Source organism: Aegilops tauschii, chromosome 2, assembly GCF_002575655.3.
Source record: "Aegilops tauschii subsp. strangulata cultivar AL8/78 chromosome 2, Aet v6.0, whole genome shotgun sequence".
Taxonomy (NCBI): domain Eukaryota; kingdom Viridiplantae; phylum Streptophyta; class Magnoliopsida; order Poales; family Poaceae; genus Aegilops; species Aegilops tauschii.
This window is the reverse complement of record NC_053036.3, coordinates 94,458,885-94,529,934: the sequence shown is the minus strand read 5'-3', so window position 1 is coordinate 94,529,934 and position 71,050 is coordinate 94,458,885. Positions and strand designations below refer to the sequence as shown.

The 71,050-nt window shown below is 45.0% G+C and overlaps 5 protein-coding genes and 1 pseudogene across 6 annotated transcripts in view; 2 read left to right on the top strand and 4 right to left on the bottom strand.

Annotated features, from left to right (window-relative positions):
* LOC141040780 (uncharacterized) overlaps positions 1-44 on the bottom strand; it is a 429-nt gene extending 385 nt beyond the window's left edge. The window contains exon 1 of the mRNA XM_073506899.1: positions 1-44. This exon is cut by the window's left edge and continues 385 nt beyond it. Within this exon, the coding sequence (XP_073363000.1) occupies positions 1-44 (44 nt within the window).
* Positions 45-22,230: 22,186 nt separating this feature from the next.
* Positions 22,231-24,707, bottom strand: LOC109734337 (probable carboxylesterase 18). The gene has a single exon (XM_020293550.4). The coding sequence runs from the start codon at positions 23,551-23,553 to the stop codon at positions 22,456-22,458; it is 1,098 nt and encodes a 365-aa protein (XP_020149139.1). The 5' UTR covers positions 23,554-24,707; the 3' UTR covers positions 22,231-22,455.
* A 137-nt stretch (positions 24,708-24,844) lies between these two features.
* LOC109734335 (uncharacterized) lies at positions 24,845-28,229 on the bottom strand. Its single transcript, XM_020293549.4, has 4 exons — positions 27,797-28,229; positions 25,910-26,084; positions 25,471-25,748; positions 24,845-25,376 (listed from the first exon to the last, which is right to left on the bottom strand). Exons 1-4 carry the CDS (start codon positions 28,169-28,171, stop codon positions 25,269-25,271), a joined length of 936 nt encoding a protein of 311 aa, XP_020149138.1. The 5' UTR covers positions 28,172-28,229; the 3' UTR covers positions 24,845-25,268.
* Positions 28,230-28,412: 183 nt separating this feature from the next.
* Positions 28,413-39,135, top strand: LOC109734333 (bZIP transcription factor 60). 2 transcript variants are annotated; one of them, XM_073508088.1, is made up of 4 exons: positions 28,413-29,867; positions 31,949-32,321; positions 37,546-37,738; positions 37,927-38,175. In XM_073508088.1, exons 1-4 carry the CDS (start codon positions 28,577-28,579, stop codon positions 38,020-38,022), a joined length of 1,953 nt encoding a protein of 650 aa, XP_073364189.1. In that variant the 5' UTR covers positions 28,413-28,576; the 3' UTR covers positions 38,023-38,175. The 2 variants fall into 2 exon arrangements, with proteins under 2 accessions (XP_073364189.1, XP_020149136.1); XM_020293547.4 differs by lacking the exons at positions 28,413-29,867; positions 31,949-32,321 and adding exons at positions 36,570-36,767; positions 38,628-39,135 and having other exon boundaries at positions 37,927-37,966.
* A 4,065-nt stretch (positions 39,136-43,200) lies between these two features.
* On the top strand, positions 43,201-45,539 carry LOC109734332 (uncharacterized; annotated as a pseudogene).
* A 778-nt stretch (positions 45,540-46,317) lies between these two features.
* LOC109734331 (uncharacterized) lies at positions 46,318-50,977 on the bottom strand. Its single transcript, XM_020293546.4, has 7 exons — positions 49,602-50,977; positions 49,007-49,332; positions 48,744-48,928; positions 48,479-48,649; positions 47,709-47,909; positions 47,089-47,340; positions 46,318-46,999 (listed from the first exon to the last, which is right to left on the bottom strand). Exons 1-7 carry the CDS (start codon positions 50,810-50,812, stop codon positions 46,547-46,549), a joined length of 2,799 nt encoding a protein of 932 aa, XP_020149135.1. The 5' UTR covers positions 50,813-50,977; the 3' UTR covers positions 46,318-46,546.
* Between the last annotated feature and the right edge of the window lie 20,073 nt (positions 50,978-71,050).

Here is a 71,050-nt window from a genome sequence, read left to right as displayed (position 1 = left end):
TCCAGTTGAGCGCAAATGTGGGCGGTGTGCGTGGCCCAGTCCATCTCCTCGTCGTCTAGTTTACCCTCTTGCTCTAGCCGTCCGTCTGGGGGTGGTATGCTGTCCAGTACAGCAGCTTCGTGCCCGCCCCAACGAGCAGCTCCCGCCAAAGGTTGCTGGTGAAGATCTTGTCGCGGTCGGAGATGATGGACGACGGAATGCCATGAAGCTTCACCACATTGTCCCAGAAGGCGCGCCCGCTTGTGTTGCGTGGAAGGGGTGGTGCAGAGGGATGAAACGCGTGAATTTGGTGAAGCGATCCACGACCACCATGATTGTGTCAAAGCCATCTGACCGAGGAAGGCCCTCGACAAATCCATGGTCAAGTCTTCCCAGGGCGTCGAAGGAATTGGGAGCCGTGCCAGGAGGCCGGCTGGCTTAGCATGCTCGTGCTTGGCCTGCTAGCACACCGAGCACTGGTGCACGAAGTCGCCGACGTCGCGCTTGAGCCTGCGCCAGTCGAAGTGCTTGCGCACCCGCTGGTAGGTGGCGATGTAGCCAGAGTGGCCGCCCACTGCGCTGCTGTGAAGCATGGCGATGAGCTGCGCAGTGTCGTGTTGGCCCCGATCCAGTGGCGACCTTGGCGCCGGATGACACCGCGGTCGAGCTCGTAGCCATCCTCGTCGGGGCTGCGGATGGTGAGTTGCTGGAGCCGCTCCTGGGCATCGGTGTCCGTGGCGTAGGAGTTGACCACCTCTTGCACCTAGGCCGGCTGGCACGCCGAGAGTGCGGTGAGGTCAAACTGCTTGCCCACCCGTGACAGCGCATCCGCCGCCCCGTTTTCCAGGCCGCGCCTATACTAGAAATGAAACTGGAGCCCCACCAGCTTCACCATGGCCTTCCGCTGGAGCTTCGTCTCCAAGTGTTGCTCGCCCAAGTTGCAGAGGGATTTGTGGTCTGTGACGATGTCGAAAGGCCCGCATTGGAGGTATTGGCGCCACTTGTCGACGGCCGCCATCACGACGAGAAATTCCTTCTCGCAGGTGGACAACTTCTAGTTGCGGACACCCAGGGCCTTGCTGAAGTATGCCACTGGATGGCCGTCTTTGTGCGAGCACGACAGCCACTTTGGTGTCGCAAGCGTCCATCTCAATGGTGAACGGCCGCTCAAATTTGGGCAGCGCCAGGACTGGTGTGATGACCATGGCCTGCTTGAGCATGTCGAACGCGGCCTAGGCCTGGTCGTTCCAGGCGAAGCCCTTCTTGGTGAGCAGCTGCGTGAGCAGCTTGGCGATGATGCCATAGCATGGCACGAACTTCCTGTAGTAGCCCGTGAGGCCCAGGAAGCCGCGCAGCTCCATGGCGTTCGTCGGAGTTGGCCACTGCTCCATGGCATGCGTCTTCTCCTTATCGGTTGCGACACCATGTTTGGAGATCACGTGCACCAAGTAGTCGATGTGGTCGCAGGCGAAGCTGCACTTGGACTCTTTCACAGATAGCTGATGGGCGCGGAGGAGCTCGAAGACGATGCGCAGGTGCTCGAGATGTTCTTCCATGGTTTCGCTGAAGATGAGGACGTCATCAAAAAAATTATGACGAATTTTCGCACATACTTACTAAAGATCGCATTCATGAGACATTGGAAGGTCGCCGGCACGTTCATGAGGCCGAAGGGCATGACGCGGAACTGGAGGTGGCCATGGTGCATCTTGAACGCGGTCTTGGCCTCATCTTCCTCGCGCATGCGGATCTGGAGGTAGCCGAAGCACAGGTCCAGTTTAGAGAAGACTGTGGCGCCTGCTAACTCATCCAGGAGCTCGTCGACGATGAAAAGCGGAAACTTGTTCTTGATTGTGGCGTCGTTGAGGCGGCAGTAGTCGATGCAAAACCGCCATGTTCTGTCCTTGAGGCGGCGGTAATTGACGAGCAACACCAGGACGACGTAAGGGCTGACGCTGTGCGTGATCACCCTAGTGTCCAGCATTTCGCGTACCTGCCGCTCGATCTTGTCCTTCTGCAAAGGAGAGTAATGGTACCGTCGAGTGTTTGCCGGCTTGTGCCTTCCACCAGAGTGACGGCGTGGTCATACTGCCGGTGAGGGGGCAGCCCGCTTGGTGCGGCAAAGACGTCGACGAACTCGTCGAGTAGATCGCTGATGGGCGTGAGGCTAGGACACTTGCGCCATGGCGGGGGTGGTCGTTCGCACGCATCCACCATAGCCATGGCCCAGACGTCGTTGCCCGCGATCATCTTGCGGAGCTCGTCCGGCTCAATCGCCTTGAGCGTTGGAGTGGGCGTCTGATAACCCACAAGTATAGGGGATCGCAACAGTTTTCGAGGGTAGAGTATTCAACCCAAATTTATTGATTCGACACAAGTGGAGCCAAAGAATATTCTTGGGTATTAGCAACTGAGTTGTCAATTCAACAACACCTGAAAGACTTAATATGTGCAGCAAAGTAGTATGGAAGTAACGGTAATGGTGGCAAAAGTAACAGTAGCAGTTTTGTAGCAATCGTAACAGTAGCAACGGAAAAGTAACTTAGCAAAGATCAATATGTGAAAAGCTCATAGGCAATGGATCAATGATGGATAATTATGTCGGATGGCATTCATCATGCAACGGTTATAACATAGGGTGACACAGAACTAGCTCCAATTCATCAATATAATGTAGGCATGTATTCTGAATATAGTCATACGTGCTTATGGAAAAGAACTTGCATGACATCTTTTGTCCTACCCTCCCGTGGCAGCGGGGTCCTATTGGAAACTAAGGGATATTAAGGCCTCCTTTTAATAGAGTACCGGACCAAAGCATTAGCACTTAGTGAATACATGAACTCCTCAAACTACGGTCATCACCGGGAGTGGTCCCGACTATTGTCACTCTGGGGTTGCCGGACATGTAGTAGGTGACTATTGACTTGCAAGATAGGATCAAGAACACAAATATATTCATGAAAACATAAAGGGTTCAGATCTGAACTCATGGCACTCGGGCCCTAGTGACAAGCATTAAGCATAGCAAAGTCATAGCAACATCAATCTTAGAACATAGTGGATACTAGGGATCAAACCCTAACAAAACTAACTCGATTACATGGTAAATCTCATCCAACCCATCATGGTCCAGCAAGCCTATGATGGAATTACTCACGCATGGCGGTGAGCATCATGAAATTGGTGATGGAGGATGGTTAATGATGACGATGGAGACGAATTCCCCTCTCCGGAGCCCCGAACGGACCCCAGATCTGCCCTCCCAAGGAAGAACAGGGCTTGGCTGCGGCTCCGTATCGTAAAACGCGATGAATCCTTCTCTCTGATTTTTTCCCCGAAAGTGAATATATGGAGTTGGAGTTGAGGTCGGTGGAGGTCCAGGGGCCCACAAGGTCGGATGGCGCGCCCCCACCCTTGTGGCTAGGGTGTGGCCCCCCTGCTGCTGATTATTTCACCAATATTTTTTATTAATTCCAAAAGTTATCTCCGTTGATTTTCAGGTCATTCCGAGAACTTTTTATTCTGCACAAAAATAACACCATGGCAATTCTGCTGAAAACAACGTCAGTCCGGGTTAGTTCCATTCAAATCATGCAAGTTAGAGTCCAAAACAAGGGCAAAAGAGTTTGGAAAAGTAGATACGTTGGAGACGTATCAGCGTCGACTGCACCCCATAGAGCGTGCCCGACTCGCCGGCGTGCTGGAACTGGACCCACTTCTCCTGCCAGTGGCATGTCATAGGGCTGTGCTGGGCAAGCCAGTCCATGCCCGGGATGCCGTCATACACCCCGATCTCCATCTCACGCATCGGCGTCGAAAACGTGTGCCCCTACATCCACCATTTGAGCTCGGGCACGATGCGGTTGCAGGTGAGGCGATCGCCGTTGGCCACACGCACCTCCACCTACGGCATCTCCTCGGTGACAGCGCCGATCCACTCGACAAACGCCTTGTTGTAACTTCTTGAGCTTGCGTTGGTTTTTCCTTGAAGAGGAAAGGGTGATGCAGCAAAGTAGAGATAAGTATTTCCCTCAGTTAGAGAACCAAGGTATCAATCCAGTAGGAGACAATGCACAAATCACCAATACTTACACAAACAATCAAACAACTTGCACCCAACGCTTTAAAGGGGTTGTCAATCCCTTCACGGTTACGTGCAAAAGTGAGATCTGATAGAGATAGATGAAACTAAACAAAATATAAAAACATTTTTGGTATTTTTGGTTTATGGATTGGAAAGTAAAAGATTGCAAAATAGTAGGTCGGAAACTTATATAATGGAAAATAGTAGATCGGAAACTTATATGATGGAAAGTAGACCCGGGGGCCATAGGTTTCACTAGAGGCTTGATGCGGCTTGAAGCTCCGTCGGTATTTCCCCGAGGAAGGGATGATGCAGCACAGCGGCGGTAGGTATTTCCCTCAATGATGAAACCAAGGTTATCGAACCAGTAGGAGAACCAAGCAACACAACATAAACATCACCTGCACACAAATAACAACCACTCGCAACCCGACGTGTTAAAGGGGTTATCAATCCCTTTCGGGTAACGGCGCCAGAAATTGGCACGTGGACGGGAGAAAGTTGTAATAGATTAATAGATCGAACGCCAAATAAAATAAATAAGAATAAAACGCAGCAAGGTATTTTTGTATTTTTGGTTTAATAGATCTGAAAATAAAAGAAAAGGAAAAGTAGATCGCAAAGGCAAATAATATGAGAAAGAGACCCGGGGGCCGTAGGTTTCACTAGTGGCTTCTCTCGAGAAAAATAGCAAACGGTGGGTAAACAAATTACTGTTGGGCAATTGATAGAACTTAAAATAATCATGACGATATCCAGGCAATGATCATTATATAGGCATCACGTCCAAGATTAGTAGACCGACTCCTGCCTGCATCTACTACTATTACACCACACATCGACCACTATCCAGCATGCATCTAGTGTATTAAGTTCATGGAGAAACGGATTAATGCAATAAGAACGATGGCATGATGTAGACAAGATCTATCTATGTAGAGATAGACCCCATCGTTTTATCCTTAGTAGCAACGATACATACGTGTCGGTTCCCCTTCTGTCACTGGGATCAAGCACCGTAAGATCGAACCCACTACAAAGCACCTCTTCCCATTGCAAGATAAATATATCAAGTTGGCCAAACAAAACCCAAATATTGAAGAAGAAATACGAGGCTATAAGAAATCATGCATATAAGAGATCAAAGAAACTCAAATACTTTCATGGATATAAGAAGATAGATCTGATCATAAACTCAAAGTTCATCTGATCCCAACAAACACACCGCAAAAAGAGTTACATCATATGGATCTCCAAGAGACCATTGTATTGAGAATCAAGTGAGAGAGAGGAAGCCATCTAGCTACTAACTACGGACCCGAAGGTCTACAAAGAACTACTCACGCATCATCGGAGAGGCACCAATGGAAGTGGTGAACCCCTCCGTGATGGTGTCTAGATTGGAACTGGTGGTTCTGGACTCTGTGGCGGCTGGAATTGATTTTCGTCGACTCCCCTAGGGTTTCTGGAATATTGGGGTATTTATAGAGTGAAGAGGCGGTCCGGGGGGCACCCGAGGTGGGCACAACCCACCAGGGTGCGCCTGGGCCTCCTGTCGCGCCCTGGTGGGTTGTGCTCCCCTCGGAACACCCCCCAGGTGCTGCCTTGGCCCATTGGGTGTCTTCTGGTCCATAAAAAATCTTCGTAAAGTTTCGTTGCATTTGGACTCCGCTTGGTATTGATTTCCTGCGTTGTAAAAAACATGCAGAAAACAGCAACTGGCACTTGGCACTATGTCAATAGGTTAGGACTAAAAAATGATATAAAATGACTATAAAATGATTATAAAACATCCAAGATTGATAATATAACAGCATGGAACAATAAAAAATTATAGATACGTTGGAGACGTATCAGCATGCCCAAGCTTAATTCCTACTCGTCCTCGAGTAGGTAAGTGATAAAAACAAAATTTTTTATGTGGAATGCTGCCTAAATGTCATCACATATTCTTTTATTTATAGCATGGACATTTGGACTTCTATGTGATTCAAAGCAATAGTCTAGTTTTGACATGATAACTTAAATACTCAAGCATATCAACAAGCAACCTTGTCTTTCAAAATATCAACGCTAAAATAAGTTATCCCTAGCCCATCATGCTCAATCATTGATCCATTCATGAAACACACTCGCATATTAACTACACCCAATACTCAAGTACGATCATATTGCCTCCTAGTTGGTGCTTTTATAAGAGAAGATGGAGAGTCAAATTCAAAATAAAAATTGCAGAAAGTAAAAGAAAGGCCCTTCGCAGAGGGAAGTACGGATTTGTAGAGGTGCCAGAGCTCAAAGTGAAAAACTTAGAGATAAAAACATTTTGGGAGGTGTGTCCTTCCCACCAACGAAAACGACTTAGAGTTCCCAACACTTTCCATGCTAGATATATCATAGGCGGTTCCCAAATAGAAAATAAAGTTTATTCCTTTTTCCACCATCCTTTAACTTTCCATGACTAACCGTATCCATAAGTGCCTTCCATACAAACACTTTCCAAGGAATTTATTGTTTGACAACATAAAGTAAATTCATTTTTCATTTCGGGACTGGGCATCCCTAATACCTTTGCCTTACTCTCGTGCAATGACAAGTGAATAAACACTCATCGTGAGAATAACACATCTAGCATGGAAAATATTAGCCACCCCTCACCGCTCCACGAGTGGTACAAACACACAAAAGAGAAGTTTATTTTGAAAATTAGAGATGGCACATACAAATTTGCTTAGAACGGCAAAAGAATACCGCATATAGGTAGATATAGTGGACTCATGTGGCAAAACTGGTTTAAAGGTTTTTGAATGCACAAGAAGAGATCATGCTTAGTGCAAAATGAAGGCTGGCAAAAGATTGAGAAGCAACCAACCAAGAAACGGATAATCTCATAAGTGAGCATTAAGCATAATTAACACCGAATAATTCACCACAAGTAGGATATAATTCCATTGCATGACTATTGACTTTCGTGCTTCCATAGGGAATCACAAAGCTTAACACCAATATTCTTACTAGAGCATAATTACTCATCAACATGACTCACATATCACATCATCATATCTCAAAACTATTACTAAGAATCAAGTTTATTTTGACCAATGATCTTCATGAAAGTTTTTATTATATCCTTCTTGGATATCTATCACTTTGGAACTAATTTTCATGTGTTGCTTTTGATAAGCTCAAACAAATATAAGTGAAGATCATGAGCATAATATTTCTTTCTCTCAAATTAATTTAAGTGAAGCAAGAGATAATTTCTTGAAAATTTTACTAAATCTAAAATAAATCTAAGTGAAGCAAGAGAGCATTTCTTCAAAAATACTAAAGCACACTGTGCTCAAAAAGATATAAGTGAAGCACTAGAGAAAGTCCATAGCTCATAAAATTTAAGTGAAGCATAGAGAGCAATTCTAACAAGTCATGACATAAATTTGGCTCTCTCGAATAGGTGTGTCTAGCAAGGGATCAAGACTTAAAACACAAAATAAAACAAGCAAAGACTCATATCATACAAAACACTCCAAGCAAAACACATAGTATGTGACGAATAAAAATATAGTTTCGAGTAAAATACCGATGGTCATTAGAAGAAAGAGGGGATGCCACTCGGGGCATCCCCAAGCTTAGTTGCTTGCTCTCTTTTGGATAATAGCTTGGGATGTAGGGGCATCCCCAAGCTTAGACTCTTCTTACTCCTTATTCCTTCATCCATCGTAAGATAACCCAAAACTTGAAAACTTCAATCACACAAAACTCAACAAAATCTTCGTGAGATCCGGTAGTATAAGAAAGCAAATCACTACTATAAGTACTGTTGCAACCTATTCATATTTTATTATTGCATTATATCTACTGTATTCCAACTTTTCTATGGCAAAAACTCATCAAAGAAAACCATAGAGCCATCAAAACAAGCACACAACGCAAAGAAAACAGAATTTGTCAAAAACAAAACAGTCTGTAGCAATCTGAATAATTCGAATACTTCTGGAACTCAAAAAATTCTGAAAAATTAGGACGACCTGAGCAATTTGTATATTAATATTATGCAAAAAGAATTGGTATTTTATCACGCTCTGGTAAAAATTGAGAATTGTTTTCGTGAGCGCAAAAGTTTCAGTTTTTCAGCAAGATCAAACAACTATCACCCAAGAAGATCCTAAAGGCTTTACTTGGCACAAACACTAATTAAAACACAAAAAACACAATCACAACAGTAGCATAATTGTGCAAACACTCAAGAACATAAAGAAAAAAGCAAAAATAAATTTTATTCATTGGGTTGCCTCCCCACAAGCGCTTTAGTTTTATGCCCCTAGCTAGGCATAATATTTCAACGATGCTCACACGTTAGATAAGAATTGAAAAACAAAGAGAGAATCATGAAACATATGACAAACATATTTAAGTCTAACATACTTCCTATGCATAGGAATTTTATAAGCAAACAAATTATCAAGGCAAGAAACATCTAACATAAGCAAGGAAGAGGAACAAAACATTGACTATCTCAACATAACAAGAGGTAATTTAGTAACATGAAAATTTCCACAACCATATTTTCCTCTCTCATAATAATTACATGTAGTATCATAATCAAATTCAACAATATAACTATCACACAAAATATTCTCTTCATGATCGACATGCATGCAAAGTTGACACTCTTCCAAAATAGTGGGATTACCATCAACTAAAGTCATGACCTCTCCAAACCCACTTTTATCAAAAATTTCATAAGATTGATCGTTCTCCAAAGTAGTGGGATCACTTTTACCTAGAGTTGACACTCTTCCAAACCCACTTTCAATATTATCACAAACATATTCATCATGAGGCTTAAATAAATTTTCAAGATCATAAGAAGAATCACCCCAATCATGATCATTGCAATAAGTAGTGGACATATCAAAATTAGCATCCCCAAGCTTGGGGTTTTGCATATTATTAGCACAATTGACATTAATAGAATTTATAGTAACACCATTGCAAACAAGCTTTTCATTCAAGGAGCTATCAATCACTTCATAAATTTCTTCTTTTAGCACTTCATCACAAATTTCAGATTTACGAATTTCAAGCAAAACTTCATAGAGATAATCAAGTGCACTCAAATCACTAGCAACTGGTTCAACATAATTAGATCTCTTAAAAAGATTAGCTAGTGGACGAGGATCCATATCAATAGACTTTTAGCAAGCGGAGATGCAAGCAAATAGAGGACACATGGTCACACAAGCAAACAAAAGATCGAGCAAGAAAAAGGCAAACGAAAAAGAGGGCGAATAAAACGGTAAATTTTTGTGAAGTGGGGGAGAGGAAAACGAGAGGCAAATGGTAAATAATGTAAATTGCGAGCAGATGAGATTTATGACTAGGAACCTGGTATATGTTGAAGATCCTCCTCGGCAACGGCACCCGAAATTCCTTTTGATGCGGCTTGAAGCTACGTCGGTATTTCCCCAAAGAGGAAGGGATGATGCAGCACAGCGGCGGCAGGTATTTCCCGCAGTGATGAAACCAAGGTTATCGAACCAGTAGGAGAACCAAGAAACACAATGTAAACAGCACCTGGACACAAATAACAACCACTCGCAACCCGACGTGTTAAAGGGGTTGTCAATTCCTTTCGGGTAACGGTGCCAGAAATTGGCACGTGGACGAGAGAAAGTTGTAATAGATTGATAGATTGAACGCCAAATAAAATAAATATGAATAAAATGCAGCAAGGTATTTTTGTATTTTTGGTTTAATAGATCTGAAAATAAAAAGCAAAGGAAAAGTAGATCGCAAAGGCAAATAATATGAGAAAGAGACCCGGTGGCGTAGGTTTCACTAGTGGCTTCTCTCGAGAAAAATAGCAAACAGTGGGTAAACAAATTACTGTTGGGCAATTGATAGAACTTCAAATAATCATGATGATATCCAGGCAATGATCCTTATATAGGCATCACGTCCAAGATTAGTAGACCGACTCCTGCCTGCATCTACTACTATTACTTCACACATCGACCGCTATCCAGCATGCATCTAGTGTATTAAGTTCATGGAGAAACGGAGTAATGCAATAAGAACGATGACATGATGTAGACAAGATCTATCTATGCAGAGATAGACCCCATCGTTTTATCCTTAGTAGCAACGATACATACGTGTTGGTTCCCCTTCTGTCACTGGGATCAAGCACCGTAAGATCGAACCCACTACAAAGCACCTCTTCCCATTGCAAGATAAATAGATCAAGTTGGCCAAACAAAACCCAAATATCGGACAAGAAATACGAGGCTATAAGAAATCATGCATATAATAGATCAAAGAAACTCAAATACTTTCATGGATATAAAAAGATAGATCTGATCATAAACTCAATGTTTGTCCGATCCCAACAAACACACCGCAAAAAGAGTTACATCATATGGATCTCCAAGAGACCATTATTTTGAGAATCAAATGAGAGAGAGGAAGCCATCTACTCCCTCCGTCCGCAAATAAGTGTACTTCTAGCTTTTGTCTTAAGTCAAAGTTTTGAAATTTTGACCAACTATATACAAAAGAGTAATAACATATATGACATCAAATTGATATATTATGAAAGTACATTTCAAAATAGATCTAGTGATATTAATTTAGTGTCATAAATGCGAGTACTTTTTTCTATAAAGTTGGTCAAAGTTTTAAAACTTTGACTTAGGACAAAAGCTAGAAGTACACTTATTCACGGACGGAGGGAGTAGCTATTAACTACGGACCTGAAGGTCTACAAAGAACTACTCATGCATCATCAGAGAGGCACCAATGGATGTGGTGAACCCTCCGTGATGGTGTCTAGATTGGATCTGGTGGTTCTGGACTCTGCGGTGGCTGGAATTGATTTTCGTCGACTCCCCTAGGGTTTCTGGAATATTGGGGTATTTATAGAGCAAAGAGGCGGTCCGGGGGGCACCCGAGGTGGGCACATCCCACCAGGGTGCGCCTGGGCCTCCTGGCGCCCCCTGGTGGGTTGTGCTCCCCTCGGAGCACCCCCCAAGCGCTGTGTTGGCCCATCGGGTGTCTTCTAGTCCATAAAAAATCTCCGTAAAGTTTCGTTGCATTTGGACTCCGTTTGGTATTGATTTCCTGCGATATAAAAAACATGCAGAAAACAGCAACTGGCACTTGGCACTATGTCAATAGGTTAGTACCAAAAAATGATATAAAATGACTATAAAATGATTATAAAACATCCAAGATTGATAATATAACAACATGGAATAATAAAAAACTATAGATACGTTGGAGACGCATCATGGCTTCTCTCAAGATAGCAAATAACATGGTGGGTGAACAAATTACTGTCGAGCAATTGATAGCAAAGCGCAAAGTTATGATGATATCTAAGGCAATGATTATGAAACATAGGCATCACGTCCGTGTCAAGTAGACCGAAACGATTCTGCATCTACTACTATTACTCCACACATCGACCGACTCCTGCCTGCATCTAGATTATTAAGTTCATGAAGTACAGAGTAACGCATTAAGTAAGATGACATGATGTAGAGGAATAAACTCAAGCAATATGATGTTAACCCCATTTTTTTATCCTCGATGGCAACACCACAATACATGCCTTTCTGCCCCTACTGTCACTGGGTAAGGACACCGCAAGATTGAACCCAAAGCTAAGCACTTCTCCCATTGCAAGAAAAATCAATCTAGTTGGTCAAACTAAACCGATAGTTCGAAGAGAATTACAAAGATAACAAATCATGCATAAAAGAATTCAGAGAAGATTCAAATAATATTCATAGATAAGCTGATCATAAATCCACAATTCATCGGATCTCGACAAACACACCGCAAACGAAGATTACATCGGATAGATCTCCAAGAACATCGAGGAGAACATGGTATTGAGAATCAAAGAGAGAGAAGAAGCCATCTAGCTACTAGCTATGGACCCATAGGTCTGTGGTAAACTACTCACGCTTCATCGGAAGGGCAATAGAGTTGATGTAGAAGCCATCCGTGATCGAATCCCCCTCCGGCAGGATGCCGGAAACGGCCCCAAGATGGGATCTCACAGGAACAGAAGGTTGCGGCGGTGAAAAAGTATTTTCGTGGATACTTCTGGTGGTTTGGGAATATAAGTGAATATGTAGGAGGAAGATCTAGGTCAGGGGGTCACCAAGGGGCCCACAAGGTAGGGGGCGCGCCCTACCCCCTGGGCGTGCCCTCCACCCTTGTGGCCACCTCGTGGTTCTTCTGACTTGCACTCCAAGTCTCCTGGGTGTCTTCTGGTCCAAGAAAAATCATCGTGAAGGTTTTATTCCGTTTGGACTCCGTTTGGTATTCCTTTTCTGCAAAACTCAAAAACAAGGAAAAAACAGAAACTGGCACTGGGCTCTAGGTTAATAGGTTAGTCCCAAAAATAATATAAAATAGCATATTAATGCATATAAAACATCCAAAACAGATAATATAATGGCATTGAACAATCAAAAATTATAGATACATTGGAGACGTATCACTTGTTCACGAAAATGTGAGTGATGCCGGAGTCGAGAAGGAGAAGCATCACTTGATTTCCCACCAGAGAGCGGAGGCGAATGGTGGTGGCCGAGTCGGTGCCGTCGAGCGCCTAGGACAAGAGGAGGCAGCACTCTAGCGCGTCCGCGGCCGGAGCGGGCAGCGGGGCGCCCGGGCCTGGGTCGTCCCGGAGCTCCAAGGCGTGGATGGTGTTGTTGGAGAGGACCTCGCCGTGGTCCCCTACATGGATGGTGAGCAGCTGGGCAGGCGGGGCGTAGCGGTGATTGTCGCACTTGAAACAGAGATTGTTGGCGCGACGAAAGTCGCGGAGCTGCCACTCGCGTGTGTAGTCCTCCCCTTGTGCACAGTTCGGGGCGGCGGCCCTTGGTTGCTGCAGCGCGGTCTTCAGAGGAGGACATCCCTATGGCGTGATGCGTGGGCGTGCCCTGGTCGTGCCCAATTCCTCCTCCTGGATGGGGGCCAATATCGAGGCGCGCGTGATGCTCGACGATGCTTGGAGACGAACCGTGGCTCGGAGCTCGTCCTTCAGCCCTAGGAGGAACTGCGTGACGAAGAACTTGGTGTTGATGGACGGGTCAAGCGCGAGGAGGTGATACATCTGTTCGTCTAAGGCGGCGCGATACTCGACGACAGAGCCGGTCTGTCGGAGTTGCAGCAACTTGTGCATGACCACCTCGAACTCGTCGGTTTCGAATTCCTCCAGCACCGCGGTGGTGAACAACTCTCAAGTGATGCCGCGATGTGTTTGACGAAATGCCTGCAGCCAGTGCGCAACTTGGCCGTCGATGTACAGGGCTGCGGTGGCCACCCAATTGTGCGATAGCTCGAAGTAGGCCAAGCAGCGATCAAGCCACAGGTAGGGGCGGTGCCATTGAACCTTGGAAAATCGTGCTTCGGGGCTTGTGGTACTCGCCGTTGTTGTATGATAACCCACAAGTATAGGGGATCAATTGTAGCCTCTTTCGATAAGTAAGAGTGTCGAACCCAACGAGGAGCTAAAGGTAGAACAAATATTCCCTCAAGTTCTATCGACCACCGATACAACTCTACGCACGCTTAACGTTCGCTTTACCTAGAACAAGTATGAAACTAGAAGTACTTTGTAGGTGTTGTTGGATAGGTTTGCAAGAATATAAAGAGTACGTAAATAAAAACTAGGGGCTGTTTAGATAAATACACAATAAAGTAAATATAGCGAGTGTGGAAAAGTTGTGGTAGGAGTTGCGAAATTGTCCCTAAGCAATTGACTACTTTACTAGACCGATGGCAAGTTTTATGTGGGAGAGGCCACTGCTAGCATGTCATCCCTGACTTGGAATTCTATGCACTTATGATTGGAACTATTAGCAAGCGTCTGCAACTACTAACGTTCATTAAGGTAAAACCCAACCATAGCATTAAGATATATTGGTCCCCCTTCAATCCCGTATGCATCAATTTCTATGCTAGGTAGAAGCTTCTGTCACTCTTGCCCTCCAATACATAGTCCTATCAACATACAACTAACCCTATGGTGTGATCCACGCGCACGCTCATATGATGGGCACCAAAGGACAGCAACATAACCACAAGCAAATTAAATCAATCATAGCAATTCATCAACCACCGATAGGACAACGAAAATCTACTCAGACATCATAGGATGGCAACACATCATTGGATAATAATATGAAGCATAAAGCACCATGTTCAAGTAGAGGGTACAACGGGTTGCGGGAGAGTGGACCGCTGTAGATAGAGGGGGGAAGGTGATGGAGATGTTGGTGAAGATGGCGGAGGTGTTGGTGAAGATCGCGGTGATGATGATGGTGGCCACGGCAGCGTTCCGGCGCCACCGGAAGATAAGGGGAGAGGGGGCCCCTTCTTCTTCTTCTTCTTCCTTGACCTCCTCCCTAGATGGGAGAAGGGTTTCCCCTCTGCTCCTTGGCCTCCATGGCATGGGAGGGGCGAGAGCCCCTCCGAGATTGGATATGTCTCTTTCTGTTTCTGCGTTCTGGTATTCTGCCCTTTCACCGTTTCGTATATATATGGAGATCCGTAACTCCGATTGGATTGAAACCTTCGCCGAGATTTTTTCCTGAAAATTAGCATTCTTGTGGCCGAAGAAGAGCAGCAACCGCCTTACGGGTGGCCCACGAGGGTCAGGGGCGCCCCCTCCTGCCTCGTGGCCACCTCGGGCACCGTCTCGCGTTGATTCTTCTTCCCATATTCTCCAAATATTCCAAAAATATTCTCCGTCCGTTTTTATCCCGTTTGGACTCCGTTTGATATGGGGTTTCTGCGAAACATAAAACATGCAACAAACAGGAACTGGCACTGGGCACTGGATTAATATGTTAGTCCCAAAAATAGTATAAAAAGTTGCCAAAAGGTATATGAAAGTTGTATAATATTGGCATGGAACAATCAAAAATTATAGATACGACGGAGACGTATCAGCATCCCCAAGCTTAATTCCTGCTCGTCCTCGAGTAGGTAAATGATAAAAAAGATAATTTTTGATGTGGAATGCTACCTAGCATAATCTTGATCATGTATCTAATCATGGCATGAATATTAAGACACGAGTGATTCAAGGCAATAGTCTATCATTTGACATAAAAACAACAATATTTCAAGCCTACTAATAAAGCAATCATGTCTTTTAAAAATAACATGGCCAAAGAAAGTTATCCCTACAAAATCATATGGTCTGGCTATGCTCCATCTTCACCACACAAAATATTCACATCATGCACAACCCCGATGACAAGCCAAGCAATTGTTTCATACTTTTGACGTTCTCAAACCTTTTCAAATTTCACGCCATACATGAGCGTGAGCCATGGATATAGCACTATAGGTGGAATAGAATATGATGATGGAGGTTGTGTGGAGAAGACAAAAAAGGAGAAAGTCTCACATCGACGCGGCTAATCAACGGGCTATGGGGATGCCCATCAATTGATGTCAATGCAAGGAGTAGGGATTGCCATGCAACGGATGCACTAAGATCTATAAGTATATGAAAGCTCAAACTGAAACTAAGTGGGTGTGCATCCAACTTGCTTGATCATGAAGACCTCGGGCATTTGAGGAAGCCCATCATTGGAATATACAAGCCAAGTTTTATAATGAAAATTCCCACTCGTATATGAAAGTGATAACTCAAGAGACTCTCTATATGAAGAACATGGTGCTACTCTGAAACACAAGTGTGGTAAAAGGATAGTAACATTGCCCCTTCTCTCTTTTTCGCTCAATTTTTTTCTTTTTTTTGGCGGGCTTCTTTGGCCTCTTTTATTTTTATTTGGGCTTCTTTGGCCTCTTTTATTTTGATAACCTCACATGAGGCAATGTTCTAATAATGATGATCATCACACTTTTATTTACTTACAACTCGATGCTAGAACAAAGATATGACTCTATATGAATGCCTTCGGCGGTGTACCGGGATGTGCAATGATCTAGCGTAGCAATGACATCAAAAAAAGGGACAAGCCATGAAAACATCATGCTAGCTATCTTACGATCATGCAAAGCAATATGACAATAAATGCTCAAGTCATGTATATGATGATGATGGAAGTTGCATGGCAATATATCTCGGAATGGCTATGGAAATGCCATGATAGGTAGGTATGGTGGATATTTTGAGGAAGATATAATGAGGCTTATGTGTGATAGAGCGTATCGTATCACGGGGTTTGGATGCACCGGCGAAGTTTGCACCGACTCTCGAGATGAGAAAGGGCAATGCACGATACCGAAGAGGCTAGCAATGATGGAAGGGTGAGAGTGCGTATAATCCATGGACTCAACATTAATCATAAGGAACTCACATACTTATTGTAAAAGTCTATTAGCTATCGAAACAAAGTACTACGCGCATGCTCCTAGGGGGATAGATTGGTAGGAAAATACCATCGCTCGTCCCCGACCGCCACTCATAAGGAAGACAATCAATAAATACCTCATGCTCCGACTTCGTTACATAACGGTTCACCATACGTGCATGCTACGGGAATCACAAACCTCAACACAAGTATTTCTACTAATCCACAACTACCCACTAGCATGACTTTAATATCACCATCTTTATATCGCAAAACTATTGCAAGGAATCAAACATATCATATTCAATGATCTACAAGTTTTATGTAGGATTTTATGACTAACCATGTGAATGACCAGTTCCTGTCATCTCTCTAAATAGATATAAGTGAAGCAAGAGAGTTTAATTCTTTCTACAAAAAATATGCCCACGCTCTAACAAGTATAAGTGAAGCAAAAGAGCATTCTACAAATGGCGGTTTGCTATGTGAAGAGAAACAGGCAATCCGAGCTTCAAATAATATAAGTGAAGCACATGAAGCATTCTATAAAGCCATACTCAAAAGATATAAGTGAAGTGCAAAGAGCATTCTATAAATCAACCAAGGACTATCTCATACCAGCATGGTGCATAAAAGAAAAAAAATGAAAACTAAATGCAAATGATGCTCCAAGATTTGCACATATCGCATGAATGAAACGAATCCGAAAACATACCGATATTTGTTGAAGAAAGAGGGGATGCCTTCCGGGGCATCCCCAAGCTTAGACGCTTGAGTCTCCTTGAATATTTACTTGGGGTGCCTTGGGCATCCCCAAGCTTGAGCTCTTGCCTCTCCTTCTTCTCCTCACATCGAGACCTTCTCGATCATCGAACAGTTCATCCACACAAAACTTCAACAGAAAACTCGGTAAGATCCGTTAGTATAATAAAGCAAATCACTACTCTAAGTACTGTTGCAAACCAATTCATATTTTGTTTTTGCATTATAGCTACTGTAATATAACTTTTTCATGGCTTAATCCACTGATATAAATCGATAGTTTCATCAAAACAAGCCAACTATGCATCAAAAACAGAATCTGTCTAAAACAGAACAGTATGTAATAATCTGAACATTCACCATACTTTTGATACTTGAGAAATTCTGCCAAAATTAGGAAAATAAATAATTTGCGTAGAAAGACAGTGCAAAAAGAATCAGAACGGTTTGACGTTCCAGTAAAAAAAATAAAATCGCGCACTACAGACAAAGTTTCTATCCTGCACCGCACAAACCAACAAGCATTGTAAACATCCTAAAGGCAAACCTTGGCACATTATTTTTATAATACAATGGATTTGTACAAGGGGATAATTATTTTTGTTGAAAAGTTTCTGTAATTAAGATTCACAAAGTTTCCATGGGCATGAACAAAGTTCAAGGACGTCCCCCACTTTCACAATGCTCGTCTATCTCACTTTCACTTTTCTTTTTGAAAAGTTTTGGGTTCCCCTCTTTATATTTTTTGTTTTTAAAATATAAAAAAGCACACAACAGAAATAAATGACTCTCTAAAACTTCCGGGTTGTCTCCCTGGCAGCGCTTTCTTTAAAGCCATTAAGCTAGGCATATAGTGCTCAAGTAGTGAATCCACCCGGAGGTATATCAAAGCGAATTCTAATTAGCAATGATTTGGCACTTAGTAGTGAGCACAAAGCAACATATATAAAGCAATAACGAAGTCTAACTCTCTTCCTATGCATCAGCATGTCATAAAAGAACAATTCATGAACACATAGTAAAGGCCAATGCATAGTATAAGCAGTTTCTTGCAATTCTATCATATTGGAAACATAGAGAGGTGGAGATATAGTTCCCCTCTCATAATAATTGCAAGTTGGAGCAGCAAGCACATGCATATTATATTCATCAAAATCATCATGTGCAACGGTAAAAGGCAACCCATCAATATAATCCTTAATAAAGGCAAACTTCTCCGATATAGTGTAGTCGGGAGAATTCAAAAAGATAATAGGACTATCATGCGTGGGTGCAATAGCAACAATTTCATGTTTAACATAAGGAACTATAACAAGTTCATCTCCATAAGCATAATTCATATTGGCATCTTGGCCACAAGCATAGCAAGCATCATCAAAAAGGGATATTTCAAGAGAATCAATGGGATCATAACAATCATCATAGCAATCATCCTTCGGTAAGCATGAAGGGGAATTAAACAATGTATGAGTTGAAGAGTTACTCTCATTAGAAGGTGGGCACGGGTGATCAATCTGCTCTTCCTCCTTTTGTTCTTCGCTCTCCCCCTCATCTTTTTCATCCAATGAGCTCACAGTTTCATCAATTTCTTCTTCCATAGACTCCTGCAAATATTAGTCTCTTCTTGGACAGCGGAGGAGACCTCGATATATGGTTTAACATAGGCATTAGAAGCATAATTCTTATAACAATATTCAAGCATGGAAAAATTTTCAGATTTGTAAAGAGTAGCATCATACGTTTCAATCAAAGAAGCAATTTCATAAGCACCCTTAAAAGCAACAAATTCTTCAATTTGTTGAACATCATAGTAATTATAAACACCCTTAGCATAAGAAGATACGATTCCATTATCACTAAACAAACATTGGTAGGGAAGGTGTTTCTTAGGGTCTTCAGAACAACAAGTAATATCATATATTTCACATAAATTCCAAGCATAGCATTGCAAATGATGAATTTGATCCAGTAAACGTTTCCCTTTTTTAGATATGCGGTGTCGCACATAACAAGCATGCTCATCTAAAGATTTGCCCTCAACTAAGCTAGTTGGGGTTTCAGCACGAGCACATAGGAATGAAAGATGATCCAAGTAATAAGCTTCAGGAGTGTGATAGATTTTGAGTGGTTCTTCAACCATTGGTTCAGTAGGTACAACTAATTTTTTTGGTATTTTGGGTTTCCTACCCATAACTAAAGATAGAAAACAACTAAGAACAACAAATAAAAATTACTTAGTGATAAAGCAAACAAGCACACACGAGAATATTCACCCCACGCTATTGCTCCCCGGCAACGGCGCCAGAAAAAGGTCTTGATAACCCACAAGTATAGGGGATCAATTGTAGCCTGTTTCGATAAGTAAGTCGAACCCAACAAGGAGCTAAAGGTAGAACAAATATTCCCTCAAGTTCTATCGACCACCGATACAACTCTACGCACGCTTAACGTTCGCTTTACCTAGAACAAGTATGAAACTAGAAGTACTTTGTAGGTGTTGTTGGATAGGTTTGCAAGAATATAAAGAGTACGTAAATAAAAACTAGGGGCTGTTTAGATAAACACACAATAAAGTAAATATAGCGAGTGTGGAAAAGTGGTGGTAGGAGTTGCGAAATTGTCCCTAAGCAATTGACTACTTTACTAGACCGATAGCAAGTTTTATGTGGGAGAGGCCACTGCTAGCATGTCATCCCTGACTTGGAATTCTATGCACTTATGATTGGAACTATTAGAAAGCGTCCGCAACTACTAACGTTCATTAAGGTAAAACCCAACCATAGCATTAAGATATATTGGTCCCCCTTCAATCCCGTATGCATCAATTTCTATGCTAGGTAGAAGCTTCTGTCACTCTTGCCCTCCAATACATAGTCCTATCAACATACAACTAACCCTATGGTGTGATCCACGCGCGCGCTCATATGATGGGCACCAAAGGACAGCAACATAACCACAAGCAAATTAAATCAATCATAGCAATTTATCAACCACCGATAGGACAACGAAAATCTACTCAGACATCATAGGATGGCAACACATCATTGGATAATAATATGAAGCATAAAGCACCATGTTCAAGTAGAGGGTATAGCGGGTTGCGGGAGAGTGGACCGCTGTAGATAGAGGGGGGAGGTGATGGAGATGTTGGTGAAGATGGCGGAGGTGTTGGTGAAGATCGCGGTGATGATGATGGTGGCCACCGCAGCGTTCTGGCCCCACCGAAAGAGAAGGGGAGAGGGGCCCCCTTCTTCTTCTTCTTCCTTGACCTCCTCCCTAGATGGGAGAAGGGTTTCCCCTCTGGTCCTTGGCCTCCATGGCATGGGAGGGGCGAGAGCCCCTCCGAGATTGGATCTGTCTCTCTCTCTCTCTCTGTTTCTGCGTTCTGGTATTCTGCCCTTTCACCATTTCGTATATATATGGAGATCCGTAACTCCGATTGGATTGAAACCTTCGTCGAGATTTTTTTCTTCTGAAAATTAGCTTTCTTGCGGCCGAAGAAGAGCAGCAACCGCCTTACGGGTGGCCCACGAGGGTCAGGGGCGTGCCCAGGGGGGCCGGCGCGCCCCTGCCTCGTGGCCACCTCGGGCACCGTCTCGCGTTGATTCTTCTTCCCATATTCTCCAAATATTCCAAAAATATTCTCCGTCCGTTTTTATCCCGTTTGGACTCCGTTTGATATGGGGTTTCTGCGAAACATAAAACATGCAACAAACATGAACTGGCACTGGGCACTGGATCAATATGTTAGTCCCAAAAATAGTATAAAAAGTTGCCAAAAAGTATATGAAAGTTGTATAATATTGGCATGGAACAATAAAAAATTATAGATACGAAGGAGACGTATCATTGTAGCCCGTGGTCGGTGAAGGGACGGCCGCCGTCGCGAGGAAGCCACCGTTCGGAGGGACCGGGATGAGCGTCGAGCGATGATCACCTAGGCGTGTGGGAGGAAGACGGGCGGCCCGGATCTGGGGCTGGGCGTGGCGGTGGTTGTTGCTGCGTCAGGCCTGGTGAACTGGGGTGGTGACCGAGCCTGCGGGAGATGTCGAGCCTTCGACCGTCTTGCGCATCGCGTCGACGTCCGCCTGGGTCAGATCGATCTGCTTGGCGAGCCAGCGAACCTCCTGCGTGATCTGCGCGTTGAAGGCGGCCTGCATCTCAATCTGCTTGTCGTGTTTGGCCTTATGCTCGTCCACCTTGGAGAGAAGTGACTCGAGCATCTTGGTGATGTTGTTGTTGCTCTCGTCCATGGCGGCCAACACTTGTCGCGTCGCTGCCGAGGCCTTTTGGGGCGCCGCCGTCTCGTGCTGGAAAAGATCGAACCCCGTGACGGATTTCGTGTGTGCTTGCCGGAGCAGCTCAGACCGGCGCGGTGGGTGTTACCAATCTGCGACCAACAACAAGGGAGAAAAAATTCTGACGATTTGGCTCTGAATACCAACTGTAACGAACCAGAGAGGAGAGGAATCGAGATTAGAGAGTAGGTGAGATTTGGAGAGGAGAGGGACGAGACTTGGGGAAGAAGGAGCTCGATTTCAGATGAATGATTAGGCGAGGATACAGTCTATTCTCACATGTCTGCCCACACGGCCGCAGGCGGCCCCCTTTTAACTACACTCATGCACGCTAGTTGTCACGCCAGCTGGCTGGTCCCACTCGTCAGGTTCTAAGTCACACTAAGCAGGTGATTAGAGGGGTGTTTGGTTACAGGGACTTATTGATGTAGGGACTTAAAAAAGTCCCTTTAAGTCACATCTAAACCAAACAGGAGGGACTTATAGGGACTTAAAGTGGGCATTTGGGACTTATGAAAGAGAGTCTTATAAGGACTTATAATTGTAATATGGTCTTTTAGTCTATATTAAGTCCCAGAAACCAAAAAGTCCTATGATTAAGTCTTATAAGGACTTATATGGACTTTTTAGGGGCTTGAGACTTATAAATTGGGACTAAAAAAAGTCCTATGATTTATGAACCAAACAGGGCCTACGTGTGACATTCTTTTGAAGGGAGACCGAGATTTAGTACGACCTCCGTAACATAATACATGACTTTTTATTAGCAACTACACAAAAGAACGTCTTATATTTCATTTTTATGGACACAAATCCAGAGGGAGTATTTCCCAGTGCGCACAAATTCTCTATGGAGAAATGCCTTATCCAATTCCTAAATTGAATGGACTTGAAAGATCCACGGGGGGGGGGGGGGGGGGGGGGGGGGGGGTGTGCTAGTACTATATTGGACACACGTCGAGGGAGTACAAGCCATTTTCAATCAATTTCGTTCCCGCGGGAAGGACCCTGGCGCCGACGGCGACGTCCTGTTGCTTTCCACGAACGTCTTCATGCGCTCGATAGCCCTGGCGGTGTCGGGGAGGTTCGGGAAGAGGTAGAACGCGTGGATGCCGTCCGGGAACTCCACCACCTCCACGGTCTTCCCCTTCCGCCGCAGCAAGTCGGCGTACCGCCGCTGCCAGTCCTGCAGCGGGTCGAACCCGCCGACCAGCACCATCGCCGGCGGGAACGCCTCGGCCAGCTCGGCGTTCTCGTCGGTCACGTGCGCCGCCGGGTGGTCGCGGCTGGCGCCCTCCGGCAGGAACGCCCTCCACCAGAAGTCCGCCCGCCGGAGGGTCACGATCGGCACCACGCCGTCCAGCCTCAGCTCCGACTCCGTGCGCTCCTCGCCGCCGAAGTACGGCTGCACGGAGATGAGGCCGGCGAGGCGCACGGAGTTTGGGGTGGGCGCGGCTGCAGCCCAGCGGTTGGCCGCGTGGTGGATTATGTTGCCGCCGGCGCTCTCCCCGGCGAGGAAGCAGCTGGAGAGGTCCACGCGGACGGCCTCGTCCAGCCCCGGGACGCCGTTGGCGTCGATGAAGCGCAGCGTGTCCACGGCGTCGTCGTAGGCGGCCGGGTAGGGGTGCTCGGGCGCGAGGCGGTACTCGACGGAGACGACGACCGCGCCGACGCTGCGGCAGATGCGGCGGCAGAGGCGGTCGAAGTAGCACTGGCGCGCGGAGAACAGCGCGAAGCCGCCGCCGTGGAAGTAGACGACGACCGGGAGCGGGGCCTGGGGCGCGGCGGGGGAGGAGAAGGAGAAGACGCGCGCCCAGAGGCGGCGGGACGCGTCGACGTCGAAGTCGGCGGAGCGGATGCCGGAGGAGTCCGGGCGGGGGCTCGCGCGCACGCGGAGGATGCGGTCGGCGACGGAGTAGAGGCCGCGGTTGACGGTGCCGTCGCGGCGGTTGATGACGTCGATGAGGGGCGAGAACGCGGTGACCTGCAGCCGCACCGCGCACGGCAGCGCCGGCGGCGAGGCGCGCGGGCGCTCGGTGCGAGCCGCGTCTTGCTCTTGGCCCGTCCTCCCCGTTTCCATCCTCCCCTGGCGGCTCCTGCCCTCGGCTCAGTTCGGATAATGTGCATGGGCTGTGGACTCCGAGGCATGGCCGATCGCTGTCGCGGACTGTTAGATGTACACGTCTCGGCAGTGGCGTTGCACGTCAACCACGTGACCGGCCACGAGGAACTGCCACGGACTTCGGTTGTAGACGACGTACACGATGATAGTGAAGCACCTCTAGTGACTTTCACCGTTTCAAGTTTCACGCTGATAGTGAAGCACCCCAAACGTTCGAGATTCCAGGATGGCTGTGTAGCAGTCTATGTTTGTTGACCATGGTAAGTTTAATTGGCAAATATGACAAATTCGTCCTCAGTTTATTTATTTTTTGATAGAACATTATCGTGCTCGTAAACAAAAATTGTCAAAATTGTTATCCTCACATCAACTAAAACTGCCACATAAAAATGTTCTAGTTGCCATGGTCAAAATCCAAACATCCCAAACTTATCATTTTCGTTTTTAAAACAGCAAACCACAAAAGTGGTAGATTTTAGGAACTTTCTAAAAAGCGGTAGTTTCTTGAAGCCATAGCCCAAGTGTGGTAGTTTTATGTTATTTACTCAACTTTCACCGTCCTCAAGTTTCACGACTAACTCCCTGTGCGGATGCGTGTGTACAACTTCATGCATCACATTCTGCCTGCAGAAATCTCGACACAGACCACCACACAACCACCGCGTTTCACAAGTACTGTGGTTTATATGACCCGACTAAGAGGATGTTTGATTCGTTGGATCTTAAGAACGTAGGAATAGAAAAAACACAGGAATAAGAAGTAATGCATGCGCAAAAACAAATGACTGAAAAACAAAGAAACTTTTGTCAGCTTGCATGTCTAGTTTATAGGAACCAGAAGAACACAGAAATCCTAATAAACATGGTCAAATCAAAGCACAAAAATGTGTAATTAAAATGTTGTCATACCACCAAGGATTTTAGTCCCGTTCTTCGTGCACATGAAAATTCAAAAATAGTTCCTAGTCGATGTTAGATTTCCTGTGCTTTTCCTTTAAAAGTGAGATCCAGGGAAAAAAAATTCTCTATGCTTTCTTTGCCCCTTTCCTTTGAATAAACATATAAGTAGTATCAACATAGGAAAAAAGAATATAGTCCTACATTTTTCTTCCACTTTTCCCTTGAACTAGGAGGCGCTCGGTATTGTTTCACATCAAACAAGTAGGTCGTACACACAGATAACTTGAAAACCATGGCACACCAGCCGTAGCATGGGGTTATCTAACTTCACACTCGTTTCAGTTTCCAGTTCACATCAATAATTTATTACATCATCTCATATAAACTGGAAAATTGTGCTACAGTGTTTTGCACATTCAGAAATCGGCAGCCATTTGGCACAGCCTGGTCCGAAACGACCGAGGATGCAGCGCTGACATAGTTCTGCTGCTGCAGTCCTCATAACACCAAGCCAGAATTCTGCTATTGATAGCATTTTTACCCTACATAACCAGAGACCACTGGGATCCAAAAAAGGATGCTGGGTTTTCATACACCCTTGCTAACATAACACACTGAGCTCTGTTTAACCAAAAGTTCAGCATCAGCACCTGTTGAATACCGGCACTTTGTTTTCTCTTAACCATCTGCGGCTAATTATTATTCTACAACTCTTCATGATACAAGCTCAAAAAAAAAGCAGAAAACAATTACGCAGATTACTGAACAAAAGGTTACTTCAGCCATGAAAGTTGAAGGAACACAACAGCCGATGACATCTGGACTTTAAGGTCCGCAATATCAACATCATGACCTCCTTCAACCAAGCCCCATCGATCGACCTGGGTTTATGGAAGAATAAAGAACATAAGACAGAAGCAAAGAGAAGAAAAGAAAAAGTCAAAGTAAAGAAACGAAATGGTTGCGATATCACACCTGGTGATCTTCTTCAAGCCTGATTAGCTCAATGGATTCATCAACTCCCAACCTTCCTCTAAATATTGCAAGAGGGATTACCAGGGAATGGGCTGCTGCGGCCATAGCATCAATAGACGCCAACTCACAATCATTTGCATCTTTCAGAACGGTTTCTACAGCCTTAGCTAGCCGCTCATCCTGCTTCCCTCCTAAGAAACTTGTGTACACAACAGGCTTGAACCCAAACTCAGTCTTGGCCCAGTCCAGTATTGGGTCAATTTTCTCCTTCTGTTTTTCTGCACACAAAAGTAAGAAAGCACGAGAAATCATATTGAGGTGCAAATGACACAGAGCATCTGCAACTTAATTGTATGGATCTAAGTAGCCTGAAACCAGTTCATTCATGTTGGAGCACAATAGCTGCACCAACTTATGAGAACAAAAATTGGCACATTACCATAAACTCCTTTTGTAAGTTCATCATCGGCAGGTGAGCGGCAAAATACCAAATCTTGATGGAATTTTTGCATCAAATTGGTAATTATTTTTGTTCGTGTCAACGGAACTCTCTCCAGTGCAGTACAAGCAAGCTTCATGAGAGGCATTGTAAAAGGCCGGATTCCATCTTGTTCCTATGACAATAAGGAACTTTCAGTACCAGTGCCCATTTATCCACAAACTAGGGAATTAAATACACGATTTTTTTTTTTGCATAAAAGTTACTTCAGATATAATCCCGCATTCCTGCATGGTGGTAGATGAGCAGCAGACCAAAAAAGCATGTTGTTGTAAATTGTAACAACTGTGGTAACTTGGAAATTATAAGTTACAGAGGGGAACATATCAAGCAGCAACTCAGCCATGCAAAAACATAGATTTGCAGAACTAAGTAAAAACTATCAAACCACTAGTACTCCCTAAATTCAGCCATTGCAGCATATGCATACAATTTATGGGTGTGTGTAAGAGATGACATACTGAGGGTACATTGGCCATATCAAGCCTTGTTTTAATTTTATGGTAGGAACTGACAGTGATAATGTTCATTTTCAACCTCTCTTGCCTCTAGAGATCAGAAGACTCTATAATGTGCTCTATTCTCCAAAGAAGGCAATGAACTGCACATTCTGCATAAGCACAACTAACCTACACGAACAGCTTATATTGCAAACACTGATATTTGTTTCCTTTATACTTTCTTGCCGAACAACCATACAGACATTTTAGAACTGCTTGTGACACAAGAAAGAGCGAAGTAACAAACAAGTGAATACCAACTTATATTGTGCGATTTCATTGGCCATATTGAGGCTTTATCTCATTTTCAACCTCTATTGCCTCTAGAGATGAGAAATGAACATTCAACTCTAAAATGTGCTATATTGCGCACAGTAGGCAATGAACTGCGCATTCTGGCCAACGCTCTTGTAGCATAACGGTTGGCTTCCCAGGTGAGGAAGCTGCCGGCGAGGGCTTGAATCCTGGTGGCACCAAAAAAGGTCCGTCGCTGGCTTCCCCATTAAATGGCTGGTGCACCGGCCTGTGGTAACAGTGCGGCCCATGGGGGTTTGGGCAGACCTAAATGCAATTAACCTACACCAACAGACTATACTGCAAGCACTGATATTTGTACCCTTTTTACTTTCTTGCCAAATAACCATACAAGCATTTTACAACTGCTCATGACCTAAAAAAGAACGAATCAACAAAACCATATCAAAACCAACTTATATTGTGCGATTTCATCCGCCATATTGAGTTCTGCTTTAGTTTCATTTTCAACCTCTGTTGCCTCTCTAGAGATCATAGGTGCAAATTCAACTGTAAAGTGCTGTATTCTCCACAGAAAGGCAATGAACTACCCGTTATGCATAAATGCAACAGACCTATGCTGATGGACTGCATTTTGAGTACTGTTTACTTGTTTCCTTCTACTTATGGACAAACGGCCATTCTCGTCATTTAGAACTGCTGATGACACAATAAAGGGGAAGCAATGAGAATTTAAAAGCAATTCAGTCGTGGCACTATATAGTATGATGAAAACCTAGATTCGGTGCATTTGAAATGTAAAATAGAATGAAATGTCACTAAATCCTCACATAATTCACTACTGCTCCGGACCAGTTAAATCTGCGGAGACCACGGTCAAACTAACCGCTAACCATACCATTTCATTCAAGCCATTTTGCTAATTGCTACAGTAAGTTGTTAGCACAAATGAGACATCCATACAAGCCATAATACAGAACCCTAGTGATCTCACACTGAAGTACAGTATCACAGTCGAGGTCACCCAAACAACAGAACAGGAAGGAGAAGAGAGGAGCAGAGGCATCAGGACCTGGTACTCCCACTCGGCGGCGACGGCCATGGCGAGCGTGCGCGAGTGCAGCTTGAGCGGCCGCTTCGCCGGCGTCTTGAGGGTGCGGTAGTCGAGCATGACCGTCCACCCGTTCCCGTCGTCGGCGCGGCGCACGGTGGCGTCGCGGTAGAACCGCTTCCCCACCACGGACCCCGTCATGAACGACATGGGCATGGACACCGAGGTCTCGTCCCGCGTCGACGAGGACGACGGCTTCCTCACGTAGATCGCCTCGCCCCCCGCCTCCTCCCCGCCCGGTCTCGGGGACGCCTCCGCCGCCGTCCCGAGCAGCCGCCGCCCGGCCGCGCATCGCCGCAGGAGGAGGAGCCTGCGGCCCGCGAGTATGGTCGCCATTCCTCTGCCTGGTCGCCGCTTCACCTGGGCCTTCAGTGTCCCAATCTAGTAGTACGTAGTACCCTACAAGAGTGATTGCAGCCCGTTAACGAACCCGGCCCATAGTAAAAACTCAATAGGCTGCTCCCTAGCCCATGTAGGCCCATTGCGGAGGCCCGGAGAACGTTCCAGACGCGTCTCGCGTCTGACTTTGCCCCCACCGCCCCCACGCGTCCGGTTCGTCTCCACGACGCCAAAGAGGCGACCAACGACTCGGACCGAATCCCCCAATTTCTGGTCCCTTTCCTCTCCCGAACATTCGCAAACCCTGCACGCCACGGCGACCGCGCCGCGTGAGATCCCGAACCCCGACCGACCGGCCGCCCCGCCGTCGCGCATGCGCTCGCCGTGACCGGATCTCGCGCCATGGCCATCGCGGAGGCGTCCCCCTTCGCGGACCTGCCCTTCCCCGACGACCTGCCGGAGTTCCCCCACCCGGGCGACGACGCGTTCGCCCTGGACGGCTTCGATCTCGACGATCTGGACATCGACTTCGACTTCGACCTCGACCTCGACCTCCTCCCCACCGACGACGTGCAGCTCCCGTCGCCGCCGCCGCCGCTCGCCACGTCCTCGTCCTCGGCCGGGTCGCCGGGCGGGGCAGGGGACTCCTCCTCCGGCTCCGGTGGCGGAGCGGACGGCGGCCTGAAGAACGACGAGTCCTCGGAGACGTCTTCCAGGAGCGCGAGCGCTGGGAGCGACGACAAGGCTAGGGATGGAGGAGAGGGTGAGGACGCCAAGCGGCGCGCGCGGCTGGTGCGGAACAGGGAGAGCGCGCACCTGTCGCGGCAGAGGAAGAAGCAGTACGTGGAGGAGCTGGAGGGGAAGGTCAAAGCCATGCAGGCCACCATCGCCGATCTGTCCACCAGGATCTCCTGTGTCACCGCCGAGAACGCTGCTCTCAAGCAGCAACTGGCTGGCGCAGGTGGTGCAGGGGTCCCGCCGCCGCTTCCTATGTACCCAGGATTGTACCCTTTGCCACCGCCATGGATGCACCCGGCTTATGCGATGGGAGCGCGCGGCTCCCAAGTGCCGCTCATGCCGATACCTCGGCTGAAAACCAAGCAGCCTGCGTCGGCTGCCGCAGAGCCACCGGCCAAGAAGTCCAGGAAGACCAAGAAGGTTGCGAGTGTCAGCCTCCTTGGATTGTTGTTACTGATGATGCTCTGCGGGTGTTTGGTTCCTGCGGTAAATCGGATGTATGGAGCAGTTGATACTCGAGAAGGAATTGTGCTTGGTCCATCACAATCACGTCATGGGAGGGTTCTGGCTGTTGATGGGCCTCGAGATGGTGTCTCGGAAGGTGTTGATTCGAAGCTGCCACATAATTCAAGTGAAAAGCTCCCGGCGTTGTTGTATATTCCAAGGAATGGGAAGCATGTCAAGATCAATGGAAATCTTGTTATCCAGTCTGTTGTTGCGAGTGAGGAAGCTTCTTCGCGCATGTGTCACTCTGATGGGAAGACTTCATGTAACCAAGGGCAAGAAGATACTAGTTTGGCAATTCCTGGCCATGTTGCTCAGTTGAATTCTGGAGAAGTCATGGAATCTGCCAAAGCAATAAAAAACAAACTGATGGCTTTACCTCCTGGAGATGGAAGCATATACAGAGACGATGATGAATTACTGCCACAATGGTTTAGTGAAGCAATGTCAGGTAAGGATGCTACAAAAAGTTGCATACTGCTTTAGATTTGAAAAACAAATTACTTATGTCTGTGTGCCATGTCGGTTTTATACTTGTTACTAGCAAGAGGCCCATGCGTTGCATGGAACATAAAGATGCATTTATACAAGCTGTTTATCTCGTGGGAGACGAAGATGAACGAGGGAAGTCCTTATCCGCAAATGTGGAGAGGGGTGCGGGTATCTTTTTGCAAAATCGTCATAGTTTGCTTTCTATCCGTCAGATATAGATCAGACGGTCCATATTGCAGGATGGCAGGCACACCATCATCATCAACTCGATTTTTTATAAGAGTAGAGATAGAGATCATACTGTGACCGTGATACGAATGTAGCAGTCACTAGCTGATGCAACTTCCTAATAGATAATGTTTTGATGTTTGCGAGTAACTTATAGCCAACATAAGGGTGGCAGTTTTCTGGAAATATTATCTAGTGGATGCCTCTGTTTCGATCAGTAGACAACTTGAAAAGTGGCTACCATGTAGTATGGACAGCGAGGCAACCATGGACTTATATGGTTATGTCACTTGGTCAGTGAATGCATTCCAAGAGTTTATGTTTGGTGTGTTATTGCCTTGTGCAGTCGCAACAATTGTTAATGCAGCATATTATACAACATGTGCTCGTGCATGTACGCAGTATCAGTATGCATGTTATAACATACTCCCTCCATCCCAAAATTCGTTTCTTAGATTTGTCTAAATACGGATGTATCAAGTCACGTTTTAGTATTAGGTACATCCGTATCTAGACAAATCTAAGACAAGAATTTTGGGACGGAGGGAGTACAATATTACTTGTGGACCGATGCAGCGTATATAAATTTAGCATGTCCCTAAAACTTCATTGCTCTTGAAATAATGACTAATCCAATGTAAAATGCTTAGTTGAACATGATAGAGCATGTAATTGACTGTACCAGTAGCATGTTTTTCCTTAAGTTCCGTCATTTCTGTGTATTTAGTTGTCCAAATTGGGTGGCATACATTTCTAACTGTTAGCATTGAGATATGTGATGTGCCATCTTAGTCGCCTTTGTTCAGTTGAATTCAATTAAACCTGTAATTAACCGCAGTTAGTTACTGCAACTAGTCTGTTCCTTCATTTGCTGATAGTTGTTGCTTCCGATTGGTGGCTTTTAACATACAACATTGGTGGTTTGTGGACTATTGTGGTATTATATTTGACTCGTCCCTAGGAACTTCATTGATGAAAGCTCTAGAGAGAGTATGACGGAAGAAAACACTGATACTTCCAGCAACCAGTGTATCCGTATTGGATACCGTATCCGATACTGATTCTTTCCCGTTACGTCCCTGATACTTCTCAAGCTCTAGTAGTGTCGGTGGAAGGCTCCCCTGGTGCTCCTGCTCCCCTTCCCCCCACTATCCTATAGAATTCTATCTAATGGAAGGCTGTTGATTTCCTCCTCCCTTTGTCTCTAACTGAACTTTTATGTTTGGTAAATTGCTGCTACCCTTTGGCTGTTGGTTCTTGCTTTTGTTGGAATCATGGATAAGATGATGGAAGATAATGGACTGCACTGACTAAATATATGCTAAATGGCTTTGATGCTTAATTGATAACATATTTTTTATATTCTTTTCGCAAATAGTCAAATGTATCCCAGTATTGACGCTTTTCAGAAATGACATATTTTTGTATCCGTATTGCCCCGATACTGATACGCGTATCCGTACCGGTACAATCTACTCTGACAAAACCCAGTGTCAAATGATTAGCTGGGCTTGATAGGGCATGTAATTGACTGTACCAATAGCATGTTTTTTGTTAGTTTGCTTAAGTTCTGCCGGTTCTATGTATGTACTTGTGACACCCGAATTGAATAGCTATCTCACTTGCCATTGTACAGCTATACATATATTTGTGGAAAACTGAAGTGTAGCTTCATGTTAGGGATTTGATCCTGTAGGAAGAAGTATGTGCTATCTTAGTTGCTTTTGATCAGTTGAATTCAATTGTACACTGTTACTGCAAGTAGTTTCTTTCTTCATTTGCTGAAAGTTATTCCTTCCCATTGTTTTTCAGGTCCTATGTTGAGCTCCGGAATGTGCACCGAAGTGTTCCAGTTCGATATATCACCGACCACCATTGTTCCTGTCTACTCCAGTGGTATGCACAACGCATCACATAACTCCACGGAGAACCTCCCCTCCAGTCAGTCCCATAAGGTCAAGAACAGAAGGATTTTACATTCCATGGCCATTCCCCTAAAAAGTTCAACGTCCAACCACACCGATAACCTCAAAGCGCACCCCAAGAACGAGAGCTTTGCTGGAAACAAACCGGCTTCATCGGTGGTGGTCTCTGTCCTGGCTGACCCTAGAGTGGATGCTGATGGAAGGATCTCTTCGAAGTCATTGTCGCGTATATTTGTTGTGGTCCTTGTTGACAGTGTAAAGTATGTCACTTACTCTTGCGTCCTGCCGTTCAAAACCCATAGCCCTCATCTGTGAGCTGGGTTTTCACCGGAGCAGTGTGTGTTTAGGTTATACTACCGATTAACAGGACTGGAATTTTCCCAAAGGAACTGATGTTCTGTGTATGTGAATAGAGTTGCAGTTAATTAACTCAAATAATCAGTTGACTGTTTATTACTGCCATATATGTGCTTTTATCTGCTTACCTGTCACAATTTCATTTTCCAAACTTGGCCAAGGTGATAAAAAATTGATGCCTAGTCTTCTGTGATCTTATAGCAACATTGCAAGATACTTATGCGAGTAGGGTATGGTCCTGTAAAGATTCGTAGAATTAGACAAACTTTCTCTCTTGAAGAGGTGATCATATTGGCCGGACTCTAATATTGCGATTTTGAGCCCAAATGCACTCAAACAAGAGTCATCACACCCCCATATCATATTGGCCCGCTCCATATTGAGCCCATGAGCCTCATATTTGGAGGCTGTGGGCGCTGATTTCGACCGAGCGTCATCCGTAGAATTCTAGCTGCGGGCAATCTCCCTCTTGTGATATAACTTGCAATTTAAGAGAGAAATGACATTATAATTGTATCTAAAAGTGAAATATAACATTAAAACAATGAAAATAACAGTAGGAAAACATGATGCAACATGAATGTATCATTTATTGCGTACCGCTTCAGACTTAGTTGGAGGGCATTCCAAAATTATTGCTCACCACTTTAGCTCCTCTCCCACGAATAAGTGGATCCCTGTCCGGCATGTTGCCGCTTCACCTCCCTGACATTGTAAAATTCTCATCGGCACCCCCAGAAACTCGAACTATTTCTAGCTGCCACCCATTTTTCCCCAAATGATGCTAGAATCGGACTTGAATTCGCCATGGTGAGGTTGCTTATTATTCACAGGTTCACCTACTCATTCCAGCAACTCCCTGTCATTGTCGTGTCGAACGACTCCTCGAGCCGGTGCATGGCGGCGACATCGTGGTCCCCTCCAACCATGGGAGGACGAGGAGCACTTCATCGGTCGTCCACAACATCTCCTTGATGAGGAGGATTAGCTTGTTGTTAGCTATAATTATATAGTTTAATATATCTATAATTAATGTTGCAGGTAGTTTAATTTTAAGTACCAAGTGTTATGTATAGTTATTCACTATATGTGATTTAGCAAATTTTCAATTTGAGTTTTAAATGATTTGTTTGTCTCCAATATATTTTGTTTTACATAATTATAAGAGTCTCGTTGGTTTGATGTGATAAGATTTGTGGATAAGTTTGTGTATTTTTTTAGAAGTGCATTAAGAAACATCAATGTATCAAAACAATGCATCTACTACTATATAGTATATGATTAACTTTGAATACAAATAGATGGATTAACTCGAGCTGATGGATGAGAAGTGGCAAAATAGAGTGTTGTTGGTCGTTCAATATCTTTCCATATTCCATTGAATGCTGCCATGTGTACTACATCTAGAAGTATTTATCAGATGAAATACTCCACAAACAAAGCAATGTCTTTATGTCAATTGATTATCTGACGGAAAAAAGTATATGATTATACAATTAACTATAGTTGAAGAAAGGTTTATTGCCAATCACGGCATTTACGGGTGGTCGGTCGGTGATGAGAGAAGCTTTTAGATTCTTATTTATTTGAGGGAGAAGAATTAATGCAAAAATATTACAAAATTCCATGTACTCATAACATGATATCGAGAACGTTCTAAGATTATGAAAATTTTGATGAAAAAGATTCATACCTATAGTTTTGTAAGATCCAATATAACGACTACAAATCACAACTAATCACTCCTACAACTTGGCGTCTTTCTTCAATATTGACCATGTTTTTGTTGAAATTTTATGATGCAACTATTTATTTGTCTTGGGTTTATTATCTCACGTCTCCTTTAATGGTGCATAGTATTGTAGACATTCATACTCATCTGAACGCATACGAAAGCGATGAGTTATTGCTTGAAGTTGTTGCTCGGATGAAACTTAATTATTTGAAACATTGGAAAGAAATTCATATGTTGTATGCATTTGCATTAATCCTGGACCCTAGGGCTAAACTTGTTATGTTTGCTAATGCACTCGATGTACTAGTTGGGTCCCTGCATTTAGATTATTGTGCTTATTTCATGGATGTTCGTGATAAACTTTTTGAAGTTACTTAAGTACGAATAAAATTTTGCCGGAGTTCGAATACAATGACCTCCACCAGCACCAACTGCATGCGAAAATAAAGGAGCATGGAGCAAGATATTTGGTTCTTCCTCCTCTACCTCGAGCTCTTCCACATGAGCATCGGGTGGCGGGGAGTTAGCGAAGTATCTCAACAACGACAAAGTCAGCTTCGATGAAGATGACGAGGAGGACTTCGACATACTGTAGTGGTGTTCTGACCACAAGCTTGCATATTCGGTGCTTTCCATATTAGCAAGGGATGTGTTCTCAGTAGACGTCTCATCTACATCATCGGAGTCTACTTTCAGCTAGCTGGAAGAATACTTAAGGAAAGAAGAACAAGCCTGACCTAGATATGGTGAAAACATTAATGACCTTGAAAGATGGGGAACTAGCAGAAGGAGAACCCCACACACCGCAGACAACAAAGAACTGATTCGAAGATCTTGCCATCGAAGAAGAAGAAGAATTGTAGTTGTAGTCTTTGTAAAAAAAATTGAAGGTCACCGGGGGGAGGCCCCCAGCTGAATAATTTTCTTTTTTCTATTGATTTTTGACACGGGAACGAGTGTTACAGGATGAAAGAGAGTCTTTGTAATTTTAATTTTAATTTTGTAATTTAATTTTCCTTTTGTGATCTAGAGCGTGACATTGTACTTTGTTTCTTTCCCAGAGATGGATGGTTTAAGGAGGCAACCAGTAATAAACTCAAGATGTATCCCACATGAAATTCTGCCTCATTTTTTAAATTTTCTACTATATACTTTTCTGAATTTTATATTTTCTCTCAGCTTTTCTGCATCTTTTGTGGTATTTGGGCAAAACGTGCCTTGGCGGGTGACGCGGGACGAAACATGCCTAACATACCGATGGGTTGCCCCTGGCGGCACGCGGGCCGGCACAACACAGGGCGTGTAGCAAGCGTGCCATGGTGAGCAGTGCCATGCCTGGCACGTTTGGCCCCCGGCGTCTATTTCTGGCATTAAGTGAGACGAACGGGATCTCTCGCAACGAGCGACTATAGTAACAGGCCGGACCGTTAGCGTATTTTTTTCGGAAAAAGGAGTAGAAAACAGTGCGCTCGATCTTGGGATCCCCAGTTCAGTCGATGCATTGCTGACCACTGCGTCCCGATCAGCTTCGCGTACAAGACGTAGGGCATGAGTTAAAGGGAAAAGAGCCAGGTTTTTCACACTGATCCATTTTTCTTTTTCCTATTTTTACTGCATTTTTTAATTTTTTTATTCATTTTTATTAGGTTTTCTTCGGGTTTTTCCTTTTTCATTGTTTTTCATTTTCTTTTCATATTTTTTGTTATTTTTTTGTTTTATTCTCCATTTTTTGTTTGGTTACCTTTTTCTTCTCCATTTTTTTTACTTTTTTGTTTTTCTTATGTTTGTTTTTGTTTTCATGGTACATTTTTCGTATGTGTCAATTTTTTTCAATAAGTGATCAACATATTTTGTATACACGTTTCAAAATTGTCTGAATGCTTATCCAACATTTTTTAAATACTTTTCAATATTTTTAAATACTCATTTTTAAAATACTCGTTCAACATTATTTAGTACCTATTCCACATTTTTTAAATACTCGTTAAATATTTTAATACTTACTCAATATTTTCAAATACTTGTTTAACATTTTTAATACTTATTCAATATTTTCAATTATTTTTTCAACATTTTTTAAATACTCGTTCAACATTTTTAGTACTTATTTACCATTTTTCAAATACTTGCTCAACATTTCTAATAATTATTCAACATTTTTTAAATACTCTTTCAACATTTTTAATACTTATTTAATATTTTATAAAATTATTTTTCAAGATAATAAATAAAAGTACAAAAAATAAAGCAAAAATCGAGAACAGAAAACAAAAACAAAAAAAAAAGGCCGTGGCCTCCCGCGCGGATGGGCCGGTCATCTCGCGAGGCTTTCCCCCTGTCTAGCCCCGTTTAGCGCAGGACGGGCCGTGCTGGCCCATCTGGCCAGGTTTGATCTGGGGCCCACCATTGACGGCCCGCTGAATGAACGGCGGCAGCGACGACCGTCCTCGCCTCTCCTCTCCGTCTCTTCTTCCCCACGCTGCCCTCGCTTTCCAGCCACGCAACGATCCACCGGCCTCGCTCCCCCGCGCCTCCGCCGTCCTCGCTCGCCCCGCCGACTCCGGCCGGATCCGCCGCCCCTCTCCCGCCGGCAGTTGAAGCGCGGATCGGACAGGTGCGTCTCCTTCCGCCGCGGGCGAATCTAACAGCCCCCCCTTGCGTCTGAGTAGCGCGCGGAACGGCGGAAATTGCTCGGGGACGAGGCATCTAGTGTGTTTGTGGTAGTGGTGACTGAAAATTATTCCGCGAGGCGCTAGTTGTTGGGGGGGAAGAACTCGTGGAATTGCTGATTTCGGGGCGCCTGTACTATTTGTTTGTTTATCTTGTAAAAATTCAGTCTTCAGGGGAATCAGTCCTTTCCACCGCCACCAACTGAAATTATACCATGCAATTACTAGTAAAAAGAAGGTGTTCATCCTGGCATACCTTTGTTACTTTTTTTTAACTTACCTTGGTTACTTTTTGGTCATATTACAATGTAAGATTTATACAATAAGCTGAGAAAAGGATACGAAAACTTGCATGCTCAATAACATCTTAAGGATTTTGCTACAATAGGTGAAATATACATGGCGCCATGACCGATTGAAATAGCCAGTGTGTTAGTTGCTCCTACTGCAGGACTTGTTGCTGCTTTTCCAGCAGATTGCACTTCCCGTGAATATCTTCGGTTTTCACATGTCCAAAGAAAAATCCCATGATCCACAGAATTGTGAATATGATGTTAAGACGCAAATCTTATGCTTGACAAGATAATGATCTGACAACGCGTCGAGTAGTTTCTTTTTTCGATAAAGGGTGGAACGCGTCGAGTAGTGAAGATTGTTTGAGATAGGTAAGCATGTTATCCTACTTGGCTGATGATTCTAGGCATATCTCTCTCTCTGATGCAGGCTTGCAAGCATGTATATTCGAGTCAAGCGGAACAAGACCACCTACTTCATACAGTGTGATCCAACAGAGACAATTTTGAATATCAAACAGAAGTTGCAGTCAATAACAGACCACCCTCCTAATAACCAGAGGTTGATCTTGTTGGCTACCAACAATATATTGGATGACTCCAAGACGCTGGCTGATCAAAAGGTACCAATATATATTAGTCATTGGAGAAAGCATTTTCCACAGAGGGAATTATATTTATTAGGCATGGTACAATTTGATTTGGGTAGCCTTAGTTTAGTGATTTTACTTATTTCGAGATCAAAGACACCATTCAGCTTAACCCATTTTTTTACTTCCATGACTTAAAATTGATTTTGATACTTGTGCAGGTGGAGAATGACGCCGTCGTTGCATTGGCATTGAGAAAAGGTTCTGTTCTGGTATCGCTTGGCTTGATGTTTGACACTTATGCACTCAATGTTTAGCTTGTCGTCTGTTTTTGAGCTATTGCTTTGTGTTCCTTCTGTTCTGACGCTGAGTAACAACCGGGCATAGTTATCATTTTTGTAGCAATGGTTGTTGCCACCAACTGCTTCTTTTGTAGAAAGTGACTTTATCAAGAATGATCCTTTTTATTATTTTTCTGTGGTACATCATAAGGTCATCATTCTCCAATCGCTAGCGAGATATGTTTTACAAAACTGTCGGTGCAACAAAATGAATTTTTATATCCTTCTTGCTCTCTATTAACCTGTGGTTCATTTCCTTCACCGTAATAAATGTATAAAAGCATTAAAGCTGAGATGCAACCTGAAGGACATTTGCAATTGTCTGCCTGTAAATACCATGCCGGAGCAAATCAAATGACAACTTTTTTGCACTATGCCATGGTGGTTACAGACTACAGTGCCTAGACTCGTGTTCTCTCTAGAGCAATGCTATGTACCTAATTCTAATTTACTACTGAAAAGGATGGTGATTTGTAATTCTAACCAAACTCTACTTGTTCTGTCGTTTGTCCATGACTCCTGTATAGCTGCTGCGTTTTTCAAACTTGCTGACCTTGTAACATTCCATTTCCTTTCGCCAGATAACGAGTTCGAGGAGGTGTCCATCGCCGACCCAAGCGATTTCATGGCGTCCTCATGAGGCCGGCCGGCCGGTCCGCCGTCCCCCCCTACCCAACCCATGCAAGGACGGACCGCTGTCAGCGGCTTCCCCGAAGCAGATCATGTTGCTTGCTCTAGCCTCTAGCCTCTAGGATGTTGCTCGCTTGTGTGATTGTGTGTGTCCTTGCTATTAAAGACCCTAAACAACCGTTGCGGATGGCATTTAGTTTCTGATTTGGACATTCCAGCCGATACGTGTGATCCCACCACCCACCGGGGCATGTCCTGGTGCTCTGACCTACCCGTCTTTTGTACCGGCGCGTGAATGAGCACGGACGTGGGTGGCGAGATCCGTTGGTGGTGACCGGTGATTGGGATCCCACCACCTAATGCTGTGTGTCATGCAGGTCCTGTTGTGTTTGCCAGTTGGTGTGTGCTAGGGACTATGTTGTCGGTCTGTTTGCGGGAATTCCAGCTGGTTCGTGTAGAGCTTTCTGGGTTCGGCGCCCGAACTAGTATCCCATTTTCTCTGTAGATGTCTCCCACCATGCCCTTTTACAAACTACTCCCTCCGTCGCATAATATAAGAACGTTTTTGATAGGGAGGATACCAAAGTCATCATATTCGCAGCCTCTCCATGATTTTTTTAAGGCTGGGGCGATTGCGCAAACACAAGGTCGACATAATGTGTTCTTCATAACTTTTCTTTTTCGTTTTCTTCTATCTACTCTATTACTACAATTTAGATCAAACAGTCCCACAAATATTATTATAAACCATTGAACTAAAATAAAGAATGGTTGAGCCAATATTATTACAAACCATCATGGAGGCGAGCTGGGCCAAATCGTGGTTGTCCGGGAGCAGAGCAGGCACCAAGTGGTGGCCGGCGCAAGGATGTGGGCCACAACGGAAGGGAATGTTCGCGGCGCCAAGATTTAGGTGGATATAAGGAAAGCCATATCGCCTCGCTCAACCGTCAAATATGAAGGCTTGCGGGCTCGATTTCGAGTTGCCTAAAAATATGGCGATGGAGCGCATGATGATTATTCTGCTAGATGCGCCGTTTCGACCAGAATCGTAGTACTGGCGGTTATTAGGGCGACCGAATCTATACAATGATTCTCCTAGAGTTGCATTTAGACAGACAATATCATTATCACCCCACAGAAATTCAAATCCAAGCACGATGGGTAATAACTTTGAGTTTGGTACTATTATTTTTAACACGTATGATCGCAGATGCTCACCCTAATGAACGCGCACACGTACACGCTACACCTATGAGCACCTTCGTGATACTGAGTGGACACAACATCTTGAGACTGACGAAGTCATCACATACCCCTCATATTTGACGGGGAAAATCTCCTTCAACTGAACAAATATTGACAAAAAGACTAAAATAAATTCAAAAAAATACGATCACCAATGTCAAATCTAGTACTTAAACTAATGGGTAGAAGAGAGAGAAGAAGCCATCTAGGTACTAGCTATGACCCTTAGGTCCGTGGTAAACTACTCATGCATCATCGGAAGGGCAACAAGGTTGGTGTAGAGGCCCTCCGTGATCTAGTCCCCCTCCGGCAGAGTGTCAGAAAAGGCCCCAAGATGGGATCTCACGAAAACAGAAGCTTTGCGGCGGCGGAAAAGTATTTTTGATGTGCCCTCCGGTGTACGAGGAATATTTGGGTATTTATAGAGCTGGAATTAGGGTTAGGAGAGCTACGAGGGGCCCACAAGCTTGCAGGGCGCGCTTTGTGAGCTTGTGGCCCACTCATGGCTCTCCTGGCCTCCTCCCGAAGCTTCATTGTTTTCAATTTTAGAGGATAAAGTAGTAGAAGAGAATCAGGTAGCTTGTGACCGATAAAGTATTAAAGTATGGCGTGGTTACAAATAATCGGTGTACTCCCTCGTTACAAGGCGTGTAAGCTTTTGGCACAAAAATTAGCATAAAACTAGTCACAAATTACTGAGCCATCGTTATAGAAAGTTTTCTCCATGATATCCTTTAACAAATGTGGTTGGCTGATCCACGAGTAGTAATAGTTAGCTTATGTACGCTGACCGTACAAGAGAGAATATCTCTAGCACTAATTAAACGAGAGTTGGCAGTGTCGCCTCCCCTTTTCATTTTTTTTTCCTCCCCACGCCTCCCTTCACTTTGGTTTTTGGGTAATTTATGTCACACACAAAAAAAACATAGATAGGTTAATTTTGAATAATCAAAACAAAATCACGTCATGCATTAACTCAATCATATCAAATAAAATCAATTCTTACCAAAATCTCAACTCAATCAAAAACTTTCTTTGCCTTTTCCTACCCATACCGAATCAAATCTTATCAAAATCTCAAATAAATTTAAAACTTTCCTTGCCTTTTCCTACCCATACTCAAATCAAATCAATTCCTATCAAAATCTAGAATATTGTGTGTGTAAGGTGTACATTGGCCACAATTAATGTAGAACCACTAGAATATTTGCGCCCCGTTGCAACGCGCGTGCAAATAGGTAGTCAGCAGCTAAGTGCTAACACGCCTTAGATTTTAAGATTTTCTGAAAAAACTGAAGTGTCTAAGATTTTGAAAGTACTAGGCATAAAACCACCGATTCATCGGGATTAGTCATTTGCACCAAATTAAGCGTCGCGACAAATAAAGATGTGAATAGTACGCCGATTTACCATTCATGGCGAAGTTTGGATTTGGCTGCTAGTAGCTATGGCCTATGGGGTCGATTTTTGTGGGCTGGACTCAGACGTGGAGCTTCGAGGCGTGGCAGAGGCACATTACGTTGACGATTTCGTTTGCGTGGTTTTCTCCTTTGCTTCTTGGTAATTCGCCGGGTCGACGGTCCGTGTTACTTGTCGAAGCGCCAAATCCTTTTCGTGTAAAAAAGTTTATCAGAGGGCGGGCAAACAAGCAGACACGCCATCAGGTGGCTTGGGCGCACACAATCTTCTGTTTCTTTTTTTCTTTGACAATTGGGTGAACACAGTCCTGCTATGATCTGGTAATTGCAAATAAAAACTAAAAAATATCCTACTATGATCTGGTGCGAGAAGTTTGGTAAATCATAGCCTATCCATGGAACAGCTGGTGCGCGTGGACTAGTCACGTACGCGGTGCGCCGAGCGGCGAGCGGCGACATTTGGAGAAGGATGATGATGATCTGTCGGTGAAACGCCGAGCATCGCGGGTCAGGCCGACGCTCGACCCGAGAGGACGGACCAGATCCACAATAGTACTAGCCTGATGAAACCGCTTTGTTCATAAAAAAAAGAGGAAAAAAGTCTCGAGGCTGCCGGCACCATCATCCATCCCCTTTGGTGTGTTTTTTTTCTTTCTGTTTTTTGATTGACATCACCCATCCCCTTGGTTTAATCGATGGTTCACCAAGACCTCAAAAAAAGAAAAAAGATCGAATTCCTCCGCATCAACTAGTTTCTTCCTCTTCCTCCCCGTCGTTGGTTGGTTCACACCCTTTCCAATAATCAAACTCTATAAACCCGTTCCTACTCCATTCCCTCCCCCCATTCTTTCTTCTCTCTTATAAAAAACAAACCGAGCTCGTTCATTCGTACTCCATTATCTCCCTCGTCCCTGCTGACGCACCAGCTGTTCCTTCGTGCGACTCTTCTCTTCCGTTCCGTTGGGATCCCTCCTCCTTTTTCGCGTGGTCTCTCTCAGCTGCCTGTCTGTCTTGTGCGGGGAAGCAAAATCTCACCTGGGTTCGTCTTCCTCCTCCGCCTCAGCTGCCTGCCTTTGGGTTCTTCGCCGCTTTGGAGCTCAAATCCGGCCCGCGGGTTCCTGATTTCGCGCCGCGTCGAGGCCTCGGCGGGAGATTCGCGCCGGCATTTCACGGAACGCGCTCTCTTTCTCTCTCTCTCTCTCTCTCTCTATCTCTATCTATCTCCTCCACCATTTCTCGGCGCCAAATCCTGCTCCGGGGTTTCTTTCCCTTCTCCCCCCTTCAGCTCAGCCTAGGGTTCTCCTGGTTTCCCGGAAGCATCCCTTTCGGCAGAGTCTTGGTGCTTTTCTTTTTTCTGAAACTAGCAGTCTTGGTGCTGGTATGTACCCTTATGAGTTTTTCTTTTCTTTTTGCGGGAGTGTTTTGCTGGGTTTGCTGACTACTACATGAATCTGTAATTTCACCTACCAGGATGCGCGGTGATTCATATACATCCGTCGCACATGGCAAGCTGCTGCCGCTGATGACATCCATGAGGAGGGCTCGGCATGTTACTCTGCTGCTGTGCGCGAGCAGGACGACCAGAAACCGGCCCACGCAGTAGAATCTTCTTCTGCTACAGACTTTCAGTCACAAAATGGTACCGTACCACTGCTCTGCTTCTGGATTTGGTATTACTACTATTTATTTGTTCATTATTAGTAACAGTATCTGACCATGGATTTGGTGCTATTTATTTGGTCAGTATTAGCAACTGTATCTCACCATGCATGGATTTGGTGCTGTTTATTTGGTCATTACTAGTAACAGTACCTCACCATGGATTTGGTGCTATTTATTTGGTCAGTAGGAGTATTAGCAACTGTATCTCACCATGCATGGATTTGGTAATAACTTTGCAGCACCCATATCCGCTCAAAGGCTCCAAGGGGGCGTCGTTGCCGCCACGACCGACCCTCGTCTTCCTCATCGCGCTCTTTGGCCTCTACGTATGCTACCTCTCCTTCAATCAGATAAGGATGGAGAGCAAGCATGGGGAGGAGAATGGTGCACAAGAACCGAATGAACATGTTTGCGCAAACCCTTATGTTCCAAGTGAGGAGCTGCCCTATGTGCACTTCCCACAGCCAAAGGGTTACAGCAGGTAATTTTCCTCTTAGGACAGGATGGGTAAAATCTTTATTGGCATGGCATCCCCCTTTTGTGTATGTTGGTTTTTCTGACACGTGTAGCGGTGTTGTACTTCTTACCATAGGGCGGAATGCTCGTGTAATCCTGTGCGGTTCTTTGTGATCGTGTCGATGCAAAGATCGGGAAGTGGATGGTTTGAGACACTGCTAAACAGCCACCCTAACATCAGCTCGAACGGCGAAATATTCAACAGAGTGGATAGAAGACAAAATATATCGTCTATCGTACAAACACTCGACAAACTGTATGACCTGGACTGGCTCACAAGTGCAGCAAAGAATGAGTGCACGGCTGCATTTGGATTCAAGTGGATGCTAAATCAGGTATTTAAACCTCATCTTTTTTCTTGGTCCATGTGATATATTTGTAGGTTCAGCATTTCTTCGGTAGTTTGGCTGCTTTGTTATCCGTGATTTCAGAAATTATTACACCTTGCCATAGTTATTTTTATTGCAATCTAGTCTATTTATTGTAGATAGAAATATGGAGAGCAAATTGGTCTTATGATCTGGTTTGCTTGCCAAAGGTTCAGATAATGTTGAAACTGCAGTTAAGAGTTTTGAAGTGTACCACACCATAACATGCCTGCATTTCTCATATGTCAGTGCTATGTCATGTCACGTTAATGATACTTAACTTTTCTAAAAGCCAGGTTGGTCAATCGTGATTATTGATGTTGATGTTTGTATTGTTCAGTGTACAATTAGCATTAACAACCTTATGCCTAGTGATAACAAATGAAAAAATATTTCTATGTCATTAACTGCTATCGTTGCGTTTTCCAGGGTTTTATGGACCATCATGATGATATACTTAGTTATTTGAACAAGAAGGGTGTCTCTGTGATATTTCTCTTCAGGAGAAATACACTACGCAGGCTTATCTCTGTGTTGGCCAACAACTATGACAGAGATGCAAAGCAGCTGAATGGAACCCACAAATCTCACGTCCACTCGGAAGAAGAGGTATCGTCGATGCACAGAGAATTCCAGTAAATTTACTACAGTGACTTTGCTCTGTTCCCTCATGTTTTTTAGCATAAATGCGGGGCACTTGTTTTCTTACCCTGGTTCTGAAACCCTGCAGCTAAACTACCTCTTTGCTGATATGGGGCTCTGAAATGCTAAAATCCTAAAACTAACTTTGAACTTTTGGTGAAACTTGAATCTTCTGCTTTTGCATTTAAGAAATATTGTAACGCCAGTGTTGATAATATCTGGAAGGAGCAGAATGAAATGTTAAAACTGTGCACACTGATGCATTTCCTCTCTCTTTTGAACAACCATCATAACTGACTTTTCATTTGCAACCTGTTGGTCATACTGTGCCAGTGCTTTCATCTGATCAGTCTATTTTGTTCTCTGCCAGGCCGAGATACTCGCAAAATTCAAACCAGAACTGGACGTGTCAACCCTGGTTTCAAACATCAGGGATGTCGAGAAGTACATGGGAGACTGCTTGGACAGCTTCAACACAACACGGCGCATGATCCTCTACTACGAGGACATAATCAGAAACAGAAATGTACTTGAGTAGAACTCATTTGGATGCCCTGACGAAGTATCGATAGATTACGGTTTACCTTAATAGCGCGTCTCTGTCTCTGTGTGTGCAGGCATTATTCCAGGTGCAGGAATTCCTCGGCGTTCCGGTGAGGAAACTGGTGAGCAGGCAGGTGAAGATTCATACACGCCCGCTTCCGGATCTTGTCAGGAACTGGGAGGATGTGAATAGCAGACTCAACGGGACAGAGTACGCGCGTTTTCTCGATGGCGCAGATTACGTGAAGTGATGCGTTTGGAATTCTGATGTAGGTTCAAGATCATTTGCAAGGGATTCTTCAGACCCCACAGAGTAGTGAAAGTCTGTAGACCTGTAGTCTCCAGAGGATTGATTATTTTGTACAATGAGGTAGTTAAAGTGCATGAAGCTTAGAGATCGATACATGGAAATAATAGGGCAAACTGTACAGTTTCTAGGCTACGTCAACATATTTTCAGCCGTTCATTACTTTCAGACCACACAGAGTAGCTCAAAATTGCTGACATCTGGTGATGGTGTATTCTTTGGTCTTCTTCAGCTACATTTCTTCCCCTTTCTTTTATGCTTTCTACGTGCAAATCTGTGAGCTACGAAGTAACTCACTATTTGGATTCAAACTTGGATAATACTCATACTATTTGGATTCAAATTTGGATAATGCATACTATTTGGATTCAAATTTAGATAATACACATTGAAAAGAGTTATTGGAAACAAATGTGTATATTTCTCAGTACAAAGGCTAGGGTGTGTGTGGTTTTAAGCCCAAGTTTGCCATCACCCGCAAAAAAGAAAAGAACAAGTTTGTCTTACCAAATAGGAGTATTTGGCTAGCCAAAATATTGGTTTAGTTTTGGTAATATTACCCAGCGAGAGGGGTGGCAAGCGAACGCATGGCAGTTTTAGTTGTCAGGAACACATGGCAGTTAGTTTTAGTTGTGAGGAAAGATCAAACAACGGCAGTTTTAAAACAAAAATGCCTTCTATGAAGAAACATAAACTGTTATGTCACTCTGAAAAAACTGCCATCCCCTCACAACTGAAAATGCCAACTAAAACATTCGCAAATGCCACCGTTCGCCAGTTAAACAGGGTCCTTAGCTTTTGGCTGCCAATGAGTTAGCCAACATTGGCAACAAAAATGAACTAAAGTGCACAAAGAGTTATTGACCAAACTTTTGGCCATGACTCAAAATTTGGTAGGGCAAACTTTGGCCACCGTCCAAACAAAGCTGCCAGTCCATTGTTCATCCTTGGAATCGACAAAATTTCACTGAAAATGATGGACACGTGTCCCAAGAGTTTACAGTTTGTACACAGAAAAACGCTGCGGATCAACACCAGATTAACTCCTGCAAAATCCTTGTACAAGAAGAGCAAACGCTAGCAAGAACATGTTTACACGTAACAGCTACAACATCATTAGGCTCAACGACAGGTAATGGCGTGCTTGGATCACACAATCTTTGACCCTATTGACGCCTTCGCTTAATTCTCTCGAGAGCGCCCAGCTGCTGCTCGTTGTTCTCTTGAGCACTGGAGCTTTCCTCCCTGCTCTCCGCGGCTCTCTTGCCGAGCTCGCCAAACACGGCTTCAGGGACAGCCCTCTCCGCGATCTGGACATCGTCCTCCTCGTCGCTCTCTTCCTCGGGCAGCTCGATGTCCTCGTTGTTAGCAGCAGCCTGTTGCGTGCTGCTCTCGGCCCGTGCCTCTACTCCGGCACTAACAAAGTTCATCATTCTGTTTGCGGGAGTCGTACTGGTGCTTGGAGCCGCTGCTGGCGGGGATGGTCCAGAAGCTAGCTGCCTTTCTAAGGCGGCCATCTCATCCTGCGGGACACCGGCACGCGTCAGAGTGTCGACCGCCTCATCCATGTTTAGCTTCTGATCCCTTTGCATCAGGTACTCCGGAAGGATGAAATGAGTCTGCACATGGCACAAGTACAGCGTCAGTTTACAACGCAAGGATGTTCATTGATGTCAAACTGTCTATAGAGTTGATCCATGTGACATACCTGACTGCGGCTAGCGGCCACTGTACGCTTGATGCGAAGCATCTCCCTGAATGTATCTTCATTGCCGTGTTGGATCTCAAAGTCGTTCCATTTTTTCCAGAACTCTGGGTGAGAATTTGGATCAGCATAGTTGGAGGCGTGGATATAAATAGCCCGGGAACGGTCAATTTCTCCAAGATTTCTTTCAAGTTCCGCAAACTTCATGCACATCACCATAACATCTTTGTCTGGGAGACCAGATTCTATAGCTTGCTGCAAAGATGTTAAGAAAGCCAGGAATAAAGTTAGTACATGTATTACCACTAAAACATCTGTCGATATTGTGGGAGCAGGCAGGCTAAATCTAGAGTGTGAAGTGCAGAGAAAATAACAACTGAACTTTTTTATACACAAATTTGGCCATTAGAAGGAGCATACAAGATTCGTGTGTTATTAACTATTGCAACTAATCAGCAAGAAACAAGATTAAGAAGCTAGGATCACTATAAATATATTCCATTTGCTATGCCACAAATTCACAAAATTGGATCTCGCAACAAGGACTTGAAAATGTCAATCCAAAAGCAACATTATAAAGCAAAGAACGGGAAAGCAGAGACAAACCAAGATAATACGCTTACCTCGTATATTTGTCTAGTCCTTGGAACACCGAAAAGTTCAGCAGCACGTGCAATGTATATTTCATACATACTCATCTTTTCAGTGTTGGGAACAGCCCTTACAGCTTCATCATATACATTCATGGCACGTTTTGCGAGGCCGTAGTCTTCCTCCAGTTTAGCATATTGCAAATATAAGGCCTTCTTTTCGTGCGGCGGAGCCTGAGCCAAAGAAGCAAAATGTAAGTAACAAGACAATTTATGGAATATAATATTTTAGGTGAGTATGTGATGCAGGAAAAGAATAGGTAAGAATGGCTTCTGTCTAAATAAGCAAGCAAATGCACATATAATCGCATAACAAGAAGCTGCAACAGAAGATTCTGAGAGAAAACAGGAAATCAACAAGTGCAAATATAGCAAGCAACAATGTTATCACATCACAAGAATTATTATGACCTTGTTCTTAAGAAGCAAAGCAAAGACGGAATTTGTGATCAGATAAAAAAAGGGGCAGCGCGGTGCACGTAGCTCCCGCTTGCGCAGCATCCGGGGAAGGGTCCGACCAGCCTTTCCCTGCATTTCTGCAAGAGGCTGTTTCCAGGACTCAACCCGTGACCTGGTCACAAGGCAACAGCGTTACCGCTGCGCCAAGGCTACCCTTCAGAATTTGTGATCAGATCACCAGTTTAGAAACGTAATTTGACACAAGCAAGTTGGTAACAGTTCTAGTTACACGCAGTATAAGTAGACCGATGACAAAATTCAAGGGACAAGAGAATTTATTTTACCTTTTCGACAGCTTCCGTGAACAGCTCTCTTGCCCGCTCTAACTTGCTTCGCTGGTACCTCTTTACAAACTTTGTGAGGTAGGTCACCCAAATATCCTTAACATGGGGATACTTGAATATTTTTACACCTCTTTCATACACTTTAAATGCATCTTCGAAATACTTGTTCTCCTGCAGAGGAAGAAAATAGTAAACAACCATTGTAGATCAATTGGACAAGTCTACTTGAAACTTCAAAAGTATGTACTTTGAGCAAAGATCCTACCTCAAGAAGAAATGCGTAATTAAGAATTATTTGAGGAGTGGCAATTCTTAAATCTAATATCCTCTCATAAACAGCACGGGTTGTTTCCAACGACCCAAGGCTCTCCTCCAGGTCAACATAGATACTCCATAATTTCAGAGATTTATGTAATTTCAGCTGGACTGGCTCGTCACCCTCGGCAGCAGCTGAAAATGTAAATCGTCAGCGAAAATGGTTTGCCAAATATACAAGAAATCAACACAACTGAACAAAATAAATTATACCTCGCCTCTTCACCTCAACAGAGGGCTCTGCTGTGGCTAACCTCATAAGCTCAATTGCCTTGTCAAAATGTTGGTTGCGGAGCTCCATTTCGGCCCATTCGCACCAAATAGTAGCCAAGTGGTCCACTGCTTTATAGTTCACTTGTGTGGCCTTTTTAAAGATATCTTCAGCACTATCTAAGCGGTTATGTTTCTCATACATCTTTGCAAATGCCACCCATAGAGTATGAGGTTTCCCAACTGCCTTCATTGGGTCCACAGTTTTCACAGCCTCGACATATGTCGCTACTTGCTTTGCGGGATCCTTGTCAAAAAGTTTCACCCTCCTGCACATATTATTGCAATGTAAGATAATTCCATCAAGTTGGAGTCCACCTAAAATGAGTTTAAACTTTAAAAAACTAGACACAACAATTTCACATTCCACGGCATCAGCTAACTTCAAATAAGATTTGCTACTGGCTACCACGAAAGAATTTTAAACTTATCCTTACAAAGAAATGCACTGGATGGATTGATTTATATTCATTATTAGTGGCTTAATGTAAGTCAAGCAGAACCAGTTGATAAATCAAGGCGCTATATCAAGTCTCACCTGTGCCACTCCTCCACATTATGTGGATTCTGTCTCAACAGGACACTGCTAAGGAGCTCTGGTCTGCGATCCAATAGCCGCTCAAACCTTGCCAGCCTCAAATCAGTGTCATCTTCATCATTCAACCAACACGCTGCAAGTTCCTTCTCTAGCTTCTCCACCTTATTCTTCTTGCTCCCTTTCTCACCCTCGTCGCTCCCCGCAGCCCCGTCCTCTTCAGCTGCCTCCAGCTTTGCCGCAAGCATACTCTGCTCAAATTGTGTATAAGCCTCAAACACCACACTGAACTCCTGCACTGTCATCACTGAAGAAACCCCCTCCTCGAAGACGTCCCTTGCTTTCTCATAGAGGGTCCTCCTGACATAGTAATCGGCCAGCGAGGTCCACAGCTTGCCAACCTCGTCGGTGAACTTGCGTATCCCGCCCCGCAGTATGGCATCCACCTTGAGCCCTGCGACCTCATCAGCATGCTTAGTGAGGATATCGCAGAGCTCGAGCCAGAGCTGGTGCCTGGTCTTCCCCTTGACAGAGCGGAAGCCATCGTCGTTGAGCACGGAGGCCAGGCGGTCGGCTGCCTCCTGCCAGCGTTCAGCCGAGACGAGGAACTCGATGAAGTCCTCGGCGTGGGAGGGGTCGAACTGGAGGTAGCGCCGGAACACGCGGAAGGACGTCTCGACAGGGCAGGCCGGGAGCGAGGCGAGGCGCAGGTAGAGCGGCCAGATGCGGTCGTGCTGCGTGACGGGCAGCGCGCGGAGGGCACGGTCGAAGTTGCGGCGGCCGCGGGTGAGCAGGCGCTGGTCGAGCAGCGAGGTGAGGTAGAGGACCCAGACGCGCGGCATCTTGTGCATGGTGGCGAGCGCCCGCTCGAAGGTGTTGTTGAGGGAGGCGTAGGCCGGGTGGGAGATTGGGTGCGGGCGCACGTGGTCGAGGCGCTCGCGGAGGTAGGCGTGCCAGAGCTTGTAGCTCCCCGGCAGCGCCTTGAGCGCGCGCTCGTAGATGACGGCGCGCTTGGCGAAGGGCGCGGCGGCGCGGGCGACGAGGTAGCGCCACCACCCCTTGAGCTTGAAGGGCTCCCGCAGGATCTCCTCCTCGTAGGGCAGGTCGTCCTCCGTCGGGTAGAGGTCCGGCGAGATCCCGGCGAACGGGAGCGCGGCCGCCTTCGCCGGCGGCGCCAGCGCCACCTCCGCCGGACCCGCGGCGGCCGACGGCATCGTCGCGGCGAGTCGAGCTTCGGCCCCCGATTCGCTAGGGTTTAGGATTTGGGGACGAGGCGATGCGGGCGGAGGAGAGAATTGCAGCGAGCGAGACGACGGCCGGGCGCGTGGGGTGGAGAGAGGCTGCGTGTACGTACCAGGCCGGCGCGGGCTCTCGGTGCCTCTTTGTTTGTCGTTTCGGGCCCGTTGGATTTTGTGTGGGCGGGGGATGGATTCGTCTCCCGAGGCGGCGGCTACCGCAGCGGGTTGGGCCGAGCCGCACAGGACGACGCGGCATGGAGCTCGGATTTTTTTCTACAAAGGGAATGCTTAACCACTACTCCTTCCGTCTTGTAATGTAAGACATTTTATAACACTAAGCTAGTGTCAAAAAATATCTTACGTTATGAAACGAAGGGAGTACATTTTTTGTGCTAAAAAAACACTATATTTTTTATAGAACTGCTTAAACACTACATAGGCAATCTTTCAGCCTTTAAAAAAAGGTATCTCAAACTAAAAAAGCTGAAAGGTTGTCTATCGATGTTTAAGCAGTGGGAAAAGTTGGTGTTCAACCGACCAATTTTTGTTCTTACGTCCGCTGCGTCCTACGCTTGCCACGCATCTTGATTAGGCCCATGCATCATATCTCTCATTCATCCTTATCTCCTTGGAACCTTGGCCACTAATGTGTTTCTGCACCTACTCTCATTCCTGCAACTAGTCACCAATTTCATAAAGCAAACCGCAACAAAATGGTATGTTGCAGATCGACTAGAAGGTAACTCCGTCGGTTGTGGCCTCCCCGATCATGGCAGAGCGACTAGGGTGGTCGCGCCTGAGCGGTGGCCATCGATGCCACCTAGGTACTGATAGGGAAGAGTCTCGTCCAGTGAACCTAGTAGGGAATGCGAGAACGACGCAGCCTTTCCCGGCGGATGGCGCGCATCCCCCTTGCCGCCTCCATCGCGGTGCAAGCCCGGCAGGAGGTTTCCGTCGGCGATGGCGAAGCGGGTGCAGGACCGGCGTCATGACATTGCCGGCTCAGCCTCGCGCATCAGAAGCCACGCGTGCCCACCAGGGCGTGCGGCTGCACGCCGATAATTTGCTGCAACAACGGCGGAGTTGCAAAACGGAGACGACAACGACGCTAGTGCTGCTGCAGCAACATCTTTTATTGAAAAAAGAATCTGCAACATCATCCATGTTGCAAAATCCTCTTCTACACATCATCTATGCCGCAAAGCTGAAAAAAACTCTGCTGCACAACCTTTGTTGCAAATATTTTTCTTCAACATGAGCTCTGTTGCAAGAGTTCTGCAACTCTACCTTTGTTGCGATAGTTAGGGCGAGGTTGGGTCGTTAGATCTAATGACTGCAGAGGTGGCGGATGTTTTAAAAAGATTCATTGGCCGACGCGTAGCACGCCCCTTAAGCAGTTTTAAAAAAGTAGTGCTTAAGCAGAAATGTTATTTAAAGTTGTTATCACTCTGACTATTCCCAGGCTTTTTCCCTTACAAATACATGTAACTTTATTCATACTCATAATAATTACAAGCACAATGCTTTAGATCCAAGAAACTAAGAAATTACAAAGTAAATCGCACAACTAAGAATTACAAAAAAACGCTTGAGGTATCTTCCGCTGTATCAATCTTTGCAAGAGAAAACATTTGTAAGACCTCAGATACGCTACTCGATCATCCCCGCGAACTTGATTATCACCTAAAGGTTGTTGAAAGACCCTTGAGTCACCGATCCAAATAGATGGAAAGTCATGATCGGTTAACGGACTTGATCGGTTAAAGGTTGGGCATAGTTTTTTCCCACAAATACTTACAGTAACTAACCCAAACTCTATTTGGCAATTTAGGCACTAGTTACTTCGCTATAGGTAACGGGCGCATACACTCGATCCCTTCTGTCGGTGAACTTGCCGACCCACATAAGAGTTGTTCGTGTTCGGTTTTCCAAAAGCCCCCTCCGATTTTGGGAAGCATATGTGTTTTTGGGTTTCTGGCTTCTAGTTTTCACTCGTTTTTGTTTTTTGTTTTTTTTTGTTTTTTTCCCTTTTTCGCTTTTTTCAAATGCGTGAACTTTTTTCCAAATTCGATTTTTTTTGGAAATTCATGAAGTCTTCCAAAAATAAGTTTTTCACAAAAAATGGTTTTTTCCAAATTCATGATTTTTTCCCAATTTTCTAAACTTTCCCGAGGCTTGACTTTTTCAAAAATTGTGAAGTTTCTTCCAAATTTATGAATTTTTTCAAAAAAAATTGAACTTTAAAAAATGTTCATTTTGACATTTTTGTGTACTTTTTTGAATTCATGAACTTTCTTTGAATTGCTGATTTTTTAATACATGAACTTCTTTATTTATTTTTTGCAAACTCTTTTGAAATATGTGAACTTTTTCGAACTGTTGAACTTTTTTCAAACGGTCAATGGGTCAAAGTCAATGGTCACTCATTGGTCAGCAGGGTCAAGTCAAACTAAATCCCTGCAAAAAAAACATATCGTTCTGAAGCCTCGACCCAAGCGAGCGACCAGCTCGTGTTTGTGGGCCGGCCCCCCAGGAGCTGCAGTGAGCCCCAGTTGCTTCCACGGCGCTAAAGGCGCGGACGAGGAGCACTCGGTTGCCAAAGGGTTAAGCCAAAAGGTTGTCTATGTACTTCATCCATTCTATAATTCTTGTCGTGTCAAGAATTATAGATAGGACGGAGTAGTGTTTAAGCATACAATACATTTAAAAGTTGTTATTCTGACCATTCCAAGTTATTTTTTTAGAAAAACATGTAATTTTATTCACGCGTTATCAACCTTTGTAAGACAAAAAATTTCTAAGACTTCAGAGACTGCTACTCGGTCATCCGGACGAACTTGATTATCAACAAAGGTTTGTGAAAAGCCCGTTAAGTCGTCCATCCAAAATAGATGGATCTATTGGAAAGCCATGACCGATTAATAAAGTTGGGCCGAAAATAATCCCCTATTAGTGCAAGCTATCGAACCGTAAGATCTTCACCATCATTGAGGAAAGATTTCAAGTACGCAAATAATCCAACCAACAAAAGCAACACGACACAATAACAAAACTCATCAGATCTACATAAAGCAAATCTACGAGGTCATAAACTTCTCTGACCCATGGCACTGCCACTGTAGAGAGAGAAAACTTATTCGCAAAAGCACTACTATAAAAGACGTTGACGAGGATGACAAAACTCCAGTAGACACCTATGTCTCTCTCAAAGCCTACTTAGCAAGTCTCCCGAGTACTCCTATTCTGTGAGTAAAAACACGCCTAACAGCAAGGTAGCACGCACCCGCGCCCTAAAAGGGCGTGAAAAAGGGTGTGTTTTTACTCACAAAATAGGAGTACTCGGGAGGCTTGCTAAGTAGGCTTTGAGAGAGACAGAGGTGTCTAAATGAAGGGAAAAGATAAAATAAGAAAGCCGTGAAAAAGAAGACAACCAAACCATAAAAATCCGTCGAAATGAAGGAACAAGCAAAAAAGAAAACAGTGTCCAGAACATATTGAGCTAGCCCAACCAGCGTCGCAGTGGTGCACGTTTGGTCGCTATTCTGTGTGGTACGCAGATAATAGGATTCATTGATTATCACTAGTCATACTTCGTAATCGTAGAAAAACTAGTCATACTTCGTAATCCTAGAAAAACTAGTCATACTTCGTTATGCTCTTTCGAATTGATTTTTTTTTCAAAAACAACTCTTTCAAATTGATGGGGTTTCAAAATTTCTCATGCTGCAATGCGACAACTTGGTGTTGCCATACCATAAAAAGGTCTCACAAAGAAACAAAGAGTGTGGTAAGCCGCGATCAATCACGAGATATGTGCTTTGGTCGAACCAGAAATCATGATTGCTAACATGCACATGGATGCAAACAGCGACAACCAGAGGAGGACTCGGTCAAGCTGAACGCGGACGGTGCTATGTCGAAAGTTCAGGATAATGACGGTGGAGGAGAGGTCTTGATGGACTATCGTGGAGGTTTTTGGGCAGGGGCGTGCCACCTTTTTTCTCCCCCATTGTCGATCCAGAGCTCACGGAGTTATTGGCATGCAGACGCGCTATTCAATTGGCAATGAAGATTGGGACAGGAGGTTGACTCTGGAAACCGACTCTCGAGCGGTTGTCCACAATATCAAGGGGTCTCTCGGCTTTATGGCCATAGTGTTGATGAAGTGACATGACTTCTCAATCTTTTGAAGAGTTCAGGGTTAAGTGGGTGCGGCGACGGACGAATAAAGTCACACATATTTAGCTAGAGAAGGCTGCTTGAATAAGTTTTTTTATAAAACTTGGTTGCAGGTACCGCTCAAGTGTGTTAGCTCGGCGATGTCCTCGTGTCATCTTAATGAAAGGCAACAACAACCAAAAAATACATGAACATGGGTCATCGAATCTCTACTCCTAATGTCTGAGTTGGTAGGATTGCGTCCACGGTTTATTTTCGTCTGGTTATATTTTCTCTGGTTTATTTTTGTCCGGTTTATTTTCGTCTCACATTCTATCACCATATCTCCTCACGTTGATTTTTTTACCCTCACAATAAAAACTTTCCTTATCTTTCCAAAGTTTCCTAACTAGACATGTTATAAACGGGCAGGAACTGATAGCACATTACCGATCAATAAAATTTAGTTTCATGACAATCAATTCCAAATCCTAATTTTCCTAATGCATCGATATTTGCCTTTTTTAAGTGGTTGTTTGGATAGGGAGGGTTACCCACGGGTATATAGGGAATCAGTTTTTAGCCCGGTTTTAACGAAACCCGTTTTTAGCTTGAGACCCCACGCAGGCAAGGCATCTCCATGGCCGTCGTTCCTGCAAATACTCTACCCCGGGCTGTTGCAGTTTGTTGCCGCCGAAGTACTCCGGTGCCACGGTGTCATGCGTTCCATTGCAGTCAGCTACATGGCGGCCGCGATGCCGGGGCTAGACGATGAGCGTCGGCGTCACACTCCAGGTTCTTGAGGGAGACGGGCAACACTGTGCCGTTCCGGAGGACCAACAGGTTGCCGTCAACGTGGCCGTACATAGCAGATTCATTGCTGCACCGCCGTCCATCCCTGACTCATGGTTGCCATAGGTCACGGCCCCGGCGCTGGCGCTGGCGTGGCGTCGGCCTCTTGGTGGAGGAAGACATTGTTCTTCATGGAGCTCCACGCCACGTACGCCCGGCAACGAAGACCCGTTTTTCTTAAACGCGTTTGCGCGAAGACGTCTCGGAACCGGTTATTTTTTTCAAGAATTAGTTAGATTAGCCAAACAAAGTTTTAGTTTTTTTAGGAGTAAACAAAGTTTTTGTTTTTGTTTTTGATGGGAGACCTTTATGGCTAGCTTTATTAAAATTTAAATAACACTTACATCATCGGCTAAAAACTTTAATAGGAAAACAGGCGGTATTTCTACCCAGAAAGTAGGGTTGTTAGCACTATAATAATGAGCTAGCTCATGCGCAACCATATTAGACTCTCTATTACAATGTTCTATGATAGCCTTCCCGAACTCTCTCACCAACTCTCGACAATCTTGAATGATAGGGGTCGCCACCATTGAGTATGCTTCATTATTTTGCAATGCTTCCACCACTATCAGATTGTCCATACGTACTAGGAGATTGTTGCATCCCGTACCTTGTGCTAATTTAAGCCCCTCCAACAGCACCGTCGCTTCCGCTGAAACCACATCCGGAATGTGGTCAAGTCGAGCCGTAGCAGCTCTGATAAAGCCTCCTCGATTGTCGCGTAGCACGGCTCCACAAGCTCCCATGAAATCATCATCTGAAAAGGACGCATCAACATTCAAAATTTAATGTCCCGCTAGACCAGGAGCCCATCTATTCATGCGTGGAACTTGGGTCATCTTCCCTTTTGCTCATACAAAGTTTAGTGCTATAGCGTGTATACCAACATGCCGTTGCAAACAGCTATGGTACTTCAACAGTGTCTAAATATAATCGCTGGGCAGATTGGTCACACAACAGGAAATCAATCACAGCCGATTCAGCTCGATCCACTAGCGAGGCATCGGCCACTTCCTTTGCTAATCCAAGAGCCTCACATATTAGCCTTGCACGGGGACATCTAAAAAGGCATGCATAATATCTTCTGCACCCACTGAGCAAATGGGGCACTGTGAATTACTGCCAATGTGGCGATTTGTAAGAATGCATAGACATGGAATAGCGTTGTGCAAACACCGCCACAGAATTTTTTTTGATCATCCCAGGTAGCTTGAGACTCCATAGTTTTTTTCCAAACCGGGTGTGTAGATGATCCGCCATACTGAATAACACCAGGATCAGATGCATAATACTCTTCCCACTGTTTGTAATATGCCGAACGAACCGTAACGACGCCGTTCTTCGTTAAGTGCCATGCTATATAATATTCTGTCTCCCGATGATGAATAGGTATTTGAAGAATGCGGTCAGCATCTATAGGCCAGAAGTTCTCACGTATAAGCACTTCATTCCATTCCCGGATATTGGGTCAATCAGTTCGTTAACTCTTGTGAGAACTTGGGTACCACATACTGTCACTACTTTCCTTGACGTTTATTTTCGCTCCGTCTCCAACTCTCCATATACTTCCCTTCTTGAACGTTTGAATTCGCGCCCATATACTCTGCCAGACATATGACGAGCCCTTCTTCAATTCACAATTTAGTATATCACCTGAGGATAGTATCTTTGATCTCAAAACCCTGGCACAGAGAGAATCATAATTTTCAATCAGTCTCCAACATTGCTTTGCGAGCATAGTTAACTTGAAAATGGATGTCCCGAAAACCCATTCCTCCCTTGTCTTTTGGCACACACATTTTTCACCACGCGAACCAGTGCATCCGGAGTTGGTTCTCATCATCACCCCACCAATGCTGCGACATTGTGTCAGTGATCCCCTTGCAAATTTTCTTTTAGAATTTAAACACACTCATCACATAAGTTGGGATGGCTTGGGCCGCCGCTTTTATCAAAGCTTCTTTTCCCCCATAAGATAGTGTCCTCTCTTTCCAACCATTGACCATTATCTCAATCCTCTCTATGAGATGTTTAAAGCAATCTACTCGGTCCACTCCAATCATAGAAGGGAGACCCAAGTATTTATCTGAGAAAGGTTCAGTCATTATATTCAGAATTTGGCACACCTCCGCCTTCACCTCCATATTAGTATTGGGACTGAAATATATTGAGCACTTTGCTTCACTCACCAACTGACCCGAGGCAGCAGAGTATTCATTTAGTTAGTTAGACGCTGAAACATGTTTATAACCAACTGGTTCTCTAAAAACTAGCTATCAGAACAGCCCCTGAGAACCAATCTCTACTCCTAATGTACCCACCCGGTTTTCATCCCAATAAAAAACTGCATGGGAAAATATACGCCGCCGATCCAACTCCTCCCCCGATCCAATACTTCGCTTCCTTCCCCATACTCTAGCGGCATAATGGAACCCAGGTGCCTAGCATCGGCGGTCACCCACAATATGGCATCGACCCTAATATGCTCGAAGAATATGGACGACAATGTGGATTTGTTGTTAAAGACCCGGTCATTTTGTTGGAAATATGCCCTAGAGGCAATAATAAAATGGTTATTATTGTATTTCCTTGTTCATGATAATTGTTTATTGTTCATGCTATAATTGTATTAACTGGAAACCGTAATACATGTGTGAATACATAGACCACAACATGTCCCTAGTAAGCCTCTAGTTGACTAGCTCGTTGATCAATAAATGGTTATGGTTTCCTGACCATGGACATTGGATGTCATTGATAACGGGATCACATCATTAGGAGAATGATGTGATGGACAAGACCCAATCCTAAGCATAGCACAAGATCGTGTAGTTCGTTTGCTAAGAGCTTTTCTAATGTCAAGTATCGTTTCCTTAGACCATGAGATTGTGCAACTTCCGGATACCGTAGGAATGTTTTGGGTGTACCAAACGTCACAACGTAACTGGGTGGCTATAAAGGTGCACTTGTGACGCCCCCCGATTTGACCGTACACTAATCATGCACGCAAATGTGTACGATCAAGATCAGGGACTCACGGGAAGATATCACAACACAACTCTACAACATAAATAAGTCATACAAGCATCATAATACAAGCCAGGGGCCTCGAGGGCTCGAATACAAGTGTTCGATCATAGACGAGTCAGCGGAAGCAATAATATCTGAGTACAGACATAAGTTAAACAAGTTTGCCTTAAGAAGGCTAGCACAAACTGGGATACAGATCGAACGAGGCGCAGGCCTCCTGCCTGGGATCCTCCTAACTACTCCTGGTCGTCGTCAGCGGGCTGCACGTAGTAGTAGGCTCCTCCGGTGTAGTAGGAGTCGTCATCGACGGTGGCGTCTGGCTCCTGGGCTCCGGCATCTGGTTGCGACAACCAGGTAGAAGGGAAAGGGGGAAAAGGGGGAGTAAAGCAACCGTGAGTACTCATCCAAAGTACTCGCAAGCAAGGAGTTACACTACATATGCATAGGTATATGTGTAAAGGGCCATATCAGTGGACTGAACTACAGAATGCCAGAATTAAGGGGGGGATAGCTAGTCCTGTCGAAGACTACGCTTCTGGCCACCTCCATCTTGCAGCATGTAGAAGAGCATAGATGGTAAGTTCACCAAGTAGCATCGTATAGCATAATCCTACCCGGCGATCCCCTCCTCGTCGCCCTGTTAGAGAGCGAACACCGGGTTGTATCTGGCACTTGGAAGGGTGTATTTTATTAAGTATCCGGTTCTAGTTGTCATAAGGTCAAGGTACAACTCCGGGTCATCCTTTTACCGAGGGACACGGCTATTCGAATAGATAAACTTCCCTGCAGGGGTGCACCACATAACCCAACACGCTTGATCCCATTTGGCTGGACACACTTTCCTGGGTCATGCCCGGCCTCGGAAGATCAACACGTCGCAACCCCACCTAGGCTCAACAGAGAGGTCAGCACGCCGGTCTAAATCCTATGCGCGCAGGGGTCTGGGCCCATCGCCCATTGCACACCTGCACGTTGCGAGGGCGGCCGGAAGCAGACCTAGCCTAGCAGGCGTTCCAGTCCAATCCGGCGCGCGCCGCTCCGTCGCTGACGTCAAAAAGAGCTTCGGCTGATACCACGACGTCGAGTGCCCATAACTGTTCCCGCGTAGCTGGTTAGTGCGTATAGACCAAATGGCCAGACTCAGATCAAATACCAAGATCTCGTTAAGCGTGTTAAGTATCCGCGAACGCCGACCAGGGCCAGGCCCACCCCTCTCCTAGGTGGTCTCAACCTGCCCTATCGCTCCGCCATAAAGTAACAGTCGGGGGCCGTCAGGAACCCAGGCCCACCTCTACCGGGATGGAGCCACCTGTCCTTTCAGCCCCCTCACCAGAATCACTTGCGGGTACTCAACGAGCCGACCGACTTTAGTCACCACATGTGTCATGTATATAAAGTATATAGTATATACCCGTGATCACCGCCCAAGTGATCACGGCCCGATAGTATAGCATAGTAGACGGACAAGAATGTAGGGCCACTGATGGAAAACTAGCATCCTATACTAAGCAAGTAGGATTGCAGGTAAAGGTAACAACAGTAGTAGCAAGGACAGGCTATGCATCAGGATAGGATTAATGGAAAGCAGTAACATGCTACACTACTCTAATGCAAGCAGTATAGAGAAGAATAGGCGATATCTGGTGATCAAGGGGGGGGGCTTGCCTGGTTGCTCTGGCAAGTAGGAGGGGTCGTCAACTCCGTAGTCGAACTGGGCAGCAGTAGCGTCGGTCTCGTAGTCTACCGGAGAGAAGAGGGGGAAGAAACAATAAATACAATGCAAACATAAGCATGACGATGCGTGACATGACAATGAGCGGTACTAGGTGTGCCCTATCGCGGCAGTAGGTGGTACCGACGAAGGGGGGGAACAACCGGGAAAGTATTCCCGATGTTTCGCATTTTCGGACAGATGAAACGGAGGGGGAAAGTTGCGAGTTCGATATGTTAGGGATGTGTGGCGGACGAACAGGCTGCGTATCCGAATTCGTCTCGTCGTTCTGAGCAACTTTCGTGTAGAAAGTATTTTCATCCGAGATACAGATTATTTTATATGATTTTCTAAAGATTTAAACATTTTAGGATTTATTTAATCATTTTAAATCAACATTATCCAGAATAGTAAAAGATGACGTCAGCATGACATCATGCTGACGTCAGCAGTCAACTGTGTAGTTGACTGGGTCAACTACGTGTGGGACCCGCATGTCATACACTGCTTAGTTTAATTAGGGTTTAGCTAATTAATTACTTGTTAATTAAATTAACTAATTAATTAGATTAATTTAAACATGATTAATTAACTTAATTAATTTAGTTAATTAATTAATTAAATTTATTTTTATTATTTATTTTTTTCTTTTTTTTCATTCTGGGGGTTGGGCCCCCTAGTCATTGGCGCCATAGCGGGCATGCGGGTGCGGGCGAAGCCGCAGCCCGCCTGGTAGCAAGGCGAGGCCGGAGCGGGGCCTGCTCGGCGCCGGCCGGCGCGGGCGCGGCCGAGCCGTGGTCAGTGGCAGGAGGCAGGGGGAGGCCAGTGCGGGGGGGGGGGGGCGAGGCAACGACGCGAGGCGCGCTGCGGCGCCGGCAAACGGCGAGCGGCACGGCCGCAGCTCGAGGAGCCAGCGGGGCGCGGGCGGAGCGAGGGCGGGGGGTGCGACGCGGCAGGGCTAGGCGGGGCAGCGCGGTGGAGCACACACGCGGGACGAGCGGGCGGCAGAGGAGCAGCATCAGGGAGGCCGGGGCGCGACGGCGGGCGCGGCCTCGCGGGGAGGAGGCCGCGGCCGTGTGCGCGAGCGGGGGGGGGGGGGGAGGAGAGGGAGGCCGTGGCCTCACCGTGCGGAGCAGGGGTCGGGGCAATGGGCTTGACGGAGGTCGGGGACGACGGCGACGTTGGGGAGGAACTCCGGCGAGGCGGCGTTCCGGGCGGCGAGGGCGCGGTCGATGGCGAAGCTGTGGCCAGCACGAGGCCATTGGAGGCAGCGGCGCGGGGCACGGACGGGGCGCCGAGGCCCAGGATGACGACGTCGAGGTGGCGGGGCGCAGGTTCGGTGTCGGGGGGGGGCGTCGGTCGTCGGCGAGCGTCGGGGCGGCGGCGGGATTTGCTGCCCCGATCCAAAAGGGGATCGGGGGAAGAGGAGGGGCGAGAGAGAGACGTGGGGAGTCGGGGGGAGTGTGCGGTCGTGGGGGGGGGGGTTAGGGTTTCGGTCGCCCAGGGGTTATGGGGAGTGGGGGGCCGGCCTAGTAGCTTGGATGGCCAGTTGGGCCATTCGGCCCAGGGAGGGGGTCTTTTCTTCTTTCTTTTAATTTTGTTTTATTTTCTGTTTTGCCTTTATCCTTTTATTTATATTACCTTTTCTGTTTTAGTTTTGTTTCCTACTAATTTTAGTTTTAGTAAAATATACTCGTAGCATCTAAATTAGTATTTCAACTTAGTCCATAGCTACAAATAGTCTAGTCCTCAAATAATTTAGTTTGACATTTTATTAATTACAAAAGGTATTTAATTAATTGTTTTACTGCTATTTTATTCATCTTATAGTATTTAAGAATTTTATAATGGTGTGGTTTCTCCACCATAATTACCTATGCAATATTTGGTTCACTCCGAACATTTTAGTTTTAATATTTGAAAACTTTTATTGTTTGCTTTTATTTAAATTTTGTATTTGTTTCAGTTCTGAACTATCGAGAGTTTATCAACAGTAACCGTGGTGACATGGCATCATTAGCGGGGGATCACTGTAGCTTAATTATCCGGGCGTCACAGCACTACAGGTATCTCCGAAAGTGTCTGTTGGGTTGGCACGAATCGAGACTGGGATTTGTCACTCCGTATGACGGAGAGGTATCTCTGGGCCCACTCGGTAATGCATCATCATAATGAGCTCAATGTGACTAATGAGTTAGCCCTGGGATCATGCGTTACGGAACGAGTAAAGAGACTTGCCGGTAACGAGATTGGACGAGGTATTGGGATACCGACGATTGAATCTCGGGCAAGTAACATACCGATAGACAAAGGGAATTGTATATGGGATTGATTGAATCCCCGACATCGTGGTTCATCCGATGAGATCATCGTGGAACATGTGGGAGCCAAATGGGTATCCAGATCCCGCTATTGGTTATTGGCCGGAGAGGTGTCTCGGTCATGTCTGCATGGTTCCCGAACCCGTAGGGTCTACACACTTAAGGTTCGGTGACGCTAGAGTTGTTATGGGAAATAGTATGTGGTTACCGAAGGTTGTTCGGAGTCCCGGATGAGATCCCGAACGTGACGAGGAACTCCGGAGTGGTCTGTTGGTGAAGATCGATATATTGGACGAAGGGTATTGGAGTCCGGAATTGTTCTGGGAGTACCGGGTGACGACCAGCGTGACCGAAAGGTGTTTCGGAGGCCCCGACAAGCGTTGGGGGGCCTTATGGGCCAAGGGGAGGGGGCACACCAGCCCACTAAGGGGCTGTGCGCCCCTCCCAACCCCTCTCACGTAACGTGGAGAGGTGGGGGCGCCTCCCCTAGGGCAGCCACCCCTCCCGGCTTGGGGGGCAAGTTTCCCAGGGGTGGGGGCGCCCAAACCCATCTAGGGTTTCCCCTGGCCGCCGCCTCCTCCTCTAGATCCATCTAGAGGGGCCGGCCCCCTCTCCCCTTCCCCCTATATATAGTGAGGGGGTGGGAGGGTAGCCACACCCTTCCCTTGGCGCAGCCCTCTCCTCCTCCAACTCCTCCTCCTCCTCCGTAGTGCTTAGCGAAGCTCTGCCGGAGAACCACGAGCTCCATTGCCACCACGCCGTCGTGCTGCTGGAGTTCTCCCTCAACTTCTCCTCTCCCCTTGCTGGATCAAGAAGGAGGAGACGTCACCGGGCTGTACGTGTGTTGAACGCGGAGGCGCCGTCCGTTCGGCGCTAGATCGGATCCTCCACGATTTGAATAGCCACGAGTACGACTCCATCAACCACGTTCTTGTAACGCTTCCGCTTAGCGATCTTCAAGGGTATGAAGATGCACTCCCTCTCTCTCGTTGCTAGCATCTCCTAGATTGATCTTGGTGACACGTAGGAAAATTTTGAATTATTACTACGTTCCCCAACAGTGGCATCATGAGCCAGGTCTATGCGTAGATTCTATGCACGAGTAGAACACAAAGTAGTTGTGGGCGATGATTTGTTCAATTTGCTTACGTTACTAGTCTTATCTTGATTCGGCGGCATTGTGGGATGAAGCCGCCCGGACCGACCTTACACGTACTCTTACGTGAGACAGGTTCCACCGACTGACATGCACTTGATGCATAAGGTGGCTAGCGGGTGTCTGTCTCTCCCACTTTAGTCGGATCGGATTCGATGAAGAGGGTCCTTATGAAGGGTAAATATAAATTGGCATATCACTGTTGTGGCTTTTGCGTAGGTAAGAAACGTTCTTGCTAGAAATCCATAGCAGCCACGTAAAACATGCAACAACAATTAGAGGACGTCTAACTTGTTTTTGCAGGATATGCTATGTGATGTGATATGGCCAAAAGGATGTGATGAATTATATATATGTGATGTATGAGACTGATCATGTTCTTGTAATAGGAATCACGACTTGCATGTCGATGAGTATGACAACCGGCAGGAGCCATAGGAGTTGTCTTAATTTATTGTATGACCTGCGTGTCAATGAAAAACGCCATGTAATTACTTTACTTTATTGCTAACCGTTAGCCATAGTAGTAGAAGTAATAGTTGGCGAGACAACTTCATGAAGACACGATGATGGAGATCATGATGATGGAGATCATGGTGTCATGCTGGTGATGAAGGTGATCATGCCGCACCTCGAAGATGGAGATCAAAAGGCGCAAGATGATATTGGCCATATCATGTCACTTTATGATTTGCATGTGATGTTTGTCATGTTTACATCTTATTTGCTTAGAACGACGGTAGCATAAATAAGATGATCCCTCACTAAAATTTCAAGAGATGTGTTCCCCCTAACTGTGCACCGTTGCGAAGGTTCGTTGTTTCGAAGCACCACGTGATGATCAGGTGTGATAGATTCTAACGTTCGCATACAACGGGTGTAAGCCAGATTTACACATGCGAAACACTTAGGTGGACTTGACGAGCCTAGCATGTACAGACATGGCCTCGGAACACAAGAGACCGAAAGGTCGAACATGAGTCGTATAGTAGATACGATCAACATGGAGATGTTCACCGATGATGACTAGTCCGTCTCACGTGATGATCGGACACGGCCTAGTTGACTCGGATCATGTATCACTTAGATGACTAGAGGGATGTCTATCTGAGTGGGAGTTCATTAAATAATTTGATTAGATGAACTTAATTATCATGAACATAGTCAAAAGGTCTTTGCAAATTATGTCGTAGCTTACGCTTTAGTTCTACTAAGATATGTTCCTAGAGAAAATTTAGTTGAAAGTTGATAGTAGCAATTATGCGGACTGGGTCCGTAAACTGAGGATTGTCCTCATTGCTGCACAGAAGGCTTATGTCCTTAATGCACCGCTCGGTGTGCTGAACCTTGAGCGTCGTTTGTGGATGTTGTGAACATCTGACATACACGTTCTGATGACTACGTGACAGTTCAGTGCATAATGTTAAACGGTTTAGAATTGAGGCACCGAAGACATTTTGAAACGTCGCGGAACATATGAGATGTTCCAAGAGCTGAAATTGGGATTTTAGGCTCGTGCCCACGTCAAGAGGTGTGAGACCTCCGACAAGTTTCTTAAGCCTGCAAACTAAGGGAGAAAAGCTCAATCGTTGAGCATGTGCTCGGATTGGCTGAGTACTACAATCGCTTGAATCGAGTGGGAGTTGTCTTCTAGATGAGATAGTGATGGTTCTCCAAAGTCACTGCCACCAAGCTACTAGAGCTTCGTGATGAACTATAACATATCAGGGATAGATATGATGATCCTTGAGCTATTCGCGATGTTTGACACCGCGAAAGTAGAAATCAAGTAGGAGCATCAATTGTTGATGGTTAGTAAAACCACTAGTTTCAAGAAGGGCAAGGGCAAGAAGGGATACTTCATGAAACGGCAAATCAGTTGCTGCTCTAGTGAAGAAACCCAAGGTAGAACCCAAACCCGAGACTAAGTGCTTCTGTAATGAGGGGAACGGCCACTGAAGCAGAACTACCCTAGATACTTGGTAGATGAGAAAGCTGGTAAGGTCGACATAAGTATATTGGATATACATTATATTAATGTGTACTTTACTAGTACTCCTAGTAGCACCAGGGTATTAGATACCGGTTCGGTTGCTAAGTGTTGGTAACTCGAAATAAAAAGCTACGGAATAAATGGAGACTAACTAAAGGTGAGATGACGATATGTGTTGGAAGTGTTTTAAAGGTTGATGTGATCAAGCATCGCATGCTCCCTCTACCATCGAGATTGGTGTTAAACCTAAATAATTGTTATTTGGTGTTTGCATTGAGCATAGACATGATTGGATTATGTTTATCGCAATATGGTTATTCATTTAAGGAGAATAATGGTTACTCTGTTTATTTGAATAATACCTTCAATGGTCTTGCACCTAAAATGAATGGTTTATTGAATCTCGATCGTAGTGATACACATGATCATGCCAAAAGATATAAGATAGTAATGATAGTACCACATACTTGTGGCACCGCCATTTGAGTCATATTGGTATAAAACGCATGAAGAAGCTCCATGTAGATGGATCTTTGGACTCACTCGTTTTTGAAAAGATTGAGACATGCGAACCATGTCTATTGGTATATATGCATGAAGAAACTCCATGCAGATGGATCGTTTGGACTCACTTGATTTTGAATCACTTGAGACATGCAAATCATACCACATGGGCAAGATGACTGAAAGGCCTCGTTTTCAGTGAGATGGAACAAAAGAGCAACTTGTTGGAAGTAATACATTTGATGTGTGCAATCCTATGAGTGCTGAGGCACGCAGTGAATATCATTATGCTCTTACTTCACAGATGATTTGAGTAGATTCTAAGTATATTTACTTGATGAAATACAAGTTTGAAGTAATTTCAGAGTGAAGTAGAAGATCGTCGTGACAAGAGGATAAGATGTCTATGATATGATCATAGAGATGAATATCTGAGTTACGAGTTTGGTACACAATTAAGACATTGTGGAAATTGTTTCACAACTAATAACGCCTGGGAACACCATAGTGTGATGGTGTGTCCGAACATCATAAATGCACCCTATTGGATATGGTGCATACCATGATGTCTCTTATCGAATTATCACTATCGTTTATGGGTTAGGCATTAGAGACAACCGCATTCACTTTAATAGGGCACCACGTAATTCCGTTGAAATGACACCGTATGAAATATGGTTTAGAGAAACCTAAGCTGCCGTTTCTTAAAAGTTTGGGGCTGCGACGCTTATGTGAAAAAGTTTCAGGCTGATAAGCTCGAACCCAAAGCGGATAAATGCATCTTCATAGAATACCCAAAACAGCTGGGTATACCTCCTATTTCAGATCTGGAAGCAAAAGTGATTGTTTCTAGAAACGGGTCCTTTCTCGAGGAAAAGTTTCTCTCGAAAGAATTGAGTGGGAGGATGGTGGAGACTTGATGAGGTTATTGAACCGTCACTTCAACTAGTGTGTAGAAGGGCACAAGAAGTTGTTCCTGTGGCACCTACACCAATTGAAGTGGAAGCTTATGATAGTGATCATGAAACTTCGGATCAAGTCACTACCAAACCTCGTAGGACAACAAGGATGCGTACTACTTCAGAGTGGTACGTAATCCTGTCTTGGAAGTCATGTTGCTAGACAACAATGAACCTACGAGCTATGGAGAAGCGATGGTGGGCCCAGATTCCGATGAATGGCTCGAGGCCATAAAATCCGAGAGAGGATCCATGTATAAAAACAAAGTATAGACTTTGGAAGAACTACTTGATGGTCGTAAGGCTGTTGGGTGCAGATGGATTTTAAAAGGAAGACGGACAATGATGGTAAGTGTCACCATTAAGAAAGCTCGACTTGTCGTTAAGATGTTTTCCGACAAGTTCAAGGAGTTGACTACGATGAGATTTTCTCACTCGTAGCGATGCTAAGAGTCTGTTGGAATTATATTAGCAGTTACTGCATTATTTATGAAATCTTGCAGATAGTATGTCAAAAACATTGTTTCCTCGACGATTTTCTTGAGGAAAGGTTGTATGTGATACAACCAGAAGGTTTTGTCAATCCTGAAGGATGCTAACAAGTATGCTAAGCTCCAGCAATCCTTCTAAGGACTGGAGTAAGCATCTCGGAGTTGGAATGTATGCTTTGATGAGATAATCAAAGATTTTGGGTTTTTACAAAGTCTATGAGAAACTTGTATTTCCAAAGAAGTGAGTGGGAGCACTATAGAATTTTTGATGAGTATATGTTGTTAACATACTGTTGATCAGAAATGATGTAGAATTTCTGAAAAGCATACAGGGTTATTTGAAAAGTGTTTTTCAGTGGAAAACCTGGATTAAGCTACTTGAACATTGAGCATCAAGATCTATAAGGATAGATCAAAAACGCTTAATAGTACTTTCAAATGAATACATACCGTGACAAGATTTTGAAGGAGTTCAAAATAGATCAGCAAAGAAGGAGTTCTTGGCTGTGTTACAAGGTGTGAGTATTGAGTAAGACTCAAGACCTGACCACAGTAGAAGAGAGAGAAAGGACGAATGTCGTCCCCTATACTTTAGACGTATGCTCTACAGTGTGCTATGCTGTGTACCGCACCTGAAGTGTGCCTTGCCATGAGTTAGTCAAGGGGTACAATAGTGATCCAGGAATGGATCACATGATAGCGGTCGAACTTATCCTTAGTAACTAGTGGACTAAGGAATTTTCTCGATTATGGAGGTGGTAAAAGAGTTTGTCGTAAAGGGTTACGTCGATGCAAACTTTGACACTAATCCGGATGACTCTGAGTAGTAAACCGGATTCGTATAGTAGAGCAGTTATTTGGAATAGCTCCAAGTAGCACGTGGTAGCTGCATCTACAAGATGACATAAAGATTTGTAAAGCACACACGAATTTGAAAGGTTCAGACCTGTTGACTAATAACCTCTCTCACAAGCGAGATATGAACAAACCCCATGGGTGTTGGATTCATTACAATCACATAGTGATGTGAACTAGATTATTGACTCTAGTGCAAGTGGAGACTGTTGGAAATATGCCCTAGAGGCAATAATAAAATGGTTATTACTGTATTTCCTTGTTCATGATAATTGTCTATTGTTCATGCTATAATTGTATTAACTGGAAACCGTAATACATGTGTGAATACATAGACCACAACATGTCCCTAGTAAGCCTCTAGTTGACTAGCTCGTTGATCAATAGATAGTTATGGTTTCCTGACCATGGACATTGGATGTCATTGATAACGGGTGAAGGAAATATGCCCTAGAGGCAATAATAAAGTATTATATATTTCCTTATATCATGATAAATGTTTATTATTCATGCTAGAATTGTATTAACCGGAAACATAATACATGTGTGAATACATAGACAAACAGAGTGTCACTAGTATACCTCTACTTGACTAGCTCGTTAATCAAAGATGGTTATGTTTCCTAGCCATAGACATGAGTTGTCATTTGATTAACGAGATCACCTCATTAGGAGAATGACGTGATTGACTTGACCCATTCCGTTAGCTTAGCACCCGATCGTTTAGTATGTTGCTATTTCTTTCTTCATGACTTATACATGTTCCTCTGACTATGAGATTATGCAACTCCCGTTTACCGGAGGAACACTTTGTGTGCTACCAAACGTCACAACATAAATGGGTGATTATAAAGGTGCTCTACAGGTGTCTCCAAAGGTACTTGTTGGGTTGGCGTATTTTGAGATTAGGATTTGTCACTCCGATTGTCGGAGAGGTATCTCTGGGCCCACTCGGTAATGCACATCACTATAAGCCTTGCAAGCATTGTGACTAATGAGTTAGTTGCGGGATGATGTATTACGGAACGAGTAAAGAGACTTGCCGGTAACGAGATTGAACTAGGTATCGAGATACCGACGATCAAATCTCGGGCAAGTAACATACCGGTGACAAAGGGAACAACGTATGTTGTTATGCGGTCTGACCGATAAAGATCTTCGTAGAATATGTGGGAGCCAATATGGGCATCCAGGTCCCGCTATTGTTTATTGACCGGAGACATGTCTCGGTCATGTCTACATAGTTCTCGAACCCGTAGGGTCCGCACGCTTAATGTTACGATGATAGTTTATTGAGTTTTGATGTACCCAAGGAGTTCGGAGTCCCGGATGAGATCGGCGATATGACGAGAAGTCTCGAAATGGTCGAGACGTAAAGATCGATATATTGGACGACTATATTCGGACTTCGGAAAGGTTCCGAGTGATTCGGGTATTTTTTGGAGTACCGGAGAGTTACGGGAATTCGTATTGGGCCTTAATGGGCCATACGGGAAAGGAGAGAAAGGCCTCAAAAGGTGGCCGCACCCCTCCCCATGGTCTGGTCCGAATTGGACTAGGGAAGGGGGGCGCACCCTTCCTTCTTTCTCCTTCCCCCTTCCCTTCTCCTACTCCCACAAGGAAAGGAGGAGTCCTACTCCCGGTGGGAGTAGGACTCCCCCTATGGCGCGCCTCTCCCCTTGGCCGGCTGCCTCCCCCTTGCTCCTTTATATACGGGGGCAGGGGGCACCCCAGAAACACAACAATTGATCCTTGAGATCTATTAGCCGTGTGCGGTGCCCCCCTCCACCATATTACACCTCGATAATACCGTTGCGGAGGTTAGGCGAAGTCCTGCGTCGGTGGAACATCATCATCGTCACCACGCCGTCGTGCTGACGATACTCTCCCTCAACACTCGGCTGGATCGGAGTTCGAGGGACGTCATCGAGCTGAACGTGTGTAGAACTCGGAGGTGCCGTACGTTCGGTACTTGATCGGTCGGATCGTGAAGACGTACGACTACATCAACCGCGTTGTGATAACGCTTCCGCTGTCGGTCTACGAGGGTACGTGGACAACACTCTCCCCTCTCGTTGCTATGCATCACCATGATCTTGCGTGTGCGTAGGATTTTTTTTGAAATTACTACGTTTCCCAACAGTGGCATCCGAGCCTGGTTTTATGCGTTGATGCTATGCA

What these genes read in the sequence shown, in the direction of transcription:
- LOC109734337 (XM_020293550.4), bottom strand. Translation starts at nt 23,553, where the DNA reads ATGGAAACGGGGAGGACGGGCCAAGAGCAAGACGCGGCTCGCACCGAG.
- LOC109734335 (XM_020293549.4), bottom strand. Translation starts at nt 28,171, where the DNA reads ATGGCGACCATACTCGCGGGCCGCAGGCTCCTCCTCCTGCGGCGATGC. An exon ending in ACTTACAAAAGGAGTTTATG is followed by an intron (nt 25,749 to 25,909) that starts GTAATGTGCCAA and finishes TTTTGTGTGCAG; the next exon opens with AAAAACAGAAGGAGAAAATT. An exon ending in GGCTTGAAGAAGATCACCAG is followed by an intron (nt 25,377 to 25,470) that starts GTGTGATATCGC and finishes CCATAAACCCAG; the next exon opens with GTCGATCGATGGGGCTTGGT.
- LOC109734333 (XM_073508088.1), top strand. Translation starts at nt 28,577, where the DNA reads ATGGCCATCGCGGAGGCGTCCCCCTTCGCGGACCTGCCCTTCCCCGAC. An exon ending in GTTTAGTGAAGCAATGTCAG is followed by an intron (nt 29,868 to 31,948) that starts GTAAGGATGCTA and finishes ATTGTTTTTCAG; the next exon opens with GTCCTATGTTGAGCTCCGGA. An exon ending in GTCCTTGTTGACAGTGTAAA is followed by an intron (nt 32,322 to 37,545) that starts GTATGTCACTTA and finishes TCTCTGATGCAG; the next exon opens with GCTTGCAAGCATGTATATTC.
- LOC109734331 (XM_020293546.4), bottom strand. Translation starts at nt 50,812, where the DNA reads ATGCCGTCGGCCGCCGCGGGTCCGGCGGAGGTGGCGCTGGCGCCGCCG. An exon ending in AATGTGGAGGAGTGGCACAG is followed by an intron (nt 49,333 to 49,601) that starts GTGAGACTTGAT and finishes TAATATGTGCAG; the next exon opens with GAGGGTGAAACTTTTTGACA. An exon ending in TCACGGAAGCTGTCGAAAAG is followed by an intron (nt 47,910 to 48,478) that starts GTAAAATAAATT and finishes TCTTTGGCTCAG; the next exon opens with GCTCCGCCGCACGAAAAGAA.